General features: G+C 37.3%; 5 protein-coding genes and 1 pseudogene across 7 annotated transcripts in view; all 6 read right to left on the bottom strand.

Annotated features, from left to right (window-relative positions):
• Window positions 1-822: 822 nt before the first annotated feature.
• On the bottom strand, window positions 823-3,680 carry LOC131323007 (cytochrome P450 98A2-like; annotated as a pseudogene).
• Window positions 3,681-4,113: 433 nt separating this feature from the next.
• Window positions 4,114-10,577, bottom strand: LOC131323006 (cytochrome P450 98A2-like). Its single transcript, XM_058354616.1, has 3 exons — window positions 10,004-10,577; window positions 5,681-6,081; window positions 4,114-4,911 (listed from the first exon to the last, which is right to left on the bottom strand). The coding sequence occupies exons 1-3, from the start codon at window positions 10,491-10,493 to the stop codon at window positions 4,267-4,269; spliced, it is 1,536 nt and encodes a 511-aa protein (XP_058210599.1). The 5' UTR covers window positions 10,494-10,577; the 3' UTR covers window positions 4,114-4,266.
• Window positions 10,578-12,401: 1,824 nt separating this feature from the next.
• Window positions 12,402-13,244, bottom strand: LOC131323619 (uncharacterized). The gene is made up of 2 exons (XM_058355471.1): window positions 12,880-13,244; window positions 12,402-12,705 (listed from the first exon to the last, which is right to left on the bottom strand). The coding sequence occupies exons 1-2, from the start codon at window positions 13,242-13,244 to the stop codon at window positions 12,402-12,404; spliced, it is 669 nt and encodes a 222-aa protein (XP_058211454.1).
• A 574-nt stretch (window positions 13,245-13,818) lies between these two features.
• On the bottom strand, window positions 13,819-18,783 carry LOC131323005 (cytochrome P450 98A2-like). The gene is made up of 3 exons (XM_058354615.1): window positions 18,227-18,783; window positions 15,389-15,789; window positions 13,819-14,614 (listed from the first exon to the last, which is right to left on the bottom strand). The coding sequence occupies exons 1-3, from the start codon at window positions 18,714-18,716 to the stop codon at window positions 13,970-13,972; spliced, it is 1,536 nt and encodes a 511-aa protein (XP_058210598.1). The 5' UTR covers window positions 18,717-18,783; the 3' UTR covers window positions 13,819-13,969.
• An 18,893-nt stretch (window positions 18,784-37,676) lies between these two features.
• LOC131323004 (probable tyrosine-protein phosphatase DSP4) lies at window positions 37,677-42,082 on the bottom strand. Of its 2 annotated transcripts, XM_058354612.1 has the most exons (6): window positions 41,533-42,045; window positions 40,857-40,950; window positions 39,746-39,781; window positions 38,496-38,553; window positions 38,351-38,394; window positions 37,677-38,260 (listed from the first exon to the last, which is right to left on the bottom strand). In XM_058354612.1, exons 1-6 carry the CDS (start codon window positions 41,775-41,777, stop codon window positions 38,075-38,077), a joined length of 663 nt encoding a protein of 220 aa, XP_058210595.1. In that variant the 5' UTR covers window positions 41,778-42,045; the 3' UTR covers window positions 37,677-38,074. The 2 variants fall into 2 exon arrangements, with proteins under 2 accessions (XP_058210595.1, XP_058210596.1); XM_058354613.1 differs by lacking the exon at window positions 39,746-39,781 and having other exon boundaries at window positions 41,533-42,082.
• An 11,179-nt stretch (window positions 42,083-53,261) lies between these two features.
• LOC131323003 (E3 ubiquitin-protein ligase COP1) overlaps window positions 53,262-60,948 on the bottom strand; it is a 10,021-nt gene continuing 2,334 nt past the window's right edge. Inside the window, exons 1-12 of one of the 2 annotated variants that reach the window (XM_058354611.1) lie at window positions 60,582-60,607; window positions 60,240-60,399; window positions 59,147-59,515; window positions 58,375-58,532; window positions 58,202-58,267; window positions 56,014-56,092; window positions 55,372-55,527; window positions 55,155-55,253; window positions 54,923-55,027; window positions 54,651-54,830; window positions 53,729-53,839; window positions 53,262-53,655 (exon numbers count right to left, since the gene is read on the bottom strand). In XM_058354611.1, coding sequence (XP_058210594.1) covers window positions 53,485-53,655; window positions 53,729-53,839; window positions 54,651-54,830; window positions 54,923-55,027; window positions 55,155-55,253; window positions 55,372-55,527; window positions 56,014-56,092; window positions 58,202-58,267; window positions 58,375-58,532; window positions 59,147-59,515; window positions 60,240-60,399; window positions 60,582-60,592 — 1,665 coding nt within the window. In that variant the 5' untranslated portion in view covers window positions 60,593-60,607 and the 3' untranslated portion in view covers window positions 53,262-53,484. Of the gene's footprint in view, window positions 53,656-53,728; window positions 53,840-54,650; window positions 54,831-54,922; window positions 55,028-55,154; window positions 55,254-55,371; window positions 55,528-56,013; window positions 56,093-58,201; window positions 58,268-58,374; window positions 58,533-59,146; window positions 59,516-60,239; window positions 60,400-60,581; window positions 60,608-60,948 lie in introns of those variants that run through there. The other variant, XM_058354610.1, reaches the window with a different exon arrangement.

Raw genomic sequence — 60,948 nt, 5'->3', positions numbered from 1 at the left:
GAATATACTTTTAGAGGAAAAATGGAAAATTCACTAATTTTTACCCTCTAATTTTACAAAATGGACACTTATTAAAAGACAGTCCAAAATGAAATATTGGATTCTAAAAATTGGATGGAGGGAGTAACAAAAAATAATGGGTCTCATAATTTTAGCTAATCATATATGAATTGGACACCACAATGTGATGTTCCTTCCACGTTGAATAATGATTCCTAATGCTAAACTCATGAGCGTTTGTAGATATTAGAAAAAAAGACCTAGAAGGAAGTGCATAGTTTGGGAGAGGGTTTGGACGGGTAGGCGCTAACAAAGTAGGGCCGGCTTGGAAGAACCCCTTATACTTTTGGACGGTCTGAATGAACCAAATAGACTCAACTGATCCGAAGCCAAATGAACAGGATCCAAGTCTGTCGGAAATAGCCCACGTGATAATTTTGTAGGGTGTGATGACTCTCGTCTTTTTCCGGTTGTCGGTCAAGACTCGCAAGACTCGAGTGAGTTCTCCTAAACTTATAAGAAATTAAGTTGGTTTTGTCCTTATTTGAATTTTCTTGATTCGTCTCAACGAAAAGAATCGAAAAAGTAATTTTTTTTTTTACTTTTACCCAAATATTTTGGAAAATAACCACTTTTTAGCAAAGATAAGTCAACTTATTTCACTTATTAGGTTATTTTTCAAAATATTTGGATAAAAGTAAAAAAAAAGAAGAACATATATCACTTGAATATATTACAATCGCATGCTTAGAGTTCAAAACAAAAAGTCTTAATTAGGTAATGATAAGAAGAGCAGCAAATTAAGCTGAACACAAAAAATAACTAAATGTCAATAGCAATGCGCTTGTACAAGTGAGTACGCAATCTTGGTTTAGCAACCGCGTGCAAAGGAGTTCTCATGTAAGTGACCAATCCCGGGTCCTCCGACATGTCTATCCCATCCGTCTTCACCCCTTGCGGTGGGCCCCACCAAAAATGGTGGATAAGATGACCGAGCATTGACGTCACCAAGTTGATCCCCAGCTGGACCCCGGGCAGACCCGTCGACCTGCCCCAAAAGGCAACAGCCGGAAGTCAACAGCCGGAAGTCGTGAACCTTCATATCAACATCCTCCTCCAAAAACCTCTCGGGTTGGAACTCGTCTGGGTTTTTCCAAACCGTCGGGTCACGGGCCACAACCCACACGTTTACGTGGACGTTGGATCCTTTAGGGATGTCATAACCGCGGATCTTGACGTTGGAACGAGCCTTGTGGGGAAGCATCAGCGGGGTTGGAGGGTGTAGTCTCATGGCTTTTTTGGCTACACATTGTAGGTAAGGGAGGTTGGAGAAGTCAGATTCGGTCATAACTCGTTCGTATCCAATGACCCGGTCTAGCTCCTCTTGAGCCTTTTGTTGCACCCTCGGGTTCTTGATTAGCTCTGCCAGTGCCCACTCAACTGAGATAGCTGTTGTGTCCATGCCTGCAGAGACCATGTCCTGAAAAATATCAAGGAGTAAAAAATCCTTACGTGCTAAATTGGCTTATAATCTCACAGTTAACAATGCTCTCACATCACATGTATAATGTAGGTCGACAAAAATAAGATTTTGACCGACGTACGTACTTTCGCTTAATTTTGTTTTGAAATTATGGAAATGAAAAGAAAAGAAAGGAAAAGGGAAAATTTTCCCTTCTATTTTTTTGGTTTGGAGAGAAAAAGAGAAAGACTAAATTTTCTTACCACATCATAGTACGCAACACATATGAGGGTAGTTCTTTGAGACAACTAAATTTTCTTTAGGAATTGATTTCTACACTCATCTTTTAGCTATTTCAAGATCATAAATGGACACACATACATACCCCGAAGATCCCAAAAATTGTGATCTCACTCAGATCATACTTCTCTTTCGACATAAGCAATGCATCCACAAAATGATGCTTGGGGCCACCGCGGTGGTGGACTGCGGTGTGCTCCTCTATGATGGCCCTGGTGAACCGGTCCCCTTGCGCGACAAGCTTGGCAAAAGCCCCTTCATCCAGAGGGAACATCCACCGGAGCCAGGGGATGTGCTCTGCGATGGTCCACAACGACGCCCCCAATTTTAGGCTGTCAGCCACTATTGCCTTCAACTCGAGATCCTGATCGTCAATCACGCCGTCTGAATTCATGACCCGTTTTCCAAACACCAGCCTTGTTATGTTGTTGAATGCTACTTCAACCAATTATTTCCTCGTTGCCAAACTCCCTATCGCAATTTTCTGCATACCGAAATTAAAAAAAAAAAAAAAACTTGAAAATATTTAACCATGGCGTTGATGATAAGTTTGCAATCTAGGCATGCCTTTGTTTTTGACAGACCAAATCATTTTACCAACCTAATCATTGCTTCATTGGACATATAAGAGCATAGATAGCATTATTTTTCATAAGCGGATCTTACCATCGTTTTTATCTTGTAAAATTATTATCCTTCACGCATTGATTTGTTCGTCGGTAGGTTTGAATTTGTATCAAGCTTCTGGTAAAAAATGGCAGAGTCACAAAATCACAGTATTTCTGTGTTCTGCTTCTTGGAAGGACAGAGAGCAAATGGTCTCTCCCTCAGTCTCCTTGTATGGGCTTCTACATGGAAGGGTGTTTACAATCTTTTAAAAGAACCACATGGCGCTTTACTTGGGGTTATATGATCAAGGTCTGACATCACGGAGGTAAATCGCACCTGACCCAAACTATAATGGGGCAGTAAGGGGGTAAATTGGGGTTTATTATTTTTTATAGCCGGATGTTCGGGCAAGTTAGCCCGCACCTTGACTAAAATGAGCTTTACCCTTACAATGAAACTTTCTCCAGTGCATTGTAGATATGATGTTGTTTTTAGGGATTTTATTAGCAGTGGACATTTGAATCATGATTGCAAATGGTTCTGGTCGAGAAATAAAACGGCTAGAACTGCTGCAAGGTCGATGTCAAATCTGGACAACCAATGGACCTTGGCAAATGGTCCTGGCCGTTTTATTTCTCGGTCCCATCATTTGCATACCAGGGTTGGTGCAGTCATTGAACAAGGACTCAGCCATGGCCGTAACCTCATCTTCCCTAATGGGCCTGAGGGCTTCAATCCTCTTCGGAGAGAACAGTTCAAGTGTACAAACTTTCCTAACCTTCGCATAGTGAGGCCCATAGTCAGCCCAAATAAGGTCCTGCCCGTCTCTGCTAAACTTAGCTGAGGATCTGCTCCTATGCCTATCCGCCAGTTGCTGATCATTCTCCTTCAGCACCTCTTCCGCCTGCTCCGGGCTCGAAACGACCACGTTCAGTATCGAGCCCGTCCACACCGATATGATTGGGCCGTACACCTGGGCCCAATCCGCAAAGCAACGGAACATCACCGGCTTTATGTTGTAGAGGTTGCCCACGATTGGTAGCAGGCCCGGGCCCGGTGGGAGCTTGAATCTCCGCCGTTGGTAGAGTCAGTAGGAAAGGAAGATGGTTAGGGTGATTGAGAAAAAGGGTAGCAGAGGCGATGTCATTTTCGAGAGAAAGGGACATGTTTTGAGTTGTACATGTTGCTGGATTACCTTTATTGCTAAATATTTAAATGTACTGAAGGCGGAAAATGGGGAAGAATAGTAGCTGAAAATGGGCAGATGGTGAAAAATGGGGAAGAATAATAGCTGAAAATGGGCAGATGGTGGAAAATGGTGTAGCTGAGTAAGTTGACTCTCTACATGATTTTTATAATTGCTGAGTGTTCACATCCTTCATTATCTATGCTATTCATTAATCTCATAGTAAAATTCAGTGAGAGGTTTGTTGCGAAGACAATTAGATCACTTGAGCGTATAGTGATGGCATGCGTGGCGGTGTCTCAGGAGTACGGAATAATTACTCGATCACATGACAAGTGAAGTGTATTCTATCAAGCATCGGTGACGCATTTAATAATAAACAAAATGTTGTCACCATAGCATTGGTGAGATGAGACTAAAAAAAAAGGTCTTTCGGAAACTTTTTTCAAAACAATCTGCCAAAAAGATTTCCCATACCAATTTTCAATTTCTACTGACAATTGACAAGAAACAAAATTGCAAGAATACGAAACAGATCGCTTGAATGAGAATAGCGTAGGCGAAAACAGGACAGGAATGTCGTGCCTTGTTTTTGGGTCTTGCTATGCATAAACCCTGAACACATTACAAATTACAATCTCGTTATTGGAGTTCAAAAGCAAAAGTATTTGATGCGTAAAAGAATAGCAGCAAATTATGGATACAAAAACTACAGGTCAACAACACCACGTTTGTACAGGTGAGCAGGCAATCTTGGATTAGCAACAGCCTGTATAGGGGTTCTCATGTAAGTCGCCGTTCCCGGATTCTCCGACATGTCTATCTCCTCTGCCTTCACACCTTCCGGTGGGGTCCACCAAAAGTGATGGAGAAGGTGACCGAGCATCGATGTCACCAAGTTGATCCCGAGTTGAGCCCCAGGGCAGAAGCGTCGGCCCGCTCCGAAAGGCAGCAACCGGAAATCGTGACCCTTCATATCAACATCCTCTTCCAAGAACCTCTCAGGCCGGAACTCGTTTGGGTTTTTCCAAACTTCTGGGTCACGAGCCACAGCCCACACGTTTACGTGGACATGGGATCCTTTAGGGATATCGTACCCGTCAATCTTGACGCTGGATTTAGCCTTGTGGGGAAGTAGCAGTGGGGTTGGAGGGTGTAGCCTCATTGCCTCTTTGGTTACGCATTGTAGGTAAGGGAGGTTGGAGAAGTCGGATTCGGTCATGACCCGTTCGTAGCCAACGACCCGATCTAGCTCCTCTTGAACCTTTTGTTGCACCCTAGGGTTCTTGATCACCTCAGCCATTGCCCACTCGACTGATATAGCCGTTGTGTGCATGCCTGCAATTACCATGTCCTGCAGAACTCATATGGACAATTGCCTTTACTACTGAAATAGTGAAATGAGTTAACAATTGTGCAAACATGTATGTCAACAATTAAAAAGGTTTGTAGCTGTGCACAAAATTTCCATGACTCGAAAACCATTCCAAAAGCCTAGGACAATATACTTGTCGTGACACTATTTCACAACCTCATAGCTCAATAAGGGCTAATCACAACCCCAAGGGGTTTTGGCCAAGCCGGCATAAGAAAGCAATAAATGCTTGTCCTCCATGAAGTTGAATGTTCAAATAACACAGAGACCAAACATATGAAACCTTTGGGGCCACTAAGAGTTTACCCGGTCGTTAACTTTAGGACCTGGAAATAATCGAGATGCGCGCAAACTGAACCGAATTTCCGATTAATAAAAAAACATAAGGGCTAATCGCGACATATGACAATATCATGTTCTCTTTTCCCGTACATTAGTAGGTAATCTAATTTTGGTGGGAGGAGATTAATGGACAGGACAATTTGCAACTTGCAGGGATATGAATCAAACAGGCGCCCAATTAGTGAGAGCTAGAGTGACTCATGCATGTATAGTTCAATCCATTGCTTTTAACTGCACTAGCAAAATAGAAATTTAGTTTTCCACTGCACTAGAGGGTCCCCAATTCCGAGATTATGGTAGTGTTGTAGAACCCGAACTCACCATGTCGTGCTGTTACTCTCAACCCCAAATATGTTTTCGTGCCATTTTATTTAGACATTAATTGGTAGACCGTAGACATACATACCCAAAGGAGCCCAATGATGGTGACCTCGCTCAGATCATACTTCTCTCTCAATGTAAGCAACGTGTCCAGAAAATGATGTTGGGCGGTGCCACCGCTCTTGTGGCGGGTGGCGGTGTGTTCCTCCATGATGACCCTGTTGAATCGGTCCCACCGTGCCCCATGCTTGGCGAAAGCCTCTTCCTCCAGGGGGAACATCCACCGGAGCCAGGGGAAGTGCATAGCCGTAGCCAGCGACGATCCCAATTTCAGTTCTTCGGCCGCAATTGCCTGGAATTCAAGTCCTTGACCGTCCTGCGCGCCCTCCCAATTCATGAACCGTTTTCCGAATGTCAGCCTCGTTATGTTGTTGAGTGCTACAGCTCCCAAGTATTTCCTCACTGACAAACTTTTTTCCGAGTTTTCTGCATTGCAAATTCTAAAAAATTCACACATCACTTCATTCATTGAGTTGCGGATGCAAAAATTTCACAAGAAGCAGATCAATTGCGAAATTATCTTTGAGTTTAGAGGAACTAAAGCGAAAAACGATTTTGAAGTGATCAAGTAAAATTATCAAGATCATGATGCAATTATAACACTCAATTTTGTTTTAAATATCAAAAACTACGTGTCCATCGACGTCATTGATCGAATTGGCAATTTGGTGCCTACTTCAATCGGATCATTCTTTTTTTTTTATTTTTTTATGGGCCTTTCTAACTACTGCCTATTAGGCAATTAATAATAAGCATATGATTACGCACATTTTTTAGATATCAATCCATAAATATGGATACATCTTGCGCAATCTGTTACCAATATGTCTATGCCAATAGACTTATTGTTATCCCTTAATTCCCATAAAAGAAGGGAGTGGAAGAGGCCCACTATCTTTGGTAACCTCCAATAACCACCCATTTTCAAGGAGAAATAAATGGGCAACACATGTAACTGCCATTAACCACCCATGATATTGAGGGAGCCAGATCCCCTGTCCTACTTACTCTGTCCAACTCCCCTGTCCGAGCCTTCTACATGCAACACATGTTCACTTCTTATTTCCTCTCTTAACAGCGTTAAACTCTAACTCCATTCCAATTCCCTTTTACGTTCCCCTTCCCATGTCCAAGAAAATATTCCCCTCCCCATGTCCGAGAAAATATTCCCCTATCCCACTACTCTGTTTTGCACGATTTTTTTCTCTGCACTAACCATACAATAAAAATAGTACAAACAAACATTAAGACCAAAAAACATAACAACAACAACATCATAACGTACCCCATCTAGTCCCTAATCATTGGGGATAAGTTAGATTGGCTCCGTCCTAATTTACTTGAGTAATGATTTCCACATAGATTTTTGTGTACATATCATGTACATACATTTTTGTGGGGCTCATATTGGAGTCTCACAAAATGATCCGAACCGCTCATATTTTTTAAAATATTTTTCGGAGGATTCCTATAAAATATCAACTCCAACGGATATCGATAAGGGCTTTCTCAGAAATCGTATGGCGAATTCTGTTTTGTCCTATGAATTCTGAAAAAGCCTTTACTAATATCTGGTGAAGTAAATTTTTTTACAGAAACCCTTGAAATAATATTTTAAAAAAAGATAAGCGGTTCGGATTATTTTTGTGGGACCCAAAATGGGCCCCACAAAAATATATATGCATTATATTGCACAAAAATCTGTGCAAATAACACGGTTGAATTTACTTGTCCCGGTTCTATTCTAACTGAATAAAAAAAATTGATCATAACTTTAAATTGGTAATGAATTTTATATCCAATATGGATTTTGTTTGATAAATCTCGATTTGTTTTATAATACAATATTTTTGAAATCACCTAAAACATTATAAATTACAAGATATAATCAATTGAAAAGTGGCACGAACTCTCAAAAAAGACAATTAAATTAGGACGGAGGTAGTACATCACAAAAGGAAACATCAAGTTCGCTCACTTTTGGTCATTAGCATAATAAAATAAAGATCATAACCATTACATTCACTTATAATCTTGATAGCCCTACTGATCAAAAAAAAAAAAAAAATTCATCATAACCATTACATTCACTTTTAATCTTGACAATCTTGCCGATCACAAAAAAAAAAAAAATCATCATAACCACTACATTCACTTTTAATCTTGACAGCCCTGCAAAACAAAATTCGCCCTACGATTTTTGAGAAAGTCCTTACCGATATCCGTTGGAGTTGATATTTTACAGGAATCCTCCAAAAAATATTTTAAAAAAGATGAGCGATTCGGATCATTTTGTGAAATCTCGATATAAGCCCCACAAAAATGTATGTACATAATATGTACATAAAAATCTGTGTGAGAATCATTACTCAAGTAAATTAGAACGGAGCCAATCTAACTTATCACTTTGATTTTTCAAATTCTATGTTTTTTTGGTCTCAATGTTTGTTTGTACTATTTTTATAGTATGGTTAGTGCATGGAAAAAAATCGCGCAAAACAAAGGAGTGGGATAGAGGAATATTTTCTCGGACATGGGAAGGGGAACGTAAAAGGGTATTGGAATGGAGTTGAGTTTAACGCTGTTAAGAGGGGAAATAAATAGAGGACCCGTGTCGCATGTAGAAGACTCGGACAGGGGAGTCGGACAGGATAAGTAGGACAGGGGATCTGGCTCCGATATTGAGTTGTGCATAAGTGGAGAAGTTACGAGGACACTTTTATCATCATTAGGCGAAGGCGGGAAAGCTTGCTTCCAAAATTGTGAAGACCCTTTTTTCCTATAAATATGAGAATTAAAGACTTAGAAAGGGTTTCAATACCAATCAAGCCTAGCGTTTACCAAACACACAAAGTTTTCAGCAAAGTTTGCTTGTTACTTTTAACTTGTACCCAAGTACCCCCGTACTTGTTTATCTTTGGTCCAGCACCATCGATTTTTTTACATTTCTTTGGACCACGACTTTATTATTTCGATATAATGAAACTTGTTTGCTTTTCTTTTTGTTCTTTCTTTCCTACATGGTTAGAAAATTATTAAGTCCACATTCCTTGTGACCAACCACAAACCTCTTGTGATCTCGCACTTAAGGTCACAACACTCTCGCTCTCAATTACGAAGTAAGAAAAGGGCATTTAATCCTCACGTTGGAAAACTATTTTTTATGTTCACAGTTTTTAGTAGTTTGAAAAAATAATGTGACAAGTTTTTTTTATCTGATTATGTCATTGTGTGGAGATACATTGCTAACTTTAGCAATCTCTTAAATGAACAATCAAAAACTAATGTAACAACATTTTGCTATTCATTTTTTATCACGCCATTGTGGATACCCTGATAAATGAACAGCTAGAATGTTTCTTTTGTTTGGGACTCCGAAGAAGAAGGCCCCGTCCCGGAGTAGGCCCCGCGCAACAATTTATGCACAATATATCTATTCAAGAGGGTTCTACACCCATAGATCGAACGGATAGAATCAGACCAATCAATACGACCCCTGCTCCGTTCTAATTTGACAGATCTGACCGTTCTATTTTTTATCAAAATTTTGAATACCGTATCTTATTTCAATACTGACTTTTGTCCTGATATGAATTCAAACGCTTAATTTTCACCTAGTTTCTAAAAAAAAGCTTTGTTTTGTCTTTATTTAAATTTTTTCGCATTTGTAAGTTTTGCGTTAAAATTTTTGAGAATTTTTGGTCCGTCAAGACGAAAAGAATCAGAATAGTAAAAAATTATAACTTTTACACAATTATTTTTGAATAGTTGCCAAAACTCCAGCGCATAAAAGTCTTGTACGCTGCACATGGTTCAAGCTTTTTATACACTAGAGTTTTCGCACCAACAAAAACTGTCTTGACATTATCATTTTCCATCGTTTTTTTGAAAATATCTAAAATTTAGCACAGCTCCGAAAAATGAACCAGTCTACTGGCATAGCAAATCTGTGCACAAATTGTGCACAGATTTTTATGTGGGGCCCACTACGGGTCTCACACAAGTGATCTGAGCCGTTCAGTACGTTTAAAACATTTTTTCAAGAGCCACCAGAAAAAATCAGCTCAATCCTATACCTATACGTGCTTGATTTAATCATCTAACTTTTCGTTCAAGTTTTTAGATAATGAAAAGTTAGACGATTAGATCAAATACTTATAGATATTGGATTGGGCTGATTTTTCGCGGGAGTCCCTGAAAAAATGTTTTAAACATAATGAACGGCTCGGATCACTTGTGTGGAACCCTTAATAGACTCTACATAAAAATCTGTGCACAATCTGTGCATAGATTTGCTGTGCCAGTAGACTTTCTGTCGGAAAATGAAGGGGGAAGGAAGGATTCATACCAAGATTGGTGCAGTCATTGTACAAGGACTCAACCATCGTCGTAACCTCTTCTTCCCTAATGGGCCGAAGGGCCTCAAGCTTCTTCGGAGTGAACAATTCAAGCGTACAAACTTTCCTAACCTTCACATAATGAGGCCCATAATCGGCCCAGATGAGGTCCTGCCCGTCCTTGCTAAACCTCGCCGCCGACCTGCTCCTATGCCTATCTGCCAGCTGCTGGTCCTTCTCCTTCAGCACCTCCTTCGCCAGTGCCGAGCTCGAAACGACCACGTTCAGCGTCGAGCCCATCCAGAACGAAAAGATGGGGCCGTAGACCTGGGCCCACTCCGCGAAGCATCGGAACTTCACCGGTTTGACTTGGTAGAGGTTGCCGACGACCGGCAGCGGGCGGGGGCCCGGTGGGAGCTTGTATCTCAGCCGTGGGTAGAGGTGGTAGAAGAGGAAGGTGATTAGGGTGATTGAGAATATGGGTAGCAGAGGCAATCCCATGTTTTCTAATCTAAAAGGAGATGTCTGTTTTGGGTTTGTGTTGAAAGGATTTGTTAAAATTTATCCATTTAATGTGTGTTGGCCCACATGGTTTTTCACTTTTTCCAATCAAGAAATAATTTATAGATCTGGTCGGGGGATTATTGAGGAGTAATACAGCTGTGCTACATCCCCTCTTTTACTCTTATCTTGATGGGTAGATGAGTATAATCTATTTATATTTATATTATAAAATAGAGCGGCTTTTTGTTTACTCATACAAACATGAGCATCCTTCTAACCATTGGATCTCAATTTCAATAGGTTATGACCGTTGGACTGAATCATTGACTCCAATCTATTTTCCACAGTTGTCCCAACAGTTTTCCTCTTCTCCATCGTGTCTCCTCCTCTTCTCCATCGTGTTTCCTCTCTTTTCTCTCTCTCTCTCTCTCTCTCTCTCTCTCTCTCTCTCCGTAGAATCCACTCCTCGGTGCTCCGGAAAAAGAAAAAAAAAACGCCCTCAAAGCTCCTCCACTAATCAACCATCCACGAAATCGATTTGGTTCTCCCTTTCCAGTACGATTCCCATCATCCTTAGGTCTTCTTGCAGAAAAAATAATGCGACCTAAATTGCTATTTAGGATGAGGATTTTTTTGATGGGAATCTTACGGGAGAAAAAATTGTTGTTTAGTATGAGAATTTTTTCGCTGTTTAGGATAGGAATTTTTTTATCTATATCTTTTGTTATTTGTCTTTCGAAGATACTCACTTTGTGTTTGTTAAAATACATGTTTGACGGAGTGAAAATAGTGGATAGTGAATTAATCCTTTATGCCCACTTTTGTGTAGCTCTCTTAATTTTTGGATAGACTTTGTGGTCCGATATTGTGAGGACAGGCGACATGACGGTAACAACATGTGGAGACATGTCTGGGGAAATGCTAGGGACACGGCAAAGTGAATTTAACACTTTTTAAAAATAATTTCAATTGAGAGTTTTTTTGTTGTGGACTTTGTTCCTCTTTCGTCTTAATGGTATTGTTTGATCAAATCAAATCATGTTAGGACCAGCACATCTTTTTCCTTAGGTAACAATGTGCTCAAATCATTACAGGACCAATACATTCCTTTCCCTTGCTCTCTCCCCTATCACCAAGCGTATGACCGAAACATGTTGTGCCGTGCCTTCAGGCACGGGCATGCACTAGTATATAACAAGGGAGTTCATTATTGGAACTTATATACATAAATTAAGGGTCAGAATTTATTCCCACACATATCTAAGGGCCGAGAATCAAGATGGCAATTCAGGAAATCTCAAACTGATTTAGGGCAATTTTGTAGAGTTTGGTCAAATGGCATTTTGGTAAAATTAAGATTTGGTTTTCAAAATTTGAAACCCAGTATGTTTGGTCTTCTCTCTTTACAGTCTCCTCCAAATCTAAAAGTATTGAGAAATGTGTAGAAAGAAAAATGAGATGAATTGAGTTGTGAACCAAACAAGGTATGCCATTTTCAAGAGAAAGGGAGGGATATGTTTTGAGTTGCATTTGTTGCTGGATTACACCTTTTTTTTTTGCTAAAGATGTAAATGTAATGTGAAGGCGGAAAATGGGAAAGAATAAACCAAATCAAATCAATCCAAGCCTTATGTCCCAATCACTTGGGATCGACTAATAGCATCTGAAAATAGGTAGATGGTAAAAAATGTGGTAGTTGAGTGTTCACATCCTTCATTATCTATGCTTTTTTTTTTTCCGTAGATATGTCATTTTATAACCAACCAAATTGGAAAAACACAGAGGTGCAAAACCAATTATACAGACTGCTTTAAACAAAAGAAAAGCATCCTACTACAATCTACCAAACAACATACTAACTCCTCGTTAGAGATTTGCAGATCCAAGAACTCTAATAGAGATGTTTCAATGAACACAGAGTCTTTGGTTTTCCAAAGAGTTGGGGAACTGATTCCAAATACAAACTCTGAGTCTTATATTGTCATCAATACACGCTAAGACTACACTTGAATTTCTGGGCCTGCCTTCAAAAATTTTGGAATTACGCTCAAGCCAAATGAAATATAACCTAGCAGCTAATGCCAATTTAAACATCAAAGAGCTGAATGTCTTACTTCTACAAAAACCATAAGCATCATTCAATTCTAAATCCCATGTATATGCCCTTCTTTGGATCTGAAATCTGAGTAGGATAGGCTCCCAAATACACCTAGAAAAAGAATAGTCAAAGAACAGGTGTTGAATAGATTTGGTACTTTGGGAACATAGCACACAAACAGGGTCTACCTCCATTCCCTATCGCAGAAGACGGTCCTTAGTAGACATCCCCTTAAGACAAGCTAGCCATAGGATAAAGGACCATTTAGACACATTTTTTGAAAACCAAACAACAGTAGCCCATTGAGTTTCTTCTCCTTTATTTCTTATAGCCTCCCATGTGTGCTCGGTAGTATACTGTCCTGCAGGGGAAACAGTCCATACAACTTCATCAGCTTTATCAGATTGAGGAACAACAGAGCTAGGAATGGAGTGTTGTATTTGATGAATCACAGAATTTTGCAATTTGGGCCAGTGCCATTCCCCATTCTGAATTACAGTACTAACAGTAGCGGAAATAGATCTTCCAAGGATAGAAATAAGTCTTGCATAGAATAGTTTGTAAAGGAGACCGCTAGGATGCCAATTGTTGAGCCAAAGGAAAGTACCTTGTCCATCCCCAATAATGTGTTTCACAAAGTTCTGGGCCATGACTCTCAAACGCATAAGTTTTCTGATGGTCCATGAATAGTCATATGGGGGTCCTCATATACCAAAAGTTCTGATCCCAATGACAAAGGTATGGACCCATTTCACCCATAAAGTGTCTTCTTTTTTTTGTAAGGCCCACAAGTGCCTCATCATAGTAGCATTATTCTAAATAGTAAGAGACTTTAACCCCAGTTCACCTTCAACTATCTATACTGTTCATTAATCAGAGAGAAATTCAGTGAGAAGGTTTGTCGCATAGACAATTAGACCACTTGAGCAAATAGTGATGGTATGCGTGTGGCGGTGACTCCGGAACACTGAAAAATTACTCGACCACATGACAAGTGAAGTGTATTTTATCAATCTGTTGGTGACACATGTAATGATAAGCAAAATGTTGTCACCATAGCATTTATGCAAAAAAAAAAAAAAAATTCAAAAAAAAAAAGAGTCTTTCGGATACCTTTTCAAAACAATCTGCCAAAAAGATTTCCCATACCAATTTTCACTTTTCTACTAAGAACAAACAAAATTGCAAGAATACGTAACAGATCGCAAGAATGAGAATAGCATATAGGCGAAAACAGGACACGACTGTCATGCCTGTTTTTTGGTCTTGCTGTGCATAAACCCTGAACACATTACAAATTACAATCTCGTTTTAGAGTTCAAAAGCAAAAGTATTTGATGCGTAAAAGAATAGCAGCAAATTATGGATACAAAAACTACAGGTCAAAAACAACACGGTTGTAGAGGTGAGCAGGCAATCTTGGATTAGCAACAGCCTGTATAGGGGTTCTCATATAAGTCACCATTCCCGGATTCTCCGACATGTCTATCTCCTCTGGCTTCACACCTTCGGGTGGGGTCCAGCAAAAGTGATGGAGAAGGTGACCGAGCATCGACGTCACCAAGTTGATCCCAAGTTGAGCTCCAGGGCAGATGCGTCGGCCCGCCCCAAAAGGCAGCAACCGGAAATCGTGACCCTTCATATCAACATCCTCTTCGAAGAACCTCTCTGGTCGGAACTCATTCGGGTTTGTCCAAACTTCTGGGTCACGGGCCACAGCCCACACGTTTACGTGGACATTGGATCCTTTAGGGATATCGTACCCGCCAATCTTGACGTTGGAATTAGCCTTGTGGGGAAGCATCAGTGGGGTTGGAGGGTGTAGCCTCATTGCCTCTTTGGTTACGCATTGTAGGTAAGGGAGGTTGGAGAAGTCGGATTCGGTCATGACCCGTTCGTAGCCAACGACCCGATCTAGCTCCTCTTGAACTTTTTGTTGCACCCTAGGGTTCTTGATCACCTCGGCCATTGCCCACTCAACTGATATAGCCGTTGTATCCATGCCTGCAGTTATCATGTCCTGCGAAACTCATATGGACAATTGCCTTAACTACTGAAATGGGTTAACAATTATGCAATATGTATATCAAATAAAAAGGTTTTTACCTGTGCACAAAATTTCCATGATTCGAAAACCATGCCAAAAGCCTTAAGACAATATACTTGTCGTGACACTATGCCAAAACCTTTTAGCTCAACATAAAGGCTAATCACAACCCCAAGCTGTTTTGGCCAAGCGGGCATGAGAAAACAATAAGTGTTTGTCCTCCATGAAGTCGCATGTTCGAATTCCATAGAGGCCAAAATTTCCAAACCTTTGGGGCCTCTAAAGAGTTAACCCGTTGTCAACTTCAGGACCCCGAACTAATCGAGATACGCGCAAGCTGGCCTAAACATCCGGTTATAGAAAAAACATAAGGGCTATCGGCGACATATGACAATATCATGTTCTCTTTTCCCATGCATCAGTAGGTAATTTAATTTTGGAGGGTGGGGATTAATGGAGAGGACAATTTGAAACTTGCAGGGGTATGACTCACACAAATGCCCAATTAGTAAGAGCTAGAGTGACTCATGCATGTATAGTTCAATCCGTTGCTCTTAACTGCACTAGCAAAATAGAAATTTAGTTTTTCCCTGCACTAGAGGGTCCCCGGTTCCGAGATTATGGTAGTCTTCTAGGATGCTAACTCAACATGTCGTGCTGTTACTCTCAACCCTAAATATGTTTTCGTGCCATTTTATCTTCCAAAACAATTCAAGACATTAATTGGTAGACCGAAGACATACGTACCCAAAGGAGCCCAATGATGGTGTCCTCACTCAGGTCATACTTCTCTTTCAATGTAAGCAACGCGTCCACAAAATGCTGCTGGGCGGTGCCACCGCTCTTGTGGCGGGTGGCGGTGTGCTCCTCCATGATGACCCTGGTGAGTCGGTCCCGCTGTGCCCCATGCTTGGCGAAAGCCTCCTCCTCGAGGGGGAACATCCACCGGAGCCAGGGGATGTGCTCAGCCGCAGCCAGAGTCGCCCCCAATTTCAGTCCGTTGGCCGAAATTGCCTTGAATTCCAGTCCTTGGTCGTCCAGCACGCCCTCCGAATTCACGAACCGTTTTCCGAATGTCAGCCTCGTTATGTTGTTGAATGCTACGGCTCCCAAGTATTTCCTCACTGACAAACCTTTTTCCGAGTTATCTGCATTGCCAATTCTAAAAAATTCAGACACATCACTTCATTCATTGAGTTTGCGGAGGAAAAAATTTCACAGAAAGCAGATCAATTGCGAAGTTATCTTAGAGTTTAGAGGCACTAAAGCAAAAAACACTAAATTTCGAAGGGATAAAATAAAATTATCAAGATCATGAAGCAATTACCACTCAATTTTGTTTTAATTATAATAAACTACGTGCCCATTGACTTCATTGATCCAATTGGCAATTTGGCACCTGCTTCAATCGGATCATATTTTTTATGGGCCTTTCTAACTACCGTCCATCAGGTGGTGGATAATGAACATATAGTTATGCACACTCCAAGGATATCAACCCATAACGATAATACAATCGTCTCGAAAATGGATATACCTTTTACACATCATCCACCCCTAGAAGGCGTTCGTTAACTTAGTTTAGCATTTTCCATTTTTTTATTATTATCAAACGTAGCATGTATTCAGCGTAAAGAATTACTCCTAACTATTTCGAGATAATAAAATGTATCATACCAGCATCCAGAAGAGACTAAAAATATTTTTCATGACCAGTTGGCAGTTAAGAAATATAGCTCCCAAGTAATGATCAGGCCACCAGCTTTGTACCAACCGACACGCCTAAACTCCACCAACTTCATTTTATGTTATTTCAGTACTATTTCGTAAAATTTGACCCATTTGCGATTTTTGATTAATTTAAAACATTATCTAAGTTGACTCGTTTCGGATACTCCATTAATCTCCCCCGGTCGGATTTATCGTTTGATCCAAGGGCGGAGCCAGGATTTTCGATAAGTGTGGTCGAAAATTTAAACTATGTATGATTCACTTTTTCTAGTTGCTATTTGAAAGGAACAATCAAATTAACAAGTTAATCAAAAAGTAGATATATATTAATAACAAGAACAATGAAACACTATTCACGTTTTGGGGAATTTTGTGGGTGGAATTTCTATTTTGACTCCTCTTTTTCCTAAGCACAAAATCTTTATATATGGGTTGGGCCAAAAATGAATTTTAAAGGGGGGTCAAATGAGTAAAAATTGGGTGAAAATTATTCCAATCTCTAAAAAAATTTGGAAGACAGTGGAGTCAGCTACCCCCCTTGCCTCTTAATCCCTCCGCCCTTGGTTTGATCAGTCTTTATTCAGGTACTCAAACAAATACAGCGGTTGAGACTAAAAAGCCAATTGTACTATTACGGATCTTTGAAAAAATGGTCTACCTTATAATACTTTTTTATACAATATGAATCTTATTTAACAGACCTCAGTTAATTATCTGACGAAATTTTAAAATCATAAGAAAACTATATATTGAATATTATACATTGATGTTTTAGAGGCCCGAATATCAAAATTGTCATACATTTCTAGACAGAATAATAATACTATTTAGACCTTCAATTGTTTGTTGACTAGGTATTTCTTTTCCCGGTCCTTAAATCTTTGGAAAATGATTTTCGCACTCCCTTTTTAACCATTCATACTCCTTTTTTTTTATCCACGTGAATTTACAATATTATTCTCGAATGCGTGAAAAAGTATATTGAATAAAAGACAAGATAATAAATTCAAGTGGATAAAAAAAAGTGTGAATAATAAAAAATGAAGTGTGAAAATTAATACCCTGCTTATTAGGTCTCGCTTATTTATTGAGAAGTTGCCTACTTTTCAGCTTTTTGTAGTCTAGAGTACTACTACTAGTTATTCAGGTAGACTGGCTTAATCATAATTTCACCCACGTTAAACACGTTTATCGGTTTCAACTTGAATTTAAAATCTGAAACTATATTCTAAACCAGCCCTGGATATCGCATAATGTCCTGCAGCTATGGTGTTTCGATATTAATGATTTTCTCAATGTGATAATCATTGTAAAGTAGACCATATCAGATAATAAATGAACGGCTAGAATGTTTTTGTGTGTGACTCCGGAGAAGGTCTGATCTCCCGGAGTTGGCCACATACCAAAATTTGTGCACAATCTATGCAAGAGGATCTCTAAAAAAATTGTGGGTTCTATTTACTATTTATGATCTCTCAAAAAATTAGCTATTTCTTTTAATTCATAAATATAGATCTTATTCGATAAATCTTAATTAACTTTATTAAATAAAGTTTTCAAAATCATACAAAATATTATAGATCGTGACATATAGAAAATTGTTTGAGTGACACAGAAAGTAAAACAGGACCAACAATTTGGAACAACAATTTGAAATGGAGAGAGTAGTTTCTAAAAAAAAACCGTTTTCTTTTTGTCCTTATTTATATTTTCAATAGATTTGCGTCAAATCTTTTTGAATTGTTGATTCGTCTCAACGAAAATAATCAAATAGTAAAAAATTACCCAATTATTTTTTTTAGAAATATTAAAAATTTAGCACTTTTAAATCAACGGAAGGGCAAGGATTCATACCAGGATTGGTGCGGTCATTGTACAAAGACTCAATCATCGCCGTAACCTCTTCTTCCCTAATGGGCCTAAGGGCCTCAAGCCTCTTCGGAGTGAACAACTCAAGCGTACAAACTTTCCTAACCTTCACATAGTGAGGCCCATAATCGGCCCAAATAAGGTCCTGCCCGTCCTTGCTAAACCTCGCCGCCGATCTGCTCCTGTGCCTGTCCGCCAGCTGCTGGTCCTTCTCCTTCAGCACCTCCTTCGCCAGCTCAGAGCTCGAAACGACCACGTTCAGCGTCGAGCCCATCCAGAACGAGAAGATTGGGCCGTAGACCTGGGCCCACTCGGCGAAGCATCGGAACTTCACCGGCTTGATGTGGTAGAGGTTGCCGACGACCGGCAGTGGGCGGGGGCCCGGTGGGAGCTTGTATCTCAGCCGCGGGTAGAGGTAGTAGACGACGAAGGTGATTAGAGTGATTGAGAATATGGGGAGCAGAGGCAATCCCATGGTTTCTAAGGGAGGGATGTGTTTTTTTTTTTGTTTGGGTTTGTAGTGAATGGATTAGCCTTTTGGCTAAAGGAAATGGTTGCAGGGAGGTTGATATATATCTGGTGGAGTGGAGAAGGTGAAATGGGAGTTGGTGAGTTTTTTTTTTTTTTTTTTCGAACGTCATACATTAGCGAGGTCAGGGGAATTAATAAGTTGGTTCACGGAAGATTTAAAATTATCCGTAGCTTAAACCACAAATGATCATGATGGAATTCGAACCTGACCTCTCATAAGAAAAGAAACCAAAAAATACCATTAGACAACAAGCCTTTAGCCGGGAGTTGGTGAGTTGGAAGGATAAAATAATATACTCCACATACAACTTATCTCATACGTATATGTGGAAGGAGAGTTGGTGAGTAATTTTTCTACATGGTAGGTTGATAGAAATTAGAAAGGTAAAAAATGGAGAGTTGGTGAGTTGATTTTATCTGTATTACTTTATGATTATACTATTAGATGTCCGTCGAAACGTGATATCGTCTCAATGTAATATTTTTAAAATTATGAGTCATTTTATTTTATTTCTTTAGGCTACACAATTGTCACATGATTATTTCCTATTAAGTAAAGAAACAGAGAAATAAAAATTTATATTCTAATATTTATTAAATCAAATCACGATTATTAAGATTTTAAGAAATTATTGCACTAATAATACCCTATGATATACCATATAGGTAACACAGCTCCACCACCTACTTGTAAAAAAAAAACACAACTCCGCCAATGTTGGCAACATATTAAAGGGATTGATTTTGCCACTCCCATTTTTGTTAATGTCACCCCCTTTTGTGTTTTTATTAAATGATTTATTTTGTGAGTAAAATGAGATGATATTAACAAAAAACAAAGAGTGACAAAATTAATATCCGATAATATTCATGTACTAGTAAGAGTGACAGAGGCGTTGGTGGGACAGATATTGAGTGGCAAAATTTAGGGGTTGTTTAGACGAAAAAGCCAAAATGGCTTATTTTGTCTTTATTCAAAATTTTTTCGTATCACTTGGCTTATCATCATTTTTTTTGGAGATTATTGCAACCTCATGACAAGAAGAATCTAAAAACTAAATTTTTTTGATCGAAATTCTTTTTTTTTTTAATAAAAACGAAAAAATTAGCTTATTAACTTATTTTTGTCTTTATGTGACTTTATTTGACTCATTTTTTACGGGAAAGCTATTTGGTTTTTTTTAGAAGAACAGCCCTTTAATAATGGTTGGTTGGTGGGATGTGGGCATGAATAGTAACTCAACACGTTCGCGAAGGAATCAAAGGTTGGTGAAGGAAGGACACAAGTAGAGCCCACCGTATCTAAAAGGTTGGTGATTCGGTGAAGGAGTACTGCCCACCGTATCTATCTAAAACTTTGGGTCGACGTCGGGTAAGGTTAACAAGAATGGAATACCTGACAAACACGACCGATCCAAGAGATCGTACGGATCGTGAAAGACTTATGAAAGGTTCATGATCGTTTTGGGTTTTTAGGAAGGCTTTTGAAAGCGCGTGTCCAAGAATTTTAAAATCCTCAAACAAATAAGGATGATATGATAAACGAAAATGCATGAAAAATATTTTTACAGACCGGAAAGGGTATATAATACTCCATCCGTCCTATTTTCTTTGTATTTTTTTGATATTTATGTCAATTTTTAATCGCTTATATTTTTTAATATAAATCTTCAAAAATATGCAATATAGATCTTGTTAGATAGTTTTCGATTAGGTCTATAATGCAAAATTTTTAAAATTATGAAAAATATTATAGATTGAGAGATATAAGCGTTTAAAGAACGACACGAATAATGAAAATGAACAACCAAAATAGGACGGAAGGAGTAGAAGATTTAGGGTGGATAGAAGGCCATAGGGTTGAATTTCATTTTCTCACAATTCATAAGATGCATCTTTTGTAATTTCATGTGCAACTCACACTTGTAGATAACTCCAACAACTATCTACTATTCCCTGATTTAATTATTCCTAATTCTATTTTAACCTGCTAAAAAATGGATTATATTTTTGAATTCGTAATTAATTTCATATTGAATATGGATCTTGTTTGATAGATTTCGATTATTTTTATAATACAATGTTTTCGTTATTACGTAAAACATTATAAATTGAAAGATATAATCGATTGAAAAATGACACGAATTCTAAAAAATGACTATTAAATCCGGATGGGTGAGTAGTACAATTATTGAAATATCGTTTCCATTTGTCCGTACTATCTCATCACCAAAAGAAACACGATTATCAAGAAATTTAACTACACACAATTGTTATAGCCACGTCATCCTGATATTTTTTGCAAGGTTAATTAGAAAGTTAACCAAAATAGATGTCTAAATAATGTGATTTTGACTATTAACCATGTCAATGCTTATTTTGCGGATGACTCTCTGGTATTTTGTAAAGCTAATTGCTGGGATCTCAACTGGGTTTGAGGTCGGTTATTTTGGAGAGTGATGTTCAATTGATCGTGAATATGCTCAATTGTACGTCAGGTTGCTATCGATTAAAAGGTGAAAGTCATTAATCATGATATTTATGCTTTGAGTGAAAAATTTCAATGTTTCAGTTTTTTTTTGTTCTTAGGAAGTCATTACTCATGATACTGGGTGCATAGTTGCACCGGTTAATGTTCTTGAATTTTGGTACAAGATTGTTTATCATTGAATGATTCGTTTCAGTTGTGTGAATTTAGTTTTGTCAAACGTGATTGTAATAGGACTGCACATGCTTATGCAAAGAAAGCCTTTTCTTGTAGTTTATCCGGTCTGTGGACAACTACCTTGCCCCCATGGAGTTCATCTCTCTCTCTGATGTTTAGGCGTTTTTCTGTCTCTCGGATTAATAAAATCTTCTCCCTTTGTCAAAAATACAAAAAAAAAAGTTCTTGAATTTGCGTTTTCCTTTGTAAAAGGGCAAATTTCACTGACCTCCCCTGGGACTGGGGGAAGCTGCTGTGCAGCTTCGTGCTGCATAGCGTGCTGCGCATCCTCCGGGGAGCCTTGCCGGCATCGGTCCGGCGATCGGAGACGTTCACCGCGTAGAGCTCATTGAGTTCTACATGTACGCCAAAAATCAGCTCGATCAAATATCGATAAGTGTCTCATCCGAACACATATAACTTGAAAAAAATAGATTCAATGGTTTTGATCCAGTGTTTTGTATCCATTAGGATTTATTTTTTTCAAGTTATATATATTTCGATGAGGCACTTAACCATATTTGATCGAGTTGATTTTTGGCGTACACGTAGAACTCGATGAGCTCTACGCGGTGAACGTCTCCGATCGCCGGACCGATGCCGGCAAGGCTCGCTCCGGCGAGTGCGCAGCACGCTGTGCGGCACGAAGCTACACAGCAGCTTCCCCCAGTCCCCTCCCCTGAGGTTTCTGACACCGACAGATACCTCCCTTAAGGTATCTGAAATTTCACTGCCCTCTCTTACTTTTGAAAATATTCTACAGATTCCCCCATACAGCTAACTTTACTTAAACGGTGTCAACTTTATGAAGCAAAAGACTTCAATGCCCTCTCCTATATTCTGCTCTTCCTTTCCCTTAATCTTTTTCGTTTCCTTTAACCCTTTTTCCTTATTTGGTCAAAAGTGGAAGGAAGCTAAGCATATACTTTTGCAAGAGAAAGAAAATTAACATAAAATTTAAAAGTATATTTGGTTGTGTTTCTAAAATGAGTTTTTAAGATTAAAAAATAGATAAGGTTACTTTTTATTTGTCTTCCGTCAATTTTTTTCTTTAACTTATAAAACTTCATTACTTTGGTGTACATAGTTTAGCCACACTTGAAAAGTAAAAGAATTGATAATAGTTAATGAAAAATTGAAAAATCACCTTTGACTTGGCATTTTGAATTTTTGACCTGGAGTTTTAATACCTTTTCTTTTCAATTTTAATAACTTTTTATTTCAATAAGTTCCTTAAATTTTAAGATTGAGATAGACTAGATGTACTCACAAAATTTCAAAAACGTTAATATACTGGAGTTTTATAAAAAAAAAAAGAGTTTAAGTATGTTTTCATTATAAAACATTATTGGTAGTTTTTGGATTTTGTTTGATATTTAAGTACAGGAATATTTATAACAATTTAGTTAAATTTTTTTTAATCAAGGGAGCCACAATTTTGTTCAGTACTTACTAAAAAGGTAGGTGAACAATACTCACTTTGGGTGAGTATGAGATAATTAAGTACAAACAAATAAGCTCAAGTCTATGTCTTGAATTGAATGTGGAGAGATTTATATCCTACCGTACATATAACCAAGCACATTAATTTATAACGAGAATAACTTAGTCACAGAGTAAAAAACATAACTTATTCACGGAGCTCCATGAATAAGTTATTACGGAGCTCAATTTTGGTCTTTCAAAAGTATTTTGGACGATTCGGATTAAAAATAATCTATTATCGATAATAGATTATTTTTAATCCGAATCGTCCAAAATACTTTTGAACGACCGAGATTTGAGCGCTTCCGTGAATAAATTATTCACGAAGGAGCCATAAATAAGTTATTCTCATTTATAAAACCAAACACATAAATTTATATATATAACTAAACAGTGAAACAAACCAACATATAGACTAGAATACACAAACCAATGCAAATATATCTACGTATATTTCTGCCTGTACGCAACTCCACTATAAGGCAAATTAAAATAGCTATTAAACTTCTACTTTTGTTATTCTCACTAACAATTTTTTATTGTAACTCTAAAACACTGTACTTATTTAACTATATTTCTTTGAATTTTTTTTCTTTGTGAGAGCATCAATTCTAAGCTTAGCAATGCATGTTGAGCTAGATTATAACTAAAAGGAAACATTTTTTATTTTTTTTGGATAGCAAATTTTTTGTTATTAATCTTTGAAAACAAATTATAAATATTAAAAGGGTCCTAAGCATGAGACAATCACTACGGAGCAAGAGCAACCCCATAACACATTTTTTTATTTATTTTGGTAACCACATTTTTTACTCCCACTCTACCAATAGAAATAGAGCCGAAAAAGTGTGTTCACTAATCAGAAAAAACTCTTTCATTCATGTCCAACACAACTATTCAAGCGTGAAGAAGACTATAGCCCCTGTGTAGTTTAGTAATTGTCATTACTGGTTAAAAATACCGATGTATCTATATATGTTCATGTTACGCATATGGAAGGATTTTAAAAATTTATCAACAAAGCCGAGTGCAAATTTATGGTTCCTTCAATAAGAAGATACTTTGTCTTGACATTTGAAATATAGTCACAAAGCTGGAGAAAAACATAGTCTTTGATAAAATAAAATAGTGTGAAAAATGTTACTCCAAAAAATGAACTTAAGTTTTTAGAAACAATGCAACTTCCCAAAGATTCCTTTTTTTTTTTTTTTCTGTACATAAAGAGGAGGTGTAGAATAGTTTTATGTAAAAGTATGGGATATTACATGGGAAGGGAGAAAAGAGAAATGAAAAAAAAAGAAGAAGAAGAGGTGATTTGGTAGTTGTATGTAGTTGGTATGATTTCAAGGGTAATCTTGGCATAAAACAAAGAAGCAATGCTTATGTCACAGTTTTCTGTTAATGATTAAACGTTATCTTAACAGAAGGGGGAATGTGGACAATAATTTGAAAAGTAAGTGAGGACAGTGAAATTTCATATACCTCAGGGGAGGTATCTGTCGGTGTCAGAAACCTCAGGGGAGGTCAGTGAAATTTGCCCTTTGTAAAACGTCCTCTCATTTTCTGACTTTTAAGAGACAGCATTTAAGAGGTTGTACTTTCTACTCAGAGAAGAAAGGGCAGCCCACGTTCTTTTACAAAGTAATTTGTAAGTGACAACTTTGCCCCCAAACAATGTCTCGGACTTTTTCAGTTTACAATTGAATTTTTAGAAAAAATATGTTTTTATTGTTATTTGAATTTTTTTCGTATTTGTTCATTTTGTGCCAATTTTTTTAGACTTTTTGATTTGGAAAAGTAAAAAAATTTACTTTTATCCAAATATTTTGAACAATGACCATTTTTAAGTAAAAAAAAAAAGTCTCAAAATATTTAGGTATAAGAATTTTTTTTTTTTTACTTTTCCAATTCGAGACGAATCAAAAAGTCAAAAAAATTTGTCGCAAAACTAACAAACGAGAAAATTAAAAATTCAAATAAGGACAAAATGAAATAAGTGAAATAAGTTATTAGTGGAACGGAGTCGAGATTAAAAAGTTACTCCAGAAGCCACTTCTAACACCTGAAGCCACTTTGTAAATTTTTTTTAATAACTCAGGTGTCACTACAAGAAAAATGAAAATTAGTGGCGAAAAAATGGCGACGAAATTTAATTTTGTCACTAAATGAGTATATTTGGCGACGAAAAAATAAATTCGTCACTATTTTGATAACTTTCGTGACAAAATAATTTCGTCACCAATTATGCCTGTTTAGCGACGAAAAAAATATTTTCGTCACTAAAGGTACCCATTTGGCGATAAAATACATTTTTCGTCGCCGAAAACTTAAAAAATGTGACAAAATTATTTTTTGTCGCCAAAGATAATCATTTGGTGACAAAAAATATAATTCGTCGCCAAATGTGAGCAATTTAGTAACGAAATATTTTTTTCGTCACCAAATGCTTAACTTTGGTGACGAAAATTAATTTCGTCACCATTTTAACGCTTTCAGCGACAAAAAATATATTTCGTTGTCAAATGGATACCTTTCGTGACGAAATTTATGAATTGCGCTTTGTCACTAAATGTATTTCGGACATAACTCTTTACTAAAATCTCCGATTGAGATAATTCAAATTGGGTTTGAACAATAACTCAATTGCCTACAACTTTCATGTTTATCAAAATTGCTAATTTTAATGTTTAAAGGTCCAAAATTACATTCGAAATATATTTTCATGTTAAACATATGTGTTATATATTAGATATTTCAAATATTTACTGAAAATGTGTGTAGTGCAGTTGGTTGGAGCTTGCGCGAAAAACTTAAGGGACTCGGGTTCGAAACCCAGCAGGAGCAAGAAAGATGGATTTCTTTTCCCATATGAAAACATCTTTCGCAACGAAAAATTTCGTCACCGATTTCTTATATTAGTGACAAAAAATTTCGTCACCAATGTGATCCATCGGTGATGAATTTTTTCGTCGTCAAAAAGCACAATAAGTGAGGAAAAATTTTTTGTCACCAATTATTCACTTTTTGGTGACGAAATATTTCGTCATCAAAAGGCACTATAGGTGACGAAAAATAGATTTCGTCACCAGGTAGGAATCCTCGACAACCTTTAGTCAACAAATTTTTTTTCGTCACCTATATTATTTGTGACGAAAAACATGCAATTTGTGACGATTTTCATTCGTCACCCAATTGAATTTTTCTTGTAGTGTGTCTAGGTCAATTTTCGTATACCTCGACTAATTTTGGGGGACCAATTCCACCGTTCGCTTGCGAGAATTCTAACTAAAGGCAGAGCAAAGCTCTGTATGGAGTCTATGGACTACTCCCAAAGAAGTTGATAGCACATAAGAGATTTCAAACCTAAGATCTTGGAAAGTTAGAGCAAACTGCTAATAATTACTCCCCCTCTCCTCTCCCTTTCTCTCACAAACCAGTCCAATGGGAGAAGCAATACAAGGGGTTGGTCAATTTTTTTTTTTTTCATATTTTGAATTCCTGCTTTGAAATAAAAAAAACTATTCAACTTATTATTATTTTTAGCATTATGGTTACATTTGAATTTTATTTTTCATTTTATCCAAGTCCTCCCGTCTAAGCGAATCAAAAAATAATTTTAGTATCTATTATCAAATGTTACTTGCATGTTAAAGTGTCCTGCTACTTGCATATTTTCAAGAACACATTTTTTTAACACACCAATCAATAGCATGGTATATAGTAGTATCAAAATGAAAAGGTACAAGCATTATTAAGGGTTGTTTTGCCTAAATAAGTGACTTGGCTAACTTTTTTTTTCCCCCGCATTTGTTAGCTTCGCGGCAAATTTTTGTCTTTTAATCAAAAAAAATTAATGTTGGACCATTGCTTTTTACTTTTTTGATTCATCTCGTTGAGAAGAATCAATAATTTATAAAAACTTATCTTTTTGTAAAAATACACACAAAAATTTCAAAAAGAAAAAAAATAAAGTGCCATATTATCATGAAAGAAAGTGCAAAAAATTACTTTCGCTATACAAAATGTAAGAGCAATAATAAGTTTAGCACATATGATTAGTCTTGTATACTGTGGTACACAAAAGAGTTTAAAGAATACTGGTAATAATACTTAGAAGCGGAAAGGAGCCCCAAAATTGTAAAGAGGAGGAAGTGTCCGCCAAGTATTATTTTTATCGGGGTGATTTGGATTGAAAAGTCAAACATTAACTTTTTTTTTGTTTTTATTAAAATCGCATTTGTTAGTTTTACATCAAACTTTTGTGACTTATTGATTCGTTTCGGTGAGACGAATCGGAAAAGTAAATTTTTTTTTTATTGAAACTAATAATTTTTTTTAAAAAGACAAAGATAAGTAAAAAAAAATTATCTAGCTTATTGACTTATTTTTGTCTTTATTCAAAAAATTATGAGTTTCGATCAAAATTTTTACTTTTCCGATTCCTCTCGTCGAGACAATCAATAAGTCACAGAAGTTTGACACAAAATATACAAATGCAAAAAAAAATTGAATAGGGTCAAAAAAAATAAGTCACTCACTTTTTATGTTAGTTTTGGTGCTCTTTCCGCTTCCATTTTATTATCACCAAGTAGGAGTATTATTTTTATGTTAGTTTTGGTTTTGTTTTTTTTTTGAAATGATTATGTTAGTTTTGTTATTACTTACAAAACTAATGTCAACAGTGTAAAGAAGCCCAATGATGCTACTCCTGCTTATGTCGTTTTCTGTGTTTTGCCTGTCCTTATGTTATTGCTTATGTCGTTTTCTGTTTTCTGTGTTCTGCCTGACATCGTTGTAAAGTTAAAATTAATTCATCTCTAAAAAAAGCGGCTGATTTTGTCACTTTTTTTTATTAATATTATTTTTTATAAAATATATTTTTGATGCAAAAATATATTTGCAGGGGAATGATATTAGCAAAAAAATGAGTGACAAAATCATTCCCCCTCAAAAATCCTAAATCTAGATTAACCAAGCATATTACTTCTTTTTTTTTTTTCCACAATGCTAACATAGTAATATTATTGATCAAGAGAACAGAACATCAAGAAAAAACTCAATTCCTAAACAATGATCAAGAAATCAAAAGGAGGGGATTCCGTCCAAAGACTACACCCAACTCCAACTGAACCCTCAACTCCAAACAGGAGGAGCACAGCAGAAAGTAACAGAACCACCCACGCAAGGGTGAAAGAAGTCTCACAAACGGAGAGAAATCTAGGAACACCAAAAAAAAGAACAAAAGTCCAAAAAGAAAAACCAACTCAATCCCCCAACCCTAACAGAAAACAAGACACCACTCCACAGAAACACCGAGCAACATTGGTGTTGTCTGCAAACGCTCTGCCCCCAGCACCGAAATATGAGAAACGCCAAAGGAGCCGAACCGACTTTGGATCAACGTGCCTTGGACCCTGTTAATACCAGATCAAGCTCCAAACAAAACCAGAGAATCCAAAAACGTCTGCCTCTGCCGTAACTAAAGACCGCCGCAACATCACCCCATAGCCACTACCGAACCCATCCGCCACCACAAGCATATTCCCTTGTTCAAGTGTCCTTTCAATTGAATGCATGGCCATGTCTATTACATTTGTTCGTTCGTTTGTTTGTTTTTTTTTCCCAATTATGATTAGGAAAACACGGCCACTGATTTTTGTAGAAGCAAAATATTCAAGAGAGAATAACCCCTGGCTGTTCATTTCGATAATCAATAATTGAGACCTACTTATTAATTTTAAAAGGTAACAATTAATTTTAACAGGGCAAAATTGATTTTCAATTCGGTCTGTCCAAAGCACTTCTGAACACACGCAATTGAGCGCCATAAATTTTATTTACGAGTTACTCCGTCAAGAAGTTTTTCTCAATATTCAATCGCCTTTACAAAAGTACTCCATATTGAACAGTTGTCAAAGATATTTGGCTTTTCATTCCTCATTTTCCATTTTTTCTTTTCATTTTTCTTTTTTTTTTGTTAATACCACTCCCCTGTAAGTGTATTTTTGCACTAAAAATACACTTATAGAGAAATGACGTTAAAAAAAAAAAAAGAATGACAAAATGAGCGCATTTTTCTTTTGAGGATACGATTTATCAAAAGTGGGGTTTGGTGGGTTTGTTGGCATTTACTAGCTTGGGACAGATAGGATTTGCGGGGGGCGGCTAGAAACCATTAATAATGTGGACCCGCTTATTGGTGAGTTGGAGTTGGACTAGAGTGGTGCTACAGTTCCCCGATGGGGAAATCCCGACCGAATTCCCGACAGCTCTCCGGGCCCATTCCGGCCACCCTACGGATGATCCGAGTCGTCCAAAAGTTTAAAAAAAAAGAAAAAAGAGTGGGCTTACGCAAAAATCAACGGCATCCGACATGTATAGGTGGCCGATCTAAACACTCCACGTGTAGGAACCTCAGACTTTTCGGTTGGACTACTTGACACCTTATCTTACAAAATAGATTTATTCACGGAGCTGCTGTAAATAGGTTATTTATGGAGTCGTTTGATCTCACCTGTCCATTTTTGCAATCAATAATTGAGATACGTTTTTAAATTTTGGCCGATAATAAATATTTCTGACTAATAATAATTTGTTTTTAATCCAGACCGTTCAAAACACTTTTGGACGTCCGCGATTTGCTTCTTAAAAACTTATTTACGGAACCCTTTGTAAATAAGTGTTTCTCTTACCTTACATATAGTCCCACCACAAAGTATGTGAATTCCAAAAATATGTGATTGTTCCCGTAGGTATTGTTTCCATCCGAACCGTCCAATTTCGGTAATGGACGACTCAAATTTTATATCGGTAATGAATAAATGAACGACTGAGTTCTGTTCGATTAAGACAAAAATTTTGAACCGTCCACAACTCGGATGAGAACAACAGGGTTCCACAAGTGACTATAATCTCTTTAGTAGTGCTATATAGGGACCGACGGTCCCCATACTAAAATCGCACTGACGGCCGCGCCGGGTTATCTCCGGCTACCGGACAGTCGATCCAAACCATCCAAGCACCTTATTTTTTATATATATCGGATGCCGTTGATTCCCACGAAGACTTCCTCATTTTTTTTATAAAATTTTTGGACGATTTGAATCGACCGTCCGGTAAATAAAGATGGCCCGACACGGCCTTTTGTACGATTTCAATATGGGACCGTCTGTCCTTATAGATTTATTGTAATCTCTTGGGGGTTGGTGAGGTTGGTGAGATGAGGAAATTCCTTTCCTTTTCGGGACGCAAATTGAAAGCTCGTTGGGGCCGTCTTGGGGACCTAACTCCCATATCATGATGATGACGTTAGGATGACAAAAACAATGATTAAGTTTTTATTTATTTATTTATTTAAAGAAACGAATAAAATTCTCACATCTTTTTCATTTTGTTGGGTAAACTACTTTTTCAGAGTTCGACAATTTTTTTTGAGTAGTGCTATTGGTACCGACGGTACCATAGGGAAAATGTACCGACGGCCACCGGACGGCCGTCTCCGGCCACCGGACGGCCGATCCGAGCCGTCCAAAAATTTTAAAAAATAAAACCGAGTGGGCCTACGTGGGAATCAATGGCATCCGAGGTGTGTAGAGTACTTGATCCGAGCACCCCTTTTTCGTGTATATACACGTATATACAAATATACACGAAAAATGGGTGCTCGGATCAAGTACCCTACACACCTCGGATGCCATTGATTCTCGCGTAGGCCCACTCGATTTTATTTTTTAAAATTTTTGGACGGCTCGGATCGGCCGTACGGTGGCCGGAGACGGCCGTCCGGCGGCCGTCGGTACATTTTCCCTATGGTACCCGTCGGTACCAATAGGATTTCTGATTTTTTTTGGAGAACTCTCTTTATTTCAAGTAGTTAAAATGATTATGGTTAAGCTGGTCGGACCCTAGAATTTGACGAGAAGTTCAATGGCAAGAAAAGAACACATTTTTTAAGGCATGAAGGCTTAATGTCAATCTAGGTCTATTCTAGGGAAGCCCTTGTCATAAGTCAGAATAAATAACAGATCAACGAATATCATGCGTTCATATGTATATGTACTGGAGTATTAACTTATTTCAACTTCTAGTTAAAATACTCCGTTTCATCGGTTCGTCTGCATAGGCAAATCAAAAAGATATAAGGAAAAAAACATGATCGTAGTTAAGGAAATATACCAAAGACTGGGAAAAAGTTTCTTTTCCAGTATTTCGTTTTGAAGGAATCTTTTCAAAATGTAATCCCTTTCTAATTTTGTGGTTCATCTAGTCATGATTAATGTAAGAGGGAAAAAAAATACTACTAGAATCCCCCTTTTTTTTTTGTGTGGAAACATTTGATTGCTTAAACATTCTTGGAGGGAAAAAATCTCCAAAAGGGTACAAAATAGTATATAAATGTTTTTTAGAGATCGATTGTTTAAACATCCTAAACGGGTCCTTAATTAGATTTCCTAACAATTAGCCAGTGTACTAGAAACATGTGAAGTGTATGGCTAATTGTTTACAATCGTTTTTGACACCCAATTCTGGGCAAGCGTTGGAGGGCTATTTAATTGTTGCTTAATTAAATTGGGCCAAAAAGTAGAGATGTATTGGATTAAAATTAATGAGCCAAGATAGTTTTGATTGAGCCCGGTTAGTTTTAATCCGATCTGGCTATGCTTTGAGATCAGGGACCATGGGTCATATTAATTATAAGTTCAAGTCAAGGCCCAATCAGTGAATAAGGCTTTGTATTCACAAGGCTCATTATCATGATAAAGACCCATGAGGAGCAAAAGAACGAAGAAATGGGAATGGTTGCCACATGGCTATTTGACTTAGTCAAATTAGCCCATTATTTGTTAATGCCCACAAAAAAAGGGAATGAGGTGGCCCATGATCTTTGGCAACTCCCAGTAACTCCCCACGATAAAGAGAATTACATGGCCAACTTATAGCAACTACCCATTATCCCATGAAATGCACAAGCGGAGGAGTTACATGGGACACGTGTCAACACGAGATGAAGGCCAGCAAATCCTTTTGCATGCAATGCCGTGGCTTATAAATACTAGAAGCAAAGAAAAAAAAAAAGGTTCCCACACCAATCATACTCAACACTTAAAACCAAAGCCTTCCTAGCGAAGCAATTATCTCATTTCTCCCTCATTTCTATCTCTCTTGTACCCTAATTTTGTTATTACGACATAATAAAGTTATTTATATCTCTCTTGTATCCCCAACTTTATTATTACGATATAATATAGTTATTCTACGTTGTTACTTCTTTTCCTACACGGTTAGGAAATTATTAAGTCCTCGCTCGTAGAGGCAAAACCACGGACCTTCACTGCAATCCAGTCCTTAGGTTGCAGCACTATCGGCCTCACAGATTCGAAGTCAGAAAAAGGGACACTTAGTCCTTTACGTTGGACGCGATAAGTCCTGGCACTCCCGCTCAGTCCTTGAGCCACTTCGGAGCCGAACACTAACCCAATAATGAAAGCTTCGTAAGGGAATTGGAGCAGGCTACCACAAGACAAAAGATCTTCTTTCTAAAGAAATTCGATTCGGAACTATTATATGTCCAAGGTCCAATATTAAAATAATTTCAGAGGTTTCCCTTGACTTTGTCCATGTCAACAAAGAATTCGAAATATCTTGACTTTTTTTTGTGATTCAAACTGATGATTCTTTTTTATGATTCAAACTGATGATTCTTTCATTAAAAAAAAAGGATAATCAAGTTAAGAGAAAAATAGTACTCCAAACAAATACACACACTCACAAGTGTGGTGGATGTCACACTCATTGATAATTGCAGTGCATATGGAACCAGCACATTTATGAGTGAGTATGTGTATTTGTATGCAGAGTTAGAATTCGGTAAAATAACCTAACAATCATAATCATAGCGGATTTTATTCAATTCCTAGTCCTCTAAGCCAACGCAATTTTTGTATATATCCCAACCCTTTAGTAATAAGAACGGGAGGGTGATTTGAAACGGCTTACCAACATTTGCCCAATTTTTCGAATTTTGCCCTTCAGTTGGATTTGCCCTTGCTTTCATGGCTTGCACATATTTGTAATTTTAGTTCTCTAGTTGACAACCAATGGCCATGATACCCGTGTGCCCCCGCGAAGGCATGTTTCAATCTCAAACGACGGGCATGGTACTCGTGCTCCTACAGCCCATCTAGTTGGATTCTAAAAGGTTGGGCTCGACCCAGTTATATCCCTTGATCAATTTTTGCGGGCCTGTTTCAATCGTATGGGCCATATGGTAATCCATGGCTCAGCTCCACTCTCCCCTATCATATTTATCGACTTGCACTTTCAATATCGAATTTCACTTGCCGGAATCCTCAACAACTATCCATATACTCCTTCCGTCCCAAATTGGATGTTAATTTTTGATATTCGTGCCAATTTAAATTTCTTAAATCTTTCAAATTGGATTTAAAAAAAATATGCAATATAGATCTTATTTGATAGTTCTCGATTAGTTTTATTATACAAAGTTTTCAAATTCATGAAAAACATGATTGATTGAAAGATATAAGTGACGAAAAATGACACGAGTTTCAAAAATTATCATTCATTTTGGGACAGAGGGAGTATAAAACATAGAGGATATTTCACCGAAAATTTCTAAGAAAATTATGACAGTCAATATTTTTTTCTAGAAAGAAAGACGAAAAAGATTGCCAACATAATTTAATCTTTCAAAACAATATTACTAACTCTTTTTAGGGAAATTTATATAAATGTCTTTCTAGTTTCATCCGAGTCTCATTTTTGTTCTCTAAGTATCAATTACAACTCTTTTGACCTTCAAGTTTGGTTTTGTACCAATTTGATTCAATTGATAACTTTTGACAGCCAAAGTGGACAAAAAAAAAGAAAGATTGATGACAGTTTGGACGTTGCAGTTAGTACAAAAATGGTCCAATTGATGACGTCTGCTCTCAATTTGATTTTTTCCGTCCAGTTTGGCTAACAGACGTTATCAGTTGGACTAATTTGATACGAAAACCAAGTTTGAAGGTCAAAAGAGTTGCAATTGATACTTAGAGGACGAAAATGAGACTCAGGTCAAATTAGAAGGACCATTTCTATAAATTTTCCTTTTTTTTTTAATATTCTATTAATAAAGATAAAGGAAATACATATAGTTGAAGAAAAAAAAGAAGAATCAGCAAGAGACAAAATGAGGGCATTAGTGCAATGTACGAAAATATGTGGGGGCAAATCGGACTTTCAATTATAGCAAGTCTGGACTGGACTATATTCCAAGGGGGTGACTATTTGATAAGCCCTCAATAGTGTAAATAAATGGGCTTATCGATCCCTATTTTGTCACTCTCACGTGCGTAACTTGCTTTATTTAGATGATATTGCACGGACGTTGTGTTTTTGTGAGTTATAGGTAAAAATGTGGAAAAAAGACGTTTTGAACGCCAAGGAAATCAATCCGGGATCATCCAAAGAGTCAAGACCATGTGGCATCCCGCCACCGAGTCCCAAGGAGCATGTAAAGAAGGGTCGAAGGCTATTCGGGGCATCAAAGGGGCCGTTGGAAAGAAGAAAACAATTTGGAAGTTTTCTGCCAGCAATGTACCGGTACCGCGGATCTGTGGTACCTGTACAACTCGGACAGATTTGGTCCAAAATGCTGAGAAACAAGACTTGTACCGATACCGGGGTTTCATGGTACCGGTACAACCTGGGAAAAATCTGCATTTTTGTACCCGACTGCACTTTGACTTGGGGGTATTTTGGACCTTTGTAACCCGACTTTGAGGGCCTATAAATGCTTTCTAACCTCATTTTAGTAGGTTATCCTTCAATTTCACTTCTCTCTCTACCTCCCTCCTCTCCTTAGCTCTCACTCTCTCTTCAAAGGAGGTTGATTTCTAGGGTTTGGAGGCTTGTGTTCTTCATTAAAGTTGTAAGTTAACTCAAGATCTTTTTTAATCTAGTTTTTATTTTCGTTTTTGTGAATGTTTTCGTATCTCTCCTCATTTCCCTTCATATTTACACCCACTAAGGGTGAGTAGTGTTCAAGGCTTGGTCATGGGGTAATTTCTACCCCATGATCTAGGTAGTTTAATGGTTTCTCTCATTTCTTGTGCTTAATGTGGTTTGTGAATGGATTAAGTTCATTTTTATGTAACAAAACCTAGGGTTGTTAACCTCTTTGATTATGTGTAGGCAATGACTTGATCTCTTGCCACATATAATGCTTGGAGCTATGTCACTCTAAGTGTTTGCAAAAATGCCTCAAAGAACTTGTTAAGCTCTAATCTTTGGTCTAGACTCTAAACCTAGAGATGTTAACTTCTTTGATTGGGTGTAGACAAGTTTTTTTTGGCACACCCAATGCTTAGAACCATGGCTCTCTTTGTGTTCGATAAAATGCCTAAACGAGTTTTCATCAATTTCCAAACCCCGTTGTATGAGTTAAACTTGATTTTCATGGTTAAATCTTCAGAGTGGGATCAAATGACAATGACTCTCACTTGAGTTATCAAAGAGAAGCATTGAACGACCTAAGTTATGGGCGGAATGAACCCCTAGACCTTGCCGCTTTAATTTCCTGTCAAATTCCATTTTCTAGTCTTCTTGGTAATTAGAATTATCATTACTCAAAAGTTGGCCGTCTCAACGCCAAATCTAAAGGTTGGCGGTCCTAACGTCAAAAAACCCTTCGTAAATCAAACCTTCCGGCCTAGCTCTATTGGCTCCCTATGGATTCGACCTCGGACTTCCGAGTTTATTATGCTATAACTGACCTAGCCCTACGCTTGGGGCGCTCTTTATTACGACGCACTTTGGTCGAGCAAGCACTATTCGCAGCCCCGTATTTTCTCCCTTAGCCCACTAGATTTCGGTAAATAGTTGTTGAAAATCACACATAACATTTTGGTAAATAACTGTTGAAAACAAGATTATATTTCGGTAACTACATGTTGAAAATATGTTCAACCTCCGGTAAACAACTGCCAAACATACATTTTCTGTAAATAACTGTTGAAAAAAATATTATATTTCGGTAATTGTATGCTGAAAATGTATCTCAATTTCGGTAACTAACTGTCGAGTATAATTGAAAATTTTTAATGGGTTATGGAAGAAAATACGGGGCTACGAATAGTCACCCCCTATTCCAATCCACCACCCTACAACCCTTGTCAAATATTGCCTAACAGCATTTCCAACCCAATGCTCTATTTGAAAGTATTAAAATACAATTTTTTAATCATAAAGTGATTATAGAGGAAATTAATCTTCTATTTTTGTCTCTAAAATAACTTTGTGAACATAAAATTCCTTATGTTGATACTCTCATGAAGATATTGTTGGTACAAAAATTTATAAACAAAAGCTCTTAAGGACTAGGATTTCATTTAAAATGGTGAATAGTAATATAGAGATGATCCTCAATACTTCTCTCATGCTCTAAATATAGAAGATCAAAATCAAATACTCTTAAATAGAGGAATGTTGAGAGGATGGGTTGGAGTATTTTTTTTTTTTTTTGCCAACATTGTATAGCTAGTGGTGGTTAGTGGGATGTTAGTCAACGGGGGATCAAATCGAGGCTATCCATAGCCCTAAAACTCCAAACCCCGCCTTTCATGGGGCTCGAACCTAGGCCACCAGGGAGGAGAGACGTGAACTTTACCAATAGTGATAGCTTGGCAATTCTGGTTAGAGTAGTTTGGTACTCTCAAATAGAGATATAGGCATGCTTTATTCTAATATCGATCGGATCCCACTGGGCCTAGGCTCCCTCCGCCACTGATAGTGCAGATCCTTTGGGTTGTTCTAGATGACTGGCATTTTCATGAATATATATTAGAATGACTCCTTTTAGATGTAAACTTTTTAATAAACAGAATGTATTGGGGACCTTAGATATAGTTATGCCTTTCCGGGTGCAATCCAATTGGCAATTGGGGGTTACTGGAAGTTCGTCATGTCATTTATATGGGTAGCTGTATCATGTAGATAGGGACCCCCATCTTTCAAAGAGGATGGTACCAAGTACCAACTTGCCAATAGTGGTTGAAAAACAAGGATAAGGGATAGAAAGGTGATGATAACAGGGATAAAAAAGGCTTGAAAGGAGTACTATATATGTAGACAGGCATTTTGTGGAGAGAGAGACAGAGGAGTAATTATTCAATACTTTCAGAGTATATGAACAGTATACTTCCTCCTCTCATATAACATATGGATCCTATATTTGTCCTTTGTGTGAGCCCCACATGTTTATGTGAGAGAAGAGAGTATACTATTCATATACTCCGAAAGTATTGAATAATTTTTGGAGGAGGGAATATACTATTTATGTGCTCTGAAAGTAGAGAGAGAGAGTCTTAAGAGCATGGGAGAGCATAAGCATAAAACTCCATTTGAGAGTATGGGAAAGCTCTAATCCATCCTCTATATCTCTTCTCTTTTGAGAGGATGGATTTTGGTCCTCTATATTTAGAGGATGGAGAGGATGATCGATTCTCTATTTGAGAAGACGGAGATTGTAATCTTCAAATGCATATAACTATTAGTCACTATAACTCAAAGTAATCCCAATCAAATTAACTAGGCGTACACCTTTTTTTTTATAACTCGATGTTTGGCCCAAAAAACGACTAATTTGGGTAACCAATTCTACTGTCCATGAGCAAGGTAACCACACATTTTCAACGCATCAAATCTGTCCTGTGGCTTGAACGTATGCATCTTATAAACAATTCCCGTGTAAATCGTTCTATTTCTTTACAAATATAAATCAAGTTGGTTTGTCGAATACTTATCCTTTCATCAATTGATACTATGAGAATTAAGTAGATCCAATAATAGTGACAGTAGCAATGAATACTAAGTAAACAATGGGAAGGGAAGAACATTCGAGAGAGCCGAACGCAAGATATGCTGGTTAATGCCTCTTATTATCATCAGAAGGAAAACAAAAGATCATTCCTTTTTGCTGCTGAAATGCATTCCAGAAAAATCCTCTTCTTTTCCAATTTATTCCAATCCAAAGCAGGAACTAAGACGCTCTTCCAAGGAATCAAATGGTGGAAGCAAACGCCTTTTGAAGGGTTACTTTGGTCCACAGTTTACCTCTTTGAACATGAAAGCGAAATTGGCGGATGCTTAAAGGTAGAAACGTCGAACAACTCCATGAACCTCTGATCGGAAATCCTAGCTTTGGCAGCCGCAAACCGCTGGTACTCGTCAAATACAGAGGATAAGCACCACCTCTGCAATTTCCTCAAGCACCCCACTACACAACCAGTTCGGTGCTGAAATAATCGGGTTATTAGCAGTTAAGAAAAGTCTTACTACCGGAAAATAAGTGATGAGATCAGAGAAAACCCCAGCATATAGCGTACCTTCCCGCGATTGCAGTGGATCAAAAGTGGATGATTCTTTACATCTGCATTGCAGGATAGCAAGAGTTAGTATTACTGAAGCCCCAATCGATTAGACTCTAAATTGGATGACAGAGTCTGCATCAAGTATTAGCAATTACGGTACCAAGGACGACTTTTAGTGCTTCACGAATGGTATCCTCAGGAATGTTGACAAAAGGTTCCTGCATAAACAAATTCATGTATCAATTATTTGATCAGAGGCAGAACAGTTTACGCCATTCAAGCAATGCTATATTATGCAACTGGTACTTTTCACAATTATGACTTTACTCACAAATGTCAGCTCATATGGCGTCTATGCCCTTAAAATTATGAGCAACAGTAATTTAAGATGAGCCAAGCACCCGAAGCCTACACCGTAACTCTACCATTCCAACAAACCGAAATTGCAATCACCAAAGAACAATACTAAACCCAGTGTTAAGTCGGAGCAAACTAGTAAGGAAATAGAACGCATTGGACAAGTAATAATAACGGAGATAACAACCCCAAGGAGTTGGTCCGGTGGTGAAGGCCTAGGACTTAGGGGTTGCTCCCTCCCAAGTATTGTGTGTCAACTTCTTTGTGGCCAATCAATATGGAGCTTTGATCCGGCTTTAATTGAGCTCTCCACAAGTAGATGCTAAAGTAGGCCCCAAGGATTAGTCAAGGTACGCGTAAGCTGACCCAGACACCTGAGTTATCAAAAATAATAAAGGAGATAGCACAGAGGCAGCAGCCTATGAAACTCATCACTAAATTTTGAATGGAAATTTTTGATAGAAATGGACACACAAATTACACTAAAACACAAACGATTCGATCAAAATTTTGCTCAACAACACACACCCACACACGCACTACTTTCTGGAGAACGCGGTCTAGGGATATTTCACAACAATTTTCTCTACACTCATTATTTTAACCATTCACATCGAATATCATCAAAGCCAAGTCTGGAAAAAGAATATATGTCATAAATCAATAGAAAATATCAAACAACAGCATGACAGGTGATTGGTAGAACATATGGATGGAGAACAAATAAGCAACTGAATACAGGTGGAAACTTGATAACTCTACCAATACAGCAAGATAAAACTAGTACTAAAGGCCAACGAATTAGGACAAAAAGCAACCAAGACCGAATGGACATATGCACAAACATGAGCAGTGCAGTTGCAATAATACAGGAATTGTCGCGAGCAGCTTTCCATATGCAAGTGCAATGAGTAAAGTTGAGAGTCGGCAAATCCTAATTTTAAGGCAAGTTGGTAGCAGATTTAACGCATCACTAAGTCATGTAACCAATAAAAGTAGTACATTGTGCACCAAGTTGATCCAAAGTTTAAAATATTAGGAAAAGGCACTAACCTGCTTTCTTTCAACTTTAACTCCAAAAGTAGAGTACTGAATTTGAAAAGCATGCGAACAGCACAAAAACAATGACATAACCATTGAAAAGGAAAAAAAAATTAGAAAATGAAGTACAAATATACAAAAAATGAAATGGCTCTTTTTTCCCTGAATAAACATCAGGTTGTCAAATTGCGATGGCATACCAACGCATGGAGATACGTTGGTTTGTACAATGCATCTGTTGGAAAAGAGCACATGTCATTTGAGTGTGTTCGTGTATGTAAGGAAAAAAAAAATAATGATATCTTCATACAGATTATATGACGATATTTGTGTTAGCATTTTACATTTTACAAGTAATAGAAGGTGTGCACACAATATTTGTGCACTTCAATACAGGGTTATATCCTTTTGATTTTTGAATAGGTAGTTCTTTTTTTTTTTTGAATGGTGCAATTATGAGTTGTACATGTACTGAGTCAGTTATTGAACGTGGGTGGTACACTACATGAAAATATACATTCATTCAATGGGTAATTTGGAAAGATGTAAAGTAGAAACAATGACAAAAAAGAAGACACCGAATGGGTGCTTTCCCTTTCTACATTAGAATAGATTTCATGAACGTGATATTATCTAGTTTCGTATGTAATTAGTAAACGGGTAATTCAGTGGGTTAAGATGTTTGGTTTGAGAAAGATTTTAGTCTCCCAACAAGATGGCTCTTAGCCCATCTCGTTGTATCCTTGGCTTCCAAGAGGAAGGTATGGGGTCTATGAAGAGAAGACGTCGAATCCCTTTGATTGTTAACCAACTAATTCGCCCTTTTAATACCCAACTTATGTATACAATATTGGCAAGAAACGAAAAGATACATTTCTCATATAGGAATTCCATTATAACTTACAACATCTATTCACATGATTGAAGTGAACAGCATTATAACAATCATACCGTGCAACAAATTCAAAAGCCAATTCAGATTTCCAATAGCGATAACAAAACAAAACAAATCAAACTGAATAAAAACAAGAAGGGGAAAAAAAAAAACTAATTGCATAAATTTAATATCAAATTAGTTAACAAAAACAAGGGAATGACCAAAAAAAAATTACAAAAAGTGTACCTTACACCCTTCGATCCCGAACTGAAATAACCGTATCCCGTTGGACTTCACGAAATGGGCGTTGGTCTCCGGATAAGGTTCCGGGCAAAGATATCTGCATTACCAAAACCCTAAATTCGTCAATTCTCTCTCTCTCTCTCTCTCTCTCTCTCTCTCTCTCTCTCTCTCTCTCTCTCTCACACACACACACACACACACACACACAAAAACAAACACAGTGCTCGTGACTCCACCCAAAAGCACACTTTATGATTATCTATATTCTATACACACTTTTGGGGCAAAATCCTTTACTAAGGTTATTCGCCGAGAAAAATAGTCTAGTATCATCACCATAAAATGCTAACCGCGCACTGTTTAAAGACTGAAGAGTAACACAAATGATTTGGACACAGATGTCCAAACACAAATTTGAATACAAACATTGGAATCCACGCGCATCAAACAGTTGCAGGCACATTTGTGTTCGGATAATATCCGTCTCGAAATCGATTCTGCTATTTAAAAGAGTGAATTTTGTAATTTTTAGAGTGAACACCTATTACATTAGACTAATTAGGCTGGTTCAAATTTGATTACTTTGCTAATAGAATTTCAAACAAATATAGGCCATTTGTATTTATAATTTAAAAGTTCGAGTCAGCTTGCTTACATCTCGATGTGTACTACTACTTACATGATGGAGCGGAGGCCGATGGATTGGAGGAAGGAGAAGTTGGCGGTGTTGGGGAACCCGGACCTGAAAATGCCGGTATCGACCAACGAGAAATTCAGCGGGGGAATATGAAAGTCTTCCCCGCCGTCGTCCTCCATGGCCGGCAGCGGCGAGAGCTTCGTGACCGGCGTGACTTGTGGCTCTACCATGGCGACTTCGATTGTTCTGCACATGTCGTCGCCTCCTCGGACTTCGGCTACTTTCATAACTTAATTTGCAATAAATGCAGAGAGGAGAGAGAGAGAGAGAGAGTTCTGTGGATTCTGTGCTGTGCGTGATACTTGTGAACTTTTTCGACGGTTGATAGGAGGGAGATATATATAGGGTGTATCACTCTGTGTGTGTGTGTGTATAGGTGGGGGCCGGAGAGAGGGGAGGAGGTGGTGGTGGCGTGCAGTCGATGGTATATGCGTGTATATGTCAATATCTGGAAATTAGAGAGAGAGAGAGAGAGAGAGAGAGAGAGAGAGAGAGTCAAAGATGAAAAGAGAACGGCAGCAAGCAATCACTTGTACCGCCTCGTTTTGAGATTTTGGATTTAAATTTGTAGAAAATGAGTATAGAGAAAAATAGATTAATGATTGAAAATAAATGTAATAATTAAAGGGAGATAGAGAGAAAAAATGAGAGTAATAATTAGAAAGAAATAGGATAATAATTAGAATCCAAAATTTAAAACCCCAAACGAACGGAATCTTGCGGTTATCATGTGTGTAAGATGTTCGGGGTAGTTTCTTTGCATCTCGAGTATTTTCTTTTTTCGGTTGGGTTAAAGAAATACTATTAATGTCGGAACCAGAGAATTTATCAGAGATTTTTATTTCTCTCTTTTCGAACTCAAGATGTGACCCAAAATAAAAAAAAGGTGTGTGAGGTAAGTAATTAATTTAATAGTTCTTGACCTTCCGGGTATATTTACGTGGACCCATACATTTAGTTGCGATTCTACAGAGACATAAATAAATGTATAAGTTTAAATATATTAATTATGAAGGGATTGGGACATCGAGTATCTAATTTCTAGTGTGAAAGAGAACGAATGAATGGAAAAAGTTTATATATAGTATTAATTTTATATGAATCATTGTATTTTCTTTGACTGTAGACGGTAAAAACGTTGTGGTCCTGCTTTTGGGAAAAAAAAAAAAAGGTAAAGAAAAGAGGAAGAAGAAGAGAAGCACTTTGCGGCAGCTGTTCAATTTCGTTCAATTTTTGGAGTACTGTTTATGTATTTCAGACTTTTTTCTTGATTTTTAAAAGTTCAATTTTCCAGCTTGTCTCGACAAAAGTAAGTTAAAAAGCTCAAAAACCTTGAGTCATATATATTTATAAAGGAAAATTAAGCAGTTGAAGATTATAATAATTGACAATGTTTTTATTGATTTTTTTTTATTACTTTAAAGATTTTATTTCGCTTTTCGTTCCTCTCTTGTTGAGAAGAATTTAGTTTTGAAAGTGAAAGCTGCAACAATAGGATTTGAATTTTGAATCTCGTGTTTTTTTTTTTTTACGACTCAGAATATGCCGGCTACTTTCTTACAATTGTATCTAGTACTGATGGCAGTAATATTTGATTATTTCTCTCAATCTAGATTGGATTATTTCTCAACCTACGGAGCCACTACAAAGTCTCTTTAGTTGAATTTGTGAATTTCAGTTAGTTGAAATTTTTGACAAATATACGAGGTAAACAAGAATTTATCCATTGACTTTCCAAATGAAAATGTCACCGTGTGACTAAATTTCAAGTGCGAATATTTTGAATTGACCAACTAAGTTAACCTTGGTATAATTGACTTTGTTATATCAACAGTTGCTTGGTTAATATAATTCATCCTCGAATCTGTAGCTTATCGCCTAACGATTGACAAAAAAAAACATGGGCAAAAAAAGGTATACAACGCGACAAATTTACATAACTAAAAAATAAGGTGATCGGGCGAAACGAAGAGCATCGTGAAAAATGGAAAATTTTCTACTCACTTGCAGTGATACTTCTTTAAAATTGGCAATTTTTAGATGTGAGAATTCCATCATCAATTCTGGTCTGCATTGTATTGGGCAGGGAACGATGGTGGCCTAATACGTACACCATGAGATGTTGACATTATTTTGTATCCGATTCATAGCTGACGAGGCTCCTACATTACCTCCACAGTTCACCAATTAGGCCGCGTTTGGCTCTCTTAATTAAAAGCTTATCCTATGTACATCGTTACTCCACTTTCATATATCCGTTTCGGTTAATCAGCACTTGGAGGAGCTCCCGTGTCTAACACTTTCATTTCTTTTTCTTCTTTTTTTTTTGTTTCCTATTTAATAGAGTACTCCTAAATTTAAGACTTTTCAGTTGTGTAGATAGAGTAACCATATTAGTAGAAAATACACTCAAGATGGAAAAAAAAGACCGAAGGAGGATACCCTTTGTGATTAGTTGTGTAATATTGGTAAAGAGTACTGCTCGCTTCTTATAGTTTGCAATTCCCTTTTCAAAATAAACTCAATCACAATTCTAAATGGTTACGTGGTTATTGCTGGAAAATAAGGGTTGGCCTAGTGACAAAGGCAGGAAATGTAAGAGTTTGTTCGTTTCTTAGAGGCTTTTGCAACCCAACTCTCCGTATTTTTCTTTATGTTTTGTAGATTCAAAAAGTGAATTAGAAGCATGTCACTATTCATTTAGGCTGCTACTTTTGTCACTCCCTTTTTTGTTAACGCCACTCTCCTACAAGTGTATTTTTGCACTGCAAGTGTATTTTTGGTGCAAAAATACACTTGCAGGAGAAGTGACGTTAACAAAAAATGGGGTGTCAAAATCATTTCCCTTCATTTACGCTCCAACAATTATTCTCTATTCAAAAAATACACTTGTAGGAGAGTGGCGTTAACAAAAAATGGAGTGGCAAAATCATTTCCCTTCATTTACGCTCCAACAATTATTCTCTATTTTTATCTCCGTTTTTCAGATACACCATTTTTTTTTTTTATCAAAACACGATTTTCTCTCCAAAATCTTAATGATAGTAATAATCTTGTAATTAACGAACGTATAGTCGATATTTTGTAATGGTGCCAATTTTGTATGCATCATATTTATATATATTGATTGCATTTCAATAAACGGAGATCCATCTACATATTTTGGAGGAATCTCCAAATATGGAGAATGTATTAAAAAAAAATAAAATGAATCTTCATCTTAGAAACCCAAAATGAAGATGGGTGGCCTTGTTCTCTAAAATGGAGATTTGGCAATCCAAAATTAAGTTTCGAATATATCGGAGTTGAGCTAGAGATGCTCTTTAGGTCTCAACTCTCAAGTTCAACTTTTTTCACCAGCAATTCTTGGAGGCACCTCGATCATATGTGTAAAATGGAGAAATGACTTTTGGAGGAGTTGTAGGGGTTAATCCGAGGTGCTCACAAGCTACCCCGCCCTGCATACATCTTGCGTTATCATCGGGAAAATATAAAATAAACTTTGTACTCTATGTTTATAATAAAAGATACATTCTAATTTCTAACCTTTTTCTTTTACTAGTATTTTTAATTACTCCTACGGACAACATGATTTTTGAAACACAATTAGAGGTCTCTTTATAAAGAAAAAAAAGTAAAGGTGCAAAAAAAAAAATGGTTCAAAAAAATAATAATGAGAACTTTGATTTGGATTTGATAAGGTCCATTCAAAATGCATAAGGGCCCCAACAAGCCAACGGACTGAGAAGCACGGATTGGATTTTTTCTCTCTTTATCAATTATTTTTTTCTTATTTTAATTCTTGTAGTATAATTTTTTTCCCATTTTAATAAGATATTAATAAGATATTCTTCGATTGTTGTCTGTGTCTAGTCGTTAGGGAAAAAATTCAGTGCCGAGCGGGTACCACGTGGTGCCCGCTCGCGCATCCGAGTCGTCCATTTCATTTTTGAACGGCTCAGATTTGGAGAGAGAAAAGAAGAGAGAAAGTATCGGAGTGAGAGGAGAGAGACGGTTTCAATCCGAGCCGTCCAAAAGTGTATCGGACGGCTCGGATGCGTCGAATAGGTGCCACGTGAGAGATACCCGTTGGGCACCGAAAAATCTCTCAGTTTATAGGGAAGTACAAAAGAGTACATTCGAAGGAATATGCCACTTCAAAGGGGAAGTGCCCTTTGTTTTCACTTTTCTTGTGACGTGCTATGAATGCGAGGCCTGTGCGCCACGTTCTTTGTGTTCGTCGCTTTGCTAGTGGAACCCCACGCGCCCCACCCCCACCAAGCATTAATTAGAACAGCGAACGACCGAATCTAGATTTAAACCGTTCCAGTCTAGATTTAAACCGTTCCAGCTATGCTTGTTCAAAACTAGTCTATATCAAGCTTGGCTCGAACTCGATCGAATCCAAATGTATAATTGAATTCGAGCTTGGGTCTTTTAGAATCAATGACCGAGCTCTATAAAGTAGAAACCAGCCAAGTTACAACTAACATAAACTCGACTTATTTACTAATGAAATGAGTTTAAAGTTCGAGTTCTACTTATTTATCTCCTAATGAAACAAGTAGAGCCGAGCTAGGCCCCAAGTACCGGGCTAGCAAACGGCTTGATTTGTAAGCAGCCCTAATTAGAGCGGAAGAAGAAGCAGCTTGATTGAAGACATAGGACGTGCTGCCCTAACTCTATTAGAATCACTTATTCACGTAGGGCTCATGACTTAATTAATTAGTGTTTGAGTGTCATATATATAAAACGTATGGTTATGAATTAAGACATCAAGTAACAGTGCTCCGAGAACAAAACATATAATTTGACTAGAAAAAACAGAAGGAATCTCTTGTTTGCTCACGAAAACTCAAACAACCAACAGCATAATCAAGAAGATATCTATCTGTTCATAATCAGAAAATGAAACTTACAGTACTAAATACATAAAAGAATTTTGAAAGATGGTGTTGACGGTGATTGAATGGATATAGTAGTGTCACCAATCAAAACCTCAAAGGGTACTTGGCCTCATCAAGATTTGAGATTTTGGAATTCACTTATTTTTAGGGTTTGCAGCTCGATTTTTTTGTGTGTGTGTTACTAATTGTTGTGGAGCTGGCTAGTTTAATGGGACTCCCAGTACTAGTGAACTATGGAGTTGATCTGTAGGAATTAATTGTGCTACAAGTAAACTGATCTGAACACTGAGTTACGAAAAACTAGTAGTATGAGTCATCGATGTAAAATGATAAGCTTTAATTGGTAGCCAGTCAATTCTTCAACCCCTAGCAGAACAATTCTTAGAACAAAGGAAAATCTAGTTGATTGGATGTGTCATATAGCATATAGATTTACGAGGCAACTAGACATAAAAATGTCAACACCAAGCCAAAGAAGAGCATGAAAGATAAAACACAAAAAAAAATGGAGAGTGGGGTCGATCATGGATATAAAAATTTCAGAGACCCTTTCTGTGTATCTGTAATTTAAATCAGAGACCCTTTTTTTTTATTAGTGTACCAAACCAAAAAATCTGTCCTAATTCGTTTGTTCAATTTAAAGAATCTAGAGATAATGCTAACCTCAGTCTAGTGGCTGGCCATTAGGTTAATGTGCAAAAAGTGCATGTATTGATATATGTGAAAGATGTGTAGATTTATGGGAAAATGTGGAAATAAACTTTTTTTTGGCATTAAAGGGGTGTTTCGACTAAATTCAATGGACTATAAAGTCAATGTTTTCACGAATTTCTACGCAAGTCATTTTTCTCACGTACGTCAACTAAGATACCATTAAGAGAATATAACTTGACTATTGTCATTAGCCTGAAGCAAAAGAAATAGATTTGAAAACGCACCATAAATATAGATTATCCAATGTCTAGTGGACTGATGTTAGCAAAATTGCTAATCTATCAAGGGGACCTAATTATTGCAGCTTGTAAAGTTGAACCTTTTTAAAATTCAAATTTTTACTTGTCACTTCAAAAAACGAAGGGTAAAATGATATTTCTAACTGAGTTTTTTTTTATTTATGATTTTTCAAAATTGACAAATAATTTGGAATGAAAAGTAAAAAAAAAAAAAGAAGTATGGAGGGGTAGTCAACTCAGTGAGTACAATTTTGTTCACTCATTTTAAAAAGTAGGTGAAATTATTTATTTTTACAAATATATACATAAATTTTGCACGTACAATTGCACACAGTCACATAAATGAAAGTTCCACACACAGAGTAATAATTTTGTATGTGCATTTATAATTTATTTACGTGATGGCATTTTAAGAGTACCAAATAACTCTTTTTCTTCTAACTAGATATGCATAAATTGACTCAGATGTCTCGTTTAAAAAAAAAAACAAATATTGATGCTTCTAATTGTGGGCAATCAATTATGTGCTATACTATGTACTTTACTACTTTCAGTTCTCTTTTGGATGCTTACGTGTCATATCTTAACTGGCTTGCTTTTATGCCACCAATTATTGACCTCATAACGCAAAAACCCGATCCCGCGAGCTTGTCAAATCGTCCACGCTAACTTTCTTTATTTATTTCATTTCTAATATTCTTTCCGTCCTATTTTGTTTGTCTTTTTTTTTTTAATGTTCGTATCAATTTTCAATCACTTATATTTTTTAATATAAATCTCAAAAAAATATGCAGTATAAATTTTGTTTGATAGTTCTTGATTAGTTCTATAATACAAAATTTTTAAAATCATAAAAAACATTATTGATTGAAAGATATAAAAGTTTAAAAAACGTCACAAACAATAAAAATAGACAAACAAAATGGACTGAGGAAGTAGTTTGAAATTCAACCAGTTCTTCCAAAAACCAGTGCCCGAACATCCTTTCTCATCACATGCTTTTGTAAAATGTAGTACTAGATTTATGAACACTATGAAAATGTATGATAGGAAAAGATGTTGGCACACTCCGTGAAAGTGCCATAAGACCACCCAATAGTTACTCCAGATTGGAGTGGAAATATATATATATTTTCTATTTTTGAAGGCTCTTTTAAAAAAAAAAATATTTAACATCATATAGGAAAATAATAAATTCAACCACTCAATGTAACCCCACTTGTATCAACGCGACAACATAGTTTCTAAGGGTTGAAGTAATAATTTTGGAAAAACTTGGGTAAATGATATTACGATCGATTGAGAGTGGAGTGATCACCAAAACCAGCCCAGTTGGTGAAAAATGAAATAATTCATAAGTAGATTATTTAGCCACTTTATGAAATCACGAGAGGAGATATATAAATAGATCGAAGTTGGTTAGAATTTCAGCGCTAATATATAATTTATCATTTTCGGCTTTCCATTAATAAGTTGGACGCGAGGGGAGAATGGAAGCCGAAATTCATAGTGATAATTGGTTGGACTTTTTTTTTTTTTGGTAAATAAAATAGGTTGGACTAGAGCACCACTATCCTTTACATAGTGCCATATTGTAAATCCTTTCATATATTATGTAAAATTTCAAGTATGGTTTCTTGAAATAATGTCATCAACGACTGAAAAAGAAGAAGCTATATATGGCGCCATTGCCGACCTTTACATGTAAGCCGTAAACTAACTAGCATGCCATATATATATACGGGGCCGTTCCGGGGACTCTTAAAAACCCTCTTAAGTTTCCGATCGAATTTTGATGATCCGAGCCGCTCAATGTAATCAGAACGTGATTTTAAGGGTGCCCATGAAAAAATCAGCCAAAAAAATGATCAGGAAGGGCTTCATCCGAATAGTTTTTTATTGAACTTTATTGAACGGTTCAATAAAAAACTGTTCAAATCAAGCCCTTCCCGGTTAGTTTTTTTGCCAGTTTCTCGCAAGCACCGTTAAAATCATGTTCTGAACACATTGAGCGGCTTGGATCATCAAAATTTGATCGGGAACTATGAGATTAAGATTTGGAAGATTTTTTTAAGGGGTCTCCGGAACCGCCTTGATATATATATATATATATATATATATATATATATATATATATATATATATATATATATATATGGAGAGAGAGAGAGAGAGAGAGAGAGAGCTTACTTGGTTGGTCGTAAGACGTTGCGTATTGTGATAGGTTATTAGGTAGTGAAAGCATTTATTAAGTCATTTTGGAGCACCTAACACTTTGTGTGCATGATTGTGGAGTTAAGTCCACTAAATTATTAACCGTCGAATGGTTCCCTATTTTGGTCCAGTAGATGCAAGGTTACGTACTCATCTACAAAACCCAAAAGGGGGACCATTTTACCGATACATATAAAATTTCAGAGTCAATATAGAGACAATGAAAGATATTGTAACCAAATATTCCAAATTTTCTTGTTGGTAGCTCACAAAGTAGTGCCTTATTTGTTGTCGAAAGCTACTCTTAAGAATACTGTATTGGTAAAACACGGATTCACAAATTCTATAGTGCAAGTAGGGGTGCACTACAGGGCCGCGGAAATCCTGTGAAGGCTGCGGTTCGCTGTCAAAAGCTACTCTTAAAATAAGATTAATTGATTCTTATCGTCATCATAAAGCATCCATCAAGAAATTCATGTAGGTGAATACTACGTACGTAACTTTCTTAAGGTAACTTTGTTAATTCGTGTAATTAAGTATATAACTTTGAAAATGAGCTCGGCAGCCTTGGCACTTTGTTTAACTAAGTGCGCAAAATGATCATGTCAAACTTGTACGAGAATTGTTGAACAAATCCTCAAGAAATTACTTACGGGAAATAGCTTGATAATAATTATTTAAGAGGTCAATCTCATCATTTTGCATGGCGCCGACGAATTGAAACTTTCAGACTTTTTTTCACAAAAACATTAGCAAAGCGGTATACCTCATCGGTCGCCAAGATTAGTCGGGGAAAGCCCCAGATAAAACCCAAAAACATACTTAATTATATAACTGTAATAATATTAAAACCTAGATTCAATGTGCCTAACATAGAAGTAACACCTCTTGACTGCCTCCTAAATAATTATGTACAAGCAACTATACCAAAGTTTGATTTTACTACTTAGAAACTTGTGTGTAAACCATAAAGGAAACAACTTTTGCTCTTTACTTTACGCATTGATCCTACGAATTATGATGAAAAAAATCAATTTTTTTTTATTTTATTTATTTTTTATAACGGAGGAATGTACAGCACTACAGCTAAGTCACTAAATGAATCCGACTACGCAATCCAAATCTCTGGAGGAACTAGCGCGGCCACACCTGTCATGGCCCCCCGCTTACTAGAAGGTATTTATCCAGTGGGGAATCGAACCCCAGAGGGCTAGACCTTGAGGAGTACATACTTCCAAAACTTGGGCATCTGCCCGAATCACAAACCCTTAGCGGTCAGTTTAATCTATGGAAGGCCACATAAGAAAGATGATGAAAGAGACAACTGGATCAGACTTTCTATCCACAAGGACTTACGAATAGGGGTTGGAAAATTTCACAATGTAAGGGAGTTAAAAAACTGGTTGAGCTCGGGTGGTTTGTAGTCCTTGATTTCAAAAGGAAGAGTTTGGGGGGCGAGTTTACGGATCAAACATCGATCGGAAGCTCGGCTATGATCGATCTAAAATTATTACTAACTTATATATCTTGTCTTGTATAACGAAGGGTAGAAGAACTGGAGTAATTATTTGCCGGAGGAGAAGGGTATCGGAACACCACGTTGTGGTGCCCCAAGATCACCTGATATTTTTTTTCTATTTCCACATACGCTAGTCCCCTAATAAGAAGCTGTTTTTGATCCAGTCACGCATATCTTTCTGACACTTTTTTTGTTTCTTTCTAAAATAATTGACTCTATGTTATCATTTTATAGTTGTCTACATAGTCACGTAACCCTATAAAACGTTCTCCCGTTCTCAATCCTCGCATTGCGCTTTCAATCCTTGCACTGCGCTCTCAATCCTTGCCATCACGAATTTTAGCTGTTCGAGACGTGATTTAAAGACGCTTTCACTCTCACGCTACAGCTCACGCACCCGTACCCGTACCCGCACCCTCACCCGCACCCGCTCGCGAATAATGTGACGACTTAAGGTTGTGTATATGGTTAGGTGACTATGGAGTTTGGCGTAGTATGATTCAGCAATTCTACCACCAGCCCAAAATCTTTGGTGCGGTTGCTTCTAAGGAGGCACAAAAAACCTTTGACCACGGTAACATATAGACATTGTTGCAGGTGTATATGTTAGGCACAAAGAGTTTAGTTTCCACAAGTAACGAATGAAGAACGTGACGGCACTATCCACGAGCTTTGTGTGCAAGAAAACTCATCAACCGAATGTCTAATTATCAGCCGTCCCACGCATAACCTATGACTTTTTTGACCTCTTTATCGTATACCGCTCCGGTTTCTCGTGAAGTTAGTTTTTGTCGACGCGATTTCGAACTACCATGAAAGTCGTACGTTTTGAACAATCGAGAAACGCTTGATTTTTTTTTTTATTATTATTTCCAGACTGAAAAAGGGTTGATTTATGTGGCAGTCTTAACCCTGCAATTAGAGACGCTGTTTTTTGTGACTCGAACCCATGACCATTATGCCAAGTTCACCCTTGAAATATGATGACTTTTTTTGACGAACAAGATCCTCCCATAAATATTAAAATGAAAGAGTACAACTACAAACAACAGAAAATACAACAAATGATCCAAAATATCCGAACAAAATAAGAAAAAACAACGAAAAACAACGAAAAACGAAGATCACGCCAAAATGATGACTTTGACCTCATAAAAGTACTCGCTACATTTTCTCGCGAGGCTTATGAATGATTCCGTGACGGTTTCTGCTGAACATTTCTCGCACAAGTTTGCCATGGCTTATGAATGATTCTTTAATTCCAAAACACACGTACGTGTTTCCACCATCGATCATATATGTCTACATCAAGCACAAATAGCTTTCGTAATCCAAATGAAATCTGAAAAAATGGGGCTTATCCGTATTTAAAATAGATACTAATTTATCATTGTACAAAAGTCGAGCTTTATTTTTCAAAGTTTCCATCCCTAGGCAAAGAAACACCGATAATCCCTATGAGATGCGCCATGACATAAATACCTATGTTAGGGGACAACAGGATCCCCGAGTTCCATAAATACATAAATCAAAAATGCTACTTGCACAACCGTTGTGTTGGTTGTATGCATAATTCTAACCGTCCAGTTGTATTTGGACGGTCTTCACCTGCCTTCATCTTCTACTTATGGAACTGAGAGAAGTTTTAGTCTTCATTTCCAAATTTCAAACACTACAATTAAAGGAGATCTCATCAAGCGCGAGCACTGGTCCCATTGGGGATGCTGAGGAAAGACTATGCTAGTCGCATGTGGTTGACGCGTTGGAGGTGAAACTCAACCCATTTTAAGTCAACGTAAAAGGATCACATAAGTTGAGAGAGAGTCGACAAGTTTGGTAGTAGGAAGACTCGCTGAGATCAGGGAACGCTAAATATAAATCAAGATCTTAGAGATGAATCTAGAATTTCAACTTAAAGGGCACGAGCACCTGTAATTTTGTTATGCATAGCTATATGCTTTCACAAATTACCAGATAGAGAATTTCGAGAGAGCTAGAGCACCCTACGCCCCCCTTGCGCTCTCCCTTTGGATCCATCACTCACTCAGCACCATCGCATGCGTTGAACCTAAGTCTATCACATGCTCATTTACTATCAACATGAAGGGGGGCCAGGGAAAAACAAACTTAAAAATGTACCACTGCAGTTTTTTTCCCTCCTTTTCCTGTTTTCAGATTATGCTCATTCACAGGTAGTAATGTACAGAACAATAGTGATGAAGTGTTCAACTATAGAACAACCAATTTTCCATTCTGATTTCTCTCTTCTTCTTTTTTCTTTTCTTTTTCTTTTCAAATTTCCTTTAATTGCAATTCCAATTTTCAAAAATGACTTTACAATTCAAGATGCAAGTACCAGCACTTTAATCGTTCCTTGACTGTTAGCAGCCAACATTGTAGGGCTGTCGCTTTTCCAACAAACTGCACTAATGAAGTAAGATCCAGCATCTTCATCGGTTTCATCCAAATCGGGTGAACCAAACTTATGCCAAGTCACGGGCCTTGAGATTGCCTGCAAATCCCGGAATTTCATTTAGATCTAGGTTTTAATGGATCAGAAATGGTGCAAGCAGAATATTACAAACCTTATGATAAACATATACTTCGTTTGATTCACTGCCGCAAGCAATGTATCCACTGTTTACTGTAAGACCCACAAAATTCTTCTCATTTGTGTGACCCCTAAAGGTGCGAATCTGGACACATCACACAGAAAAGCCCATCAGGCATCAGTACACTTCCATATACTTCTCAAAAGAAACAACTCAACTGAAACGCTGGTACTGTACTGCAACTTCACATAGAATGATGAGACTCGATGTTTTAGGGCTATCACTCTTCCTATCACGTTGATCATAATGTGAGGGGTAGCATGCAATTATGTAAAATCGACTGCTTATACTTGGCAGACTTGGTTATGACCAGTTCTTGACATAAACTTGGAGATGTGATGAAAGACCAACAAAAGCAGGCCACCCCCCCCAAACCCCCATTTATCCCTAGCTGCAATGGAGACACTAGAAGAAACAAAAATCCCGAAACATTCCCCATATGAATGCATTCTAAGTATCTTTATTAAGTTCATACGCACAGGTTCTAGAAAAATTGGAATTTCTTCTGCCAGAGTCGGAAAAAAATGTGCAGTGCCAAGTCTGAGAACTACTCAAATAAGTCAATAACATTTGCATCGGCCTAATTGTGTAATCTTAAGTTCCATAAGAAAAGAAATTGAAATGTGGAGCCTCCAAAATCCACATAACTACAGAGAACATAACTTCTGAGATAACTACACAGCCCAGTCTATCTTTTCCTGGTACAACAAATTCACCTACGGGTTAGAAATTCAGTATAGTTTACTCCGTGACTGCTTTTATTAGACCTCAAAATTCCAATGCAATATAAGCCAGAGATGGCCAAGTGCCAACCAATGCTAACTCATGAAATCATAGCTGTACACAACATTGCTTATGATTGCAACATGGACATTTTTATTAACGTGTTACTCACCGGCAAATTCTCTTTCACGTCCCACAATCTTAATGTGCTGTCAGTAGACGCAGAAGCAAGCTCATCATTGGACAAAAATTTCACATATGAAACAGCTTTCCTGTGTCCACTGAACACATGAAGTGGATGGCTAGTATTTCTCAAATCATAATAGTGGATATGGTGGTCTGCTGAGCCAACCTGCAAAAACGTTAGAAAGCATAATCGGTAAGACCTCCAAGAAAATGCATCTGATGATAACGGTGATGATGATGAGTTGAATAGGAGAATACCGCAACATTAAAGCTAGATCCAGGATTATACTTGACACAACAAATATTTGCTTTCATGTCAATGTTAATAACACTAGCTTCCTGCTTTGTGCACCATATTTTGACCTGTTAATGATACAGAGAACAGCATGGTTAGCATAAATGGGAAAGCAATTGAAGAAAACAGGCAAGACATCATTTACGATCGAAATAGCTGATCAAAAAAGTTCCAAAAAAAAATTTCCTTTTTTACCTTGCAATCATCACTGCCAGACACAAGCATTGAGGGTTCGGTGCGTGAAAAATCAACACTCCATGCCCGTTTGTCATGCTCTTCATATTCCATTACACTCTGGAAAAAGAAGTCGGCACATGTAGCAAAATATCAAGTACAAGTCAAGTACAGACATATGAGATCAATTAAATTCATATGTAAGAGCAGGAGCTAACAAGGGCGGTTGCCTAATTACCTGTCTGGTGGTGACATCCCAAACAGTTACTATTCCCTCATAATCACTACTAGCGATATGGTTCTTGGTAAACTTGTTCCAACTCAAGCAACTAAGTTTTGAGCGTGTTGACATCTCCACAACAGGGCAGTGTACATCTGCAGGTTCATTTACAACCTGATAAATGGCAGCAACAGTACCAACTTAATTCCAGTTAGAGAATGATTTGTCTTTCTTTTGTGTCTACATTACATTCCAATTCATACACCTAAATAAATATATCCATTCAATTTATACAAATGTGACTATGTAGGGTACCACCTACCAGCATATCTATGATGAGTATTAGTATCTGTATGCGTATAGTAACATCTGGAAGTGGGCAAGTGGGAAATGCAATTGAAATACACAAGCCAATTAGGAGCACAAAAAAGAGAGGAGAGAATGTGAAGAAGCATATACCAGCCATGGGCCTACGGGTCCCCACATTCTCCTCCACTCCCTATCTAATCTAATCGAATATACTCAACAAAAGTGTGTATCTAAAGGTGTGAAACAACATCATAAACAGTGTTTAAGCAAGTCTTCTGGCTAACATCTGTATCAAGGTGCACAACTGAAGCAACAGGCAGAATTGAAACCACCAGAACATGAAATACTTACCGAAGAGAAGTCAAAAACTTTTATACGTCTTGAAACTCCAGCAGTAGCAAACAGCTCATCATCACGGTCAAATTCTATGCTGCAATAAGACGTGGACAATTTGATTAAGCTTAAGGGGTCATGATTCTTGCAGAAAACCAACCAGTGCAAGAGAGAGTCATGTACATAACAACAATAAGAAAAGGGACAAGTCTGAAATTCCAAACAGACCATCTTTCAGGGATCATGCCATTAAGTCTCGACAACTTACTTTGAGTCTTTGATTATAGTTTCTTTAAGTCAGTATCTGCCACAGAGATTTGTCTATCTATGATCAGGTTTAATTTTTAATTTGCTCGACATACTGTGGAGTGCGGAATGTGGCGGGTCAATAAGAGTCAACTTCACGGTCTTCATGGATTTCAGTGCATATAGAGTATTCAAAGTTCCTAGCTCGTCAAAGTTTCTTAATTTCTCAAGTCATAGTATCAAACTCATGGAATAGGAAAAGTACAGCAGCTCATAGGCATCTATGCAATAATAGGATCTGATTGTGGAGAGTTACTTAAAAATTCAAGAGTGCTTTTGCGAATTTGCCTAACCCTCGCACAAGTAAAACATCTCTTGTCCTCTCTTTTTTCACAAAAAATCTCATGGTTTAGGCTACTTCGACTATTTCACAGCCAAAGTTATCAATCTCCTACTGAACAGCGTACCATTTTTCCGATTGGTATGGTACATACCGGTACCAGCGTGTTTTGGTTTACCATTTCGGATTTATCGTGGTAATTAAAATACAGGGTTCAACTATAGAAACAATAGCTACAATATTGGATTTGGCGAAAAGAATAATATTTCTATACCAATTTCCTACTCAAGTTTTACCAATTTTGTTGTTCATAACCGATGATTACAAGAATAAGATTTAAGTGCCTAATTACAAATCATTGATATTTAAATAAACACAAGTTTGAAACAAATTTTAAAAAACTCACATTTTTGTTTGCATGTGTAGAGAATAATACCTCCCTACCTTTTCCTACTTTCAAAGCAAACTTACCATCAAACCTACCCCATAATTTATGTCTACTGTCCAGCTATTACTTCTCCACTTCCACGAGAGAGAGAAACCACGATACTTCTCTTCTTCCACAAGAGAGAGAAACCACAACCAGGAAAAAGAAAAACAAGAGAGAGAAAACTCCATGGCAAGAAAGTTCATGTCAGATGGATATCATATTTGTGTCTTGCTCTCTCATCTATCTTCTCTCCTCTCTCTCATCTATCTTTCTCTCCAATCTGCGGCGCATTTTGGCCAGAAAATACAGCGAATATAGCGTGTGCTTTGTCCCAGACGAAATCCGGGAAATGAATGGAACAGCCGGAATAGCCCGGTATTAGGCAGAACGGAACATAGTTTGGACTGTCCCATTTTCTTTCCGGTTTGGGATGTCTCGGCCGGTACCGGCCAGTACAGGAAGAGATTGATAACTTTGTCCACAGCCACGAAAAAGCGGTAATTTCATCCCTGAACCCTACTTGGCCAAGCATTACCAATTCCCAAACCCTTCCCTACCTTTTGCCCAAAAGAGCACCAAATCCCCATGATTTTTTTTTTTTGCTGTTTCTAGACTTCCATCACCTATTCCTCAAAACCTGCAACCAGACAATTGAACCCTTGCTACAAAAATCTGGGCAAAGCTTCATTTTCTTTGTTTTGTTATCAGGTAAGTGGACACAGAGACTTCACACACCTTTTATGCCTCAAGCGAGTTTAAGGCACTAAACTTGATCTACAAAGTCATTTCCACAATAACGTACAGCATAATTCCTGACCAGTGACCACCAACGGTGGCATTTCAATCTTTGACCGAAGTTGTCTACAATGCCAGACTCACTCGAGTTAGAACAGAGATTTCTTGCAAAGTCCTCTGAATTCGCTAGTAAAAACCACAAACAGAAATTGGGAAAATGTATTCATGGTATGTCTACAGGAGAGTAACAGGACTACGATTTTGCACAGTTACCCTATTGAATACCAAAATACCAACTTCAAAAGCACTACCATGACCAACATGAGTTTTATAACCAGGTATACAAGTTTCATTAGTATTTGTCAATTACAAAAACTTTATACAGGACAAAAAAAGGATTGTGATTTCATTTGGAAAGTTGGATACAACCTCAACATGTAAAACATATGGTTTACCTTGACACAATATTGGCTGAATGAAAAAGATCCCCATGCCTAAGTTCGGCAATAACCCTTAGTCGACTGGTTCACATAGATTTGAAAAATGTAAGTAATAAGTTGAAGAAAATGGAAGCACAGCGAAATCTTATCTTCCCAGGATTCATGGTCGGTCGGTCTTAAAAACATACCTGTACCGTGTGAAGGTACTCAGCACAGATTGAAATTCAGTAAGACCTGCAGTATAACCTTCCCTATGTATCACATTGGCTTCCCTTTCTTCCTGCTTATTTGGCTGGTCAGCCAACTGTCGTCGCTTTTGTAAGTAACACTCCTGTAGGTCGTTGAACTGCAGCACAGCAGGAAATGTAGATAAATCCAGACTGGTAAAGAATTAAGTTGTTAAAGAGTAGAAGCGTATGGAAATTTGCTTTCACAAGAGAATCTAAGCCAAGCATATATCCAGGGTGTCCACCAGGACACCGTGGGTTTTCATGTAACAGGTGAAACTTCCAACGTTTTTACAAATTGTAAATATAACCCACACACAGATTACAACCAAGAAATCTGAAGAAAAAAAAATGAATGGTGAAAATGAGATTGATGTAACCAAACAGAAGTTGTTGGGTTAAGGCCACATTTGAGCTGAACGAAGTTGGATAGTTCTTTTAAGTGTTGGTAAGTTGTCAATGGCAAGCCTCTTCTTGTGCTAATATGGGAGGTTTCCTCAACCATACTCATACCAAGACAAAGGCCTAGCATGTTATAAAAGTATTTGAAGACAATCTACTTTGCCCATATTCATTCATGTCAAGTTCTGGAAGAATGTTGGGTGACAAATTCTGTGGTCAACCTAAAGCAAAACAACCAATTCAATTCCTACTAGTAACACATAAACCCCAAGACAAAGACCAAATACTTCCCAAGATTTCCAGAAAATGAAGCCCAGACAAGATCACTAACCTGTGCATGCACACGCTTCTTCCTCACTACAGCAAGACCGGATTGACTCATATTTTCTGAACCCAGTCCACTTATGGTATCCTTTCTCTGGGGAGCAAGAGTGCTTAATTGAGTCTTACCATCTGCTTTCTTCGACTGAAAATTTCCAAAACCCATCCCCCCTTGTGCATTACGTGAACTGGAACTAAGGCCACTATTATTATTATTGTTATTCTTAAAAATCGATGAAGGCCAAGATTTTGTTGCTGTGGGATCATCAGCAAGCATCCGCAGCTTCACTGAATACCTGTCCCTTGCTCGATACAAATCAATTCTGTGCCTCTCGACGGCATTTATATCCTCTTTGATAAACTGGAGATCAGTTTGGATCTAAACAGGCAGCAGAGGCATCAATCATTTTAGGTTAAAGAAAACATTAATCTCAACTGTCAAGTATAAACTGATTAACTTCAATACATTTAGTAAAGCACATGTTGCATCAGTCCTTGAAGGAAATTATTAAATATCTACAAAGAGTGAATCTCGCAATCAAATATATCAAAGAAATCAGAACAATCAGGAGGATCGTTCACTTTTTGAAAAATAGGTAATTTGAAGGTTCATTATTTTCGTTTATAGGGTATCCCTTTTACGTAACTTCAACCTTTCGTGTAGTTTATGATCTTCTGGAATTGAATTGTTGTAACTGGATAGTTCTACCCCCTATCCAGGGATAGAACTAAAAAAAATGTCCTTTCTCATTCTCATTTTTTAATGATTCATTTCTCATTTATCGGATTTAAAAAATATGAAACAAAAAAATGCATTTTCTCAACGATCATAAAATAGGATCTATTTTGAATCATTATAATTTGACACATTTTTCATAGTTCATATCCCGATTAACAACTTTTATAGATTGGGTTGAAAGCGAGAGATATAGAGCAGTATCTATGTAGTAATTCAGAGAAATGTCTCCCAATTGGGAGGCTGCACCTGAAGCCACTAGGGCTTCCATCGTCTTCCCAAAATAAATTTGCAAATTGACGAAGATAGAACACAAATATGTAACTACTAGGCCATCAACAAATATACCCAAGGCTTAGTCACAAACCTCGTTTAACTCATCAACCTTCTGTTTCCTTAGGCAATGCAAGAAGTTCATCAGGATTTGCATGTTTCTCTCAGCTTCTTCTTGCTCCAATTTTCTCTTTTTCTCCGCAAGCAGCGTCAGCAGGGTGTCTAGCTCCTTAACTGACACTTCACACCCCTGTCTAAGAGTCACAAGTGAGAGTCGCCTTTTATACTTGTCTTGGTTAACCATAAGAATAAAATTTTGATGCAGTATATATATTGTTGAAATACATTCTTTACTACCTTGGAAGCTTATAGTGAAGATTCCCTAGTTAATGCAGTAGTCACTAAGGGATTCCACTACTAGGTACTTAAGACTTACTGTATGTTCATGCCAGTTCATATCTTTCAGAATCTTTGGGCTTGTGTACCTGTTTTAGCTAATCTTGACTCTTGAACATGTCAAGGTATACCCAGATGACTATGTACTTTAGTGTTTTTTATCTATAACCCTTCTCCTTGCTTTTCTCCTTAAAAAAAAGCGGTTCCTGAGACATCACCGACGCAAACTGTAATTGTCTTTTTCGCCAATTTACCATGGATGAGAACAATACAATGGCACAACGTTCATCAGGAGTATAATAGGCACAAATATGTAGAACCTTGATTGCATACCCACAAAAAATTAACTATACGTGTATCATCCACCTAAGCTTATGATGGAACAAAATCAAAATTGCAACTTCCAC

Source organism: Rhododendron vialii, chromosome 4a, assembly GCF_030253575.1.
Source record: "Rhododendron vialii isolate Sample 1 chromosome 4a, ASM3025357v1".
In the NCBI taxonomy this organism is placed as follows: Eukaryota; Viridiplantae; Streptophyta; class Magnoliopsida; order Ericales; family Ericaceae; genus Rhododendron; species Rhododendron vialii.
The sequence above is the reverse complement of the archived record's forward strand: the minus strand, read 5'-3'. Positions and strand labels throughout refer to the sequence as shown.

What these genes read in the sequence shown, in the direction of transcription:
- LOC131323006 (XM_058354616.1), bottom strand. Translation starts at nt 10,493, where the DNA reads ATGGGATTGCCTCTGCTACCCATATTCTCAATCACCCTAATCACCTTC. An exon ending in CAATGACTGCACCAATCTTG is followed by an intron (nt 6,082 to 10,003) that starts GTATGAATCCTT and finishes TTTGCAATGCAG; the next exon opens with AAAACTCGGAAAAAAGTTTG. An exon ending in CCATCATTGGGCTCCTTTGG is followed by an intron (nt 4,912 to 5,680) that starts GTATGTATGTCT and finishes TGAGTTCTGCAG; the next exon opens with GACATGGTAATTGCAGGCAT.
- LOC131323619 (XM_058355471.1), bottom strand. Translation starts at nt 13,244, where the DNA reads ATGGCCCAGAACTTTGTGAAACACATTATTGGGGATGGACAAGGTACT. An exon ending in CAATGGGCTACTGTTGTTTG is followed by an intron (nt 12,706 to 12,879) that starts GTTTTCAAAAAA and finishes TTCTTTTTCTAG; the next exon opens with GTGTATTTGGGAGCCTATCC.
- LOC131323005 (XM_058354615.1), bottom strand. Translation starts at nt 18,716, where the DNA reads ATGGGATTGCCTCTGCTCCCCATATTCTCAATCACTCTAATCACCTTC. An exon ending in CAATGACCGCACCAATCCTG is followed by an intron (nt 15,790 to 18,226) that starts GTATGAATCCTT and finishes TTGGCAATGCAG; the next exon opens with ATAACTCGGAAAAAGGTTTG. An exon ending in CCATCATTGGGCTCCTTTGG is followed by an intron (nt 14,615 to 15,388) that starts GTACGTATGTCT and finishes TGAGTTTCGCAG; the next exon opens with GACATGATAACTGCAGGCAT.
- LOC131323004 (XM_058354612.1), bottom strand. Translation starts at nt 41,777, where the DNA reads ATGAAAGTAGCCGAAGTCCGAGGAGGCGACGACATGTGCAGAACAATC. An exon ending in TCGGGATCGAAGGGTGTAAG is followed by an intron (nt 39,782 to 40,856) that starts GTACACTTTTTG and finishes TTTCAAATTCAG; the next exon opens with TACTCTACTTTTGGAGTTAA. An exon ending in TTAAAGTTGAAAGAAAGCAG is followed by an intron (nt 38,554 to 39,745) that starts GTTAGTGCCTTT and finishes TTGTTTATGCAG; the next exon opens with GAACCTTTTGTCAACATTCC.